This window comes from Cavia porcellus, unplaced genomic scaffold, assembly GCF_034190915.1.
Source record: "Cavia porcellus strain 051 isolate PalLab524CR breed Dunkin Hartley unplaced genomic scaffold, mCavPor4.1 scaffold_23, whole genome shotgun sequence".
In the NCBI taxonomy this organism is placed as follows: Eukaryota; Metazoa; Chordata; class Mammalia; order Rodentia; family Caviidae; genus Cavia; species Cavia porcellus.
The window spans coordinates 54,082,736-54,135,820 of NW_026947506.1; the positions used below are offsets into that span (position 1 = coordinate 54,082,736).

General features: G+C 47.3%; 1 long non-coding RNA gene across 1 annotated transcript; it reads left to right on the forward strand.

Annotated features, from left to right (window-relative positions):
* Positions 1–24,923: 24,923 nt before the first annotated feature.
* Positions 24,924–28,351, forward strand: LOC134472544 (uncharacterized). Its single transcript, XR_010042422.1, has 2 exons — positions 24,924–25,065; positions 25,598–28,351. It is a non-coding gene; the product is annotated as an uncharacterized LOC134472544 (long non-coding RNA).
* The last annotated feature ends 24,734 nt before the right edge of the window (positions 28,352–53,085 follow it).

The window sequence follows — 53,085 nt, forward strand, 5'->3', positions numbered from 1 at the left end:
CGTATATATCTATCAACAAAAGAATGGATGAAGAAAATGTGGTACTTATACACAATGGAGTACTACTTCACTGAAAAGAAGGATAAACTTGAGGCATTTGTAGGAAAGTGGGTATTAAGTGAAACCAGATAGAGGGTTAAATAGGACATAACTTACTTTACATGGGAAACCCAAAATACAAATAACTTAAAAACAGAACATAGGACAGACAACAGGAAATAGGGCAATACTGTAGCTCTTTTGCAAATGGGAAGAGGCTCTAGAGATGGTGGATAAGGGAAGGGTAAGAAAAACAATCAAGAAAAACAATCACTTAACAAACAATTAAGTACATATGCCTATTCCCTAAGATGAATGTTGAAATTGTGTACTAAAAACTTATACTACTAATAAAATAATACTGCTAATATACTACTAATAAAATGAAATAATAAAAAGTGGCACACAAGTTGGGAATGGGTGGTACGTGACCATAAATAATTATAATCACAAGTTTGAGGCCTCTCTGGGCAACTTAGCAAGACCCAGGTAGAGAGACCCAAAGATCTTAGTTACTTTTTTTCTCATTGTTGAGACAAAATACAAATTTAGAGGAGGAAAGGTTTATTTAGCTCACAGTTTGTAGAGGTTTCTGTCCATAACTGACCAGCTCCAAGGCAAGTTGGCATGGTGGAGGGGCAACCCTTCATGGCAGTGGAAGACAGCAAAAGCAATAAGAGATCTTGACAGCATCTTTCTGCCCCTTTTATATTGTACCTAGACTGCTGAGATTAGGGCAGTGCCAAGCCAATCAGAGAACTGATTTAGTAATCACAGATCTTTAGTCCCAGAATCACAACTTGAATTCAGCTACCTCTGAAAAACTCTACCTAAGAGTGCATTGTTGGGAGCCGCGGCCGACACCAGTCGCCTTACTTGGCGGACGTAGGGCCTGTGGGTGGGAGCGGAGCCTGAGCTAGATTGCCCCTCCCATCGAGTGAGTCAAGTTGGCGCCTGCTTCCTGCCCCCTGATTGCGCTGGCGACTTAAACAACCCGCTCTGTAAGATAGTCTGCCTAGCAACAACTGATGTTAGCCAATCAGCCCGCATCGCGCGCTTTGAACTGATTGGCTACTGTCACCCTATAAAAGTGAACGCCTCTCCCGCCACGAGAGAGGAAGCACAGAGAGAGATAGAGAAAGTCCACCGGCGAGAAAGGGCTGGTGGCAGAGAGGAGGCCTCGCGGGGCCCACACGGAGACAAATAAAGGCAAGGTTGCACACCGCCAGACTTTGTCGTGTGTCTTTCCTGCCGGCCGGGAGTGACCCCGACATTTGGTGACCCGCACGGGGACTGATCAACCCCGAGACACGGCGGTGGTGTGCAACGCTCCAGCGTGGTGCTGCCGGACAGGTGAGTTGGGGATAAGCCTGGGCTCTGGGTGGCGCGCACCTACAGGGCTTTTAGACTCCCCTCAGGCTCACGCGTAGGTGACGGGTTCTTTAAGTCACACGCGGTGAGTTACAGCCCTTAGAGGTTGAGGATGGGTAATTTACCGAGCGCGGAGGCGCGGCCCTTGGTAAAGGCCCTTAAAAAGCTTTTAAAAGCTAGAGACCTCAGGGTAGGTCAAAAAACACTGGAACTATTCATAACAGAGGTAGATAGGGTGGCTCCCTGGTTTTTACCCACGGGGCATTTAAACCTGCCGTCATGGGAGAAGTTAGGTGGGGACCTCGCCTCGGCGGAATTGGGAGGCGATATTTCGCCGGCTATTCGCCCCCTGTGGGAAATGATACATGCGTGCCTTGACTCCTATGCCGAGTTGCGCCACGAATTGTGTGCGTGCGCCGCTCGAAAAAAGCAGAGAGAGGAGAAAGGGCCCCCGAGCGCTCTCTGGTGGGGAGGAGATAGAGAGCCATCCGCTCCGCCCTGGAGCTCTTCTCCAGAAGCGGCTCCCCGCCGAGAGGCCGCTACAGGGAACCCTCCCTTCTCTCAGCCGGCACAGGAAGTGACGCCCCGTTCCACTCTGTCGCGACCGCTGTCCTATGACGTTGCGCAGCGGGGCGGACGGTATTTTCATGGGCAGCTACTCTGCCGAGCAGGCTGAGAAAAACGCTGGTCGAGGAAACGGAGGCTGGGGATTTAGCTTAGCGGCATAAGCGCCTGCCTTGTAAGCAGGCAATTGCGAGTTCAATCCCTGGTACCGATAAAAAAAAAAAAAAACGAAAAAGACCAAAAATAAATAAAAAATTAAAAAATAAAAAAAAAAATAAAAAACAAAAAGGGGGAGTAAGCCAAGGCCTGCCTCCAAAGGCGCGGTTATCTATGGCATGACAATGGATGGGCCCGGATCCGGTGGTTAGCTGGAACCGAGGCGCGGTTTGTGTTTTTCCGCAGGAACCGGGACGAAAACCACTGTGGGTCCCAGAGAGGTTGACGCGACAAGTCCCTCGACTAAAGATCAGGCCTGTTCCACCAGAGGCCAACCGCAGACCCAACAACAAGATGAGCCCTAAAAGAACTGCAGGACAATCCCTTTTTGGGGAGCCTGGAATGGCTTGCTCCCCTATGTTTTACCATTGTTAGGTCCCCTGTGCTCCTTGCTTCTGTTCTTACTTGTAGGACCATTCTTGCTCCGATGGGTTACATCATTTATTAATGGGCGCCTTGCGGCGGCCCGGCGTCAAGTACGCCTGGTTGCCCATGCGGCCCTGGCAGCAGCCCGTGATGGGCACAATGACCCCCAGGCCTACGCATGGCTCACTCGACTGGCCTACGACCGGGTCTAGGTGTGGCGGGTCTTCCGCATTCCTTCCCTATTGACACCACACAGCAGGGTGGGTGAGTCAATGACGGGTAAGAGCGTGCCTCCCCAGCACGACTCGACCTAAGCCAGGCCCCACCCCATACTGCACGAAAGCCGCTGGATTACTAGAATCTGCCCAGATCTAGATGCCTCTCCGAGGGGATCACACGGAGGGGCATGAGTGCATGCCTATGTGCATCCAGGTTCCGTCCAGTTCACTCCTGGCCCTGGAAAAAGGACGAGGGTCTCAAGGCTTTGGCGGACCCAGGGGCGGCCGACCAGGGTCCAAGCCAAGGGCCTACGGTGGGCCTCAACACAGGGCATAAGCCTCTGCACTCGATCCAGGGCGGGCTGCGATGCATACATTCATTCAAAGTAAATAAAATAGGGGGAGATGTTGGGAGCCGCGGCCGACACCGGTCGCCTTACTTGGCGGACGTAGGGCCTGTGGGTGGGAGCGGAGCCTGAGCTAGATTTCCCCTCCCATCGAGTGAGTCAAGTTGGCGCCTGCTTCCTGCCCCCTGATTGCGCTGGCGACTTAAACAACCCGCTCTGTAAGATAGTCTGCCTAGCAACAACTGATGTTAGCCAATCAGCCCGCATCGCGCGCTTTGAACTGATTGGCTACTGTCACCCTATAAAAGTGAACGCCTCTCCCGCCACGAGAGAGGAAGCACAGAGAGAGATAGAGAAAGTCCACCGGCGAGAAAGGGCTGGTGGCAGAGAGGAGGCCTCGCGGGGCCCACGCGGAGACAAATAAAGGCAAGGTTGCACACCGCCAGACTTTGTCGTGTGTCTTTCCTGCCGGCCGGGAGCGACCCCGACAGTGCATGAGGTTTTGGGGGACATCTAGACACAAATTATAACATTCTCCACCTGGCCCCCAAAGATTCATAAACATTCCTTTATGCAAAAGGCATTTAGTCTATCTCTAAGAGCTGCCAAAATCCTAACAATTAATGCCAAAAAGACTAAGTCTCAAATCCTCTCTGAGATTTAAGATAAATTGTTAGCTGTGAGTTTTTAGTACAAACAAAATGAAGTTAAAACTTCCAACATAAAATGGCACAAGATAAACATGTACCATTCCAAGAGGTACCAGTGAGAGATACAAAAGGGATGGGACCAAAGCAAGTTCAAAATCCTGTAGTTCCATTTGTAATCTGTGCCAAGATGTGACCTCCAAAGAGCTTGGGGACCTGGGCACTAAAGATGTTTGTAGCTTCCATAGCTTCTCTCTGCATCTGGCTCTGCTCCCTCCTTGCAGCTTTTTTTAGACAACCCATGTTTCTAGGGTCTCAAAACTTCTAGGGTCTCCACTGTACCTTCGGCTTCACACTCACAGCTTCACATGCTGCCCTCTTGGGGGCACACTGCCTGGTCTCCTAGACCTTCCAGGATCTGAGTGGAATGCTTCCTGATCCCACAATGCTTGTGTTCTGCATGCACCTAAAACCAGCACCCTGTGGATGCTGTGGAGGTCTGGAACCAGCTGGAGCAGTAGCCAGACTTCCTTCTCTCTTGGCTGTAGGGGTCAAGTACCTATGAACCAAATCCAGAGAACAACTTTCCTAGGCTGCCACCATTCTGGAATATGATGCAGTTCTGGGACTTTCTTCTCAAAGCAAAGTCTTTCACCTTTGCAACTCTGAGACTGCAAAGGGTAGAGTTCTGCTGCTTCTTATGATGCCCTCAGACCATCTTTTCTAGTTTCCTGTTCTTTTTCAGGAATCAAGATCTCCTCTGCTCTGTCTTTGCAGTCCACAGTTTTCCTGGAGCTTCTTTTCTGGCCAGATGCAAAATGTTTTAAATCATTCTCCTCAGCTATTTGCTCTTGATTCTCAACATAAATCTGGCTAAAAGTCCCCAACAGTAGCCATGGCACCACCTCAACATTTGACTGTCTTGAAATTTCTTCTGCCAGATTAATCTACCACCCTTAGTCTTAATTTCAGGCAAAGTCTCTGAAAATGAGCAAAATGCAGATAAGCTTCCTGTCAACCTATAACACATATCATGTGGACTCCAGGAGCAGGTGTAGCCCTTTTTCTCAGCAGAAACCTCCTGAGACTGGTATTTACTGGCAGAATTTCTTCAAAAAATTCTTTTGGGACCTGGAATTGAACTCAGGACCTTGTTCTTGTCGGGCAGGTGCTTATGCCACTGAGCTATATCCTTGGCCCCTACTGGCAGAATTTCTATCAGTCTTCTGAGCTCTGACCAGAATCTCCCATACTGTATAGCCTAAGTCATTCCCACTTGGTTTTTAAGGTGGCATCTCCAAACCTTTCCAAATTCTTCCTACAAACCATACAGTCAGGTACAGTCACTGCAGTGACCCCACTATTGGCACCAAATTCTGTCTTGGTTACTTTTCCTCATTGTTGAGACAAAATACCCTCTATCCAAAGTTAAAGGGGGAAGATGTATTTAGCTCACAGTTTGTGGAGGTTTCAGGCTGTCATGGACTGGCTCCAGGGCAGGGTGACTTGGCAGAGGGACGCTGAAGGGGAGAAACAGTTCATAGTGGCAGAAGACAGCAAAAGCAACAGAGAAGGAGCCAGTTCATGGTCAGAAATTAGCAAAGCAGCAAGAAACCTTAATCTTTCTGTCCCTCTTATGTTATCCAGATTACCAGGGTTAGGGTGGTGTTAAAACAATCAGTGGGCTGATTTAGTAGTCAGACACCTTTAATTCTAGCATCGTACCATGAATCCATCACATTCTCTAGATGCAGCCACCTCTGAAAAAGCCCCCATCTAAGACTGCATGAGGCTTTGGAGGGACATCTAGATACAAACCATAACACCAGATCTCAAATATTTTCACAAAGGGCTGAGAGTGTAGCTCAGAGATAGAGCACTTATCTAGCATGAGTGAAGCCCTGAATTCCATCCCCAAAACTGAAAAAAATTCAGGAAAAAATGATAAAGATGCCAGACAAATAGAGGCTCCTAAATGGCTGGGCTTATCCAAACCCAGGAGGACTCACAAGAGAACAGAGCAGTGCCCAGGGTTGGTAGTGCCCTTCTTGGGCCCTGAGGGTCCTCCCAGGCTTTGTCCTTGGCATTGACTTCAATTCTCCTTGGCTAAGTTGTTCCTACACATCATGGTGAGTTTCATTGGCTGCCACAACTTTGACCTTGGTGATTGGCATAGAATGAAATACAGACTTAGATAGCAAAAGGGAAACACTTGAGGGTCCTCTAATGCAGCTGCCCCACATGGGTGGACGGTGGCCATAAATACTGCTGTGAGAGTTGTGAGACTATCCCATGAGGAAACTGGACTCTTTTAGACACAGCCCTGGGGTGACCCAGAGGGGTGGCAGAGGTTGGGCTCCATTCCAGTGATTCAGGACATGGAGGCAGCCACAGCAGTGCAACCCGAGACACTCAGGAAAGAGGACTTCCAGAGCTGCTTCAGAAAGTGGCAAGAGTGATGGGAGAAGTAAGTTCAAAGTGAGGGGCAGGGTTTGGAGATCAAAGGCAACGTGTTTTATTGCAGTACATTTAAAAACTTTAAATATTCACAGTAGAGTTTTGATCACATCTTATATAACATGGAGTAAAATGTTAAACAGAGAAATGTACATAATTTGGTCCCCTTTTTATAAAGTTCAGAAGCAAACAAAACCAAACTCTATTGCTTGAGGCTGGACACAGAGTTGGCAAAATTATAAAAAGAAACAAGTATCATAAAAGCCAGGCTAGTGGTTTGCTCTCGAAAGATGTTGGTATTTTATTTTATTCTTTGATTAGTTACTATCTAATTCTGTTCATGAACTTAATTCTTTCCAAGAGTTTGACTGCAACTTGAGCTCAGTGAAGTGTCGTAGCTGCCTGTGTGGTATGGACAGCCCTGAGGTGACCACTGCGCTGGACATTGCTAGGGGCTGCCCCGGTCCAGGTGGTCAGGTTGGTGCGTGTGGGTCCCGGAACCTTGGCTGTGGTGTGGGTTGGGTGAGCAGGGCAGAATGGCTCTGGCACTGTCACTGTGAGCCCCGCACGGCCACCCCAGGGCCTCCTGGACCCCCCCCCCATTACAGGATGTCAGGGACACTCTCTATATGCTCCACACTCCTGGGGACAGTGATGACATCAAAAAAGCTCCCATGTCCTGGGGATATTTTTAAACAGTGAGTCTTGGGCAGCAGGACAAGCATGAGAATACGGTATACGGTGCAGGTCATCAGAAAAACCAGTGCTTCCTTGAAACTTAGAGGAGTCATGGATTTGTTACATCAAAATTAAAACGGGACACAGTGGGGAAGGCTTCCCAGACATTTCTGAGCTGCAGCCCAGAGCATCAAATGGATTTCTAAGCCGAGACGTCCAGACTTTGAAGCCTGTAGTGAAACTCTCCAGCAAGTACATTTCACGGAGGAAATCGAGGTGTTTGCTCAGAGGCTGCGCAGTGAGGGAAGCTGGGTGAATGCGGCCTGCACCCTCCTTGTGTATCTGTGAGGCTGTGTGGCCCGGCTGGGTGACTGCTTCTGCTCTTCATCCTTCTGCTTTGACCCGCTGAGCCCCAGGTCTCTCTGCAGATGATGGACACCCAGACCGTGAAGGATCGTATAGACTCTCACAGCTGCTACCACTCTGCCCCTGGCCGCTGTGGTTGCGCCTGGTGACTGAGCTGTGGGAGCAGCTGCTTCTGCCTTGGGGAGCTCTCTGCAAGTGCTTCCTCGCAAAATTGATCCATTTGCCAGCACTGGCCGTCAATGCTCCCTGATTCCAGGGCTCCTTATTAGCAGGAGGAAATAAATAGCTCTGTGGTCAGGAGACGGTTTTTGAGTGGCAGCTCGTAATCACGCTGAGGTCCCAGAGGCCTATTTAGCCTGAACACTTGTGTCCTGCCGATTGCCCAAGCCAGGTACCTCTGGGGCTGTATCTCCGGTACCTGCTTTTGCTCACTGGAACCCCCACTCCCTGCATCCTCCCTGTGCACTTCCAATGGCAGTCTTCTTCCTGGGGGTCAGGTTGGCGGGGCCACTGGGCCACTTCTAGGTGATACTGTGGTGTTTCGGGTGAGATTAATCTTTAAATCAAGACTTGAGTAAAGCCGACAGCCTCCCTGATGTGGTGGGCCCACCCGATCTGCTGAAATCACCTGCCCTTTGTTTATATCTTCTGGAGCAGAGAGCAAGCTGATCCTCGCCACCCCTCCCTCTGTTCACTAAATGGTTTGTTTCTGGGGCAGTGATTTCAGATGTGCTAAATGGACTCTGGTGGGGAAACCACTTTGGCAGCCGGAGCATGGTATTTGTGCATTCCCTATCAGCTGTTGGTCTCAGATGCCACCGATTTCCAAAGCTACTCGGGCCACTTGATTTTCCTCCCCACCTTCAAAGAGGGTGCACCATACATCTGTAACAGCTGGATTCTCTGGTCCTCTTGGCACTGCATGCTGGGATTTCCTGCCTTCTCTCGCAGGATCTTTTTGTATGCTGCTGGGATTAAACCCAGGGTCCTGCTCATGCGAGATGACATTCAAAACTCTGCATGCATTGGAGATTGCTCTTTGTGCTATAAATTCCACATGTTTGACAAATGTGCGTGGCATCACACGGTCTTCACACTGCCTTAAAAATCCTCTGCAATTTACCAACTCTCCCTCTTACCTGCCCTGAAGTCCTGGCAGCTGGAGATCGGTTCTACATTTCTACTTTTTTTTTTTTTTTTTTTGCCTTTTCCACATTATGATATAATCGGCTTCACACAGCTTTTGTACTTTGGTTTATTTCATTTAGCAACATCCACTTAAGATTCTTTAGGTCTTTTCCGTGGCTTCCTAGCTCATTTAAATAAAAACCCACCAAACAATAATCTGTCACAGGTGGACGGCAGCTTGTGCATCACTGCCAACGGCTGTCGGGTTTGGAGGATGGACGAAGCTGTTCGGCACAGTTGAATGTGGGTTTTTGTGTGGACGTCAAGTTTTCAGACTAACTGGGAAGATCATAAGGAGTTTGGTTTCGGGGTTACATGGCATGATTGTACATGTAATCTTGTAAAAACCTCTCTTACTGCTTCTAGGAGCTGGGTCACTCCACATCCTCTCTGCAGTAATTAAGCTTTCATTTTTCCCCACATCTTTGTCAGCATTTGGGATTGTCAGGTGTCTGGATTTTAGTCCTTTAGATACGTTTGTGCTATTATTTTGATTTTCATTTGCATCTGCCTAATGGCAAGTGAGGGTCTTTTCGTATGCTCATTTTCTGTACTTGGAGCGCTGTCTCTTTGTGTTTTTGGCCTAGTTTTTAATTCAGTGCTTGTGTTCTCACTGTTGAGCTTAGTTCTTTGCGTGTTATAGACACAAGTACTTTGGCAGATTCGTGATTTACAAATACTTTCTTTTAGGCTGTGGCTCCTTTTCTGTCGATGTCCGCTCCCGGCCGGCAGGAAGGACACACGACAAAGTCTGGCAGTGGACAACCTTTTCTTTTATTTTTCTTCTCCGTACAGCCTGCCCTGGGATCGCTCCCAGCCGAAGCCTCCTCTGGTCCGCTCCCCGCGGCTCCTTCCGGGCTTCGCTCCGAAGCCTCTACCGGTCCGCTCTCCGCGGCTCCTTCTGGGCTTCTACTTCCGGGCTTCTACCTGGCTTCTTCTTCCGCCCAGGGGTGGCACCGGTATATATACGGGTACAGTGTCCAATCATGTTAAAGTAAGCAAGGCAAGCTGATTGGCTAACATCATCAGTTGCCAGGCAGACTATATTGTTGAGCGGGTTGTTTATGCGGTAAGCAGGAAACTAACATATTCGATGGGAGGGGTAATCTACCTCAGGCTTTGCTCTTTACCACAGGCCGCACGTCCGCCGCGCAAGGCGAGCTATCACAGACGCGGCTCCCAACATCTCCCCCTATTTTATTTTTTATGAATGTGCGCATCGTAGCCCTTCCTGGACTGGGTGCAGAGGCTTATGCCCTATGTGTAGGTCCACCGTAGGTCCTTGGCTTAGACCCTGGTTGGCCATGCCATGGTCTGCCAAGGCCCTGAGGCCCTCGTCCTTTTTCTAGGGCCAGGCACAAACTGGACGGAACCTGGATGCACACAAGCTTGCACTCATTTCCTCTCCGTAAAGAAATCCCCTCGGAGAGAAATTTAGACCTGGGCAGCATCTAACAGTCCAGCGGCTTACGTGCAGGATGGGGTAGGGCCTGGCTTAGGTCGAGTCGTGCTGGGGAGGCACGCTCTTACCCGTCATTGACTCACCTACCCTGCTGTGTATTGTCACCTTATGGAGGAGAATGAGGGATGCCCGCCATATCTAGACTCGGTCGTGGGCCAATTGAGCAAGCCATGCATATGCCTGAGGATCTTCTTGTCCATTTCGGGCTACCGCTATTTCTATTCATCTTATTGGTTGGTCTGTGATGGATCTCCAGTAGGGCAGGTCTGATCTTCAGTCGAGGGCTTTGTTGCCCGTGTCAGTCTCTCCGGTATCCACAGTGGTTCTCGTCCCGATTCCTGTGGGAAAACACAAACCGCGCCTCGGTTCCAGCTGACCACTGGATCCGGGCCCATCCATTGTCCTGTCAGGACATCTTTCCACTTCACCCACCCTTTATGGTTGGGGGAAGGGTTGCAGTGCTCCACAGCTGGGGAGCGATTATCATTATTTAAATTTAAAAAATTGTGTGTGAATAGTGCCATGGATAATCGTGCCTTTGGGGCCAGGCCTTGGCCTACTCCCCCTTTTTGTTTTTTATTTTTTATTTTTTATTTTTATCTTTTTCGTTTTTTTTTTTTTTTTTTTTTTTTTTTTTAGTGGTACCAGGGATCGAACTGGCGATTGCCTGCTTACAAGGCAGGCGCTTATGCCGCTAAGCTAAATCCCCAGCTCCCATTTCCTCGACCGGCGTTTTTCTCAGCCTGCTCGGCAGAGAACTCTGTGTACCAGGCTCGCCAATCCAGGTAACTGCCCGAGGGCAGACACGCCTTTGCCAGCTGAATCCAGTCCGCGGGGGTGAGGGGCCCAGAAGACAGATTCTCCAGCATGGCAATGGTGTAAGGCGCAGTCGGCCCAAAGGTTGTAACTGCATTTTTAAGTTCTCTAATCTGCTTTATCTCAAAAGGCTCCCATACATTGCGTCCCTGGCCCATAGCTACTTGTACAGGAAATATCCCGTAGGGGCCACTATCTATCCCAGGTGGATGTACCTCATGAGACAAGCGTCCCCCCTGCCAAAGCCGCCTGTAAAAATACCGACCCGCCGGCGGCGGAGCATAAGACAGCGGCCGTGATTGGGCGGAAAATGGGGGCCCGTGCATCACTTCCTGTTCTGGCGAAAGGGGAGGGAGCTCCCAGGCGGCCGCCTCGTGGCGAGGGATCGCCTCCCTCTCGCGCCGGGGAGCGCTCAGGAGCTCTCTACTCCTCCGCAGACCAGGTTGAGCAGAGCGCAATTCGCGGGGCAACGCTGGAAAAGAACCCTGCGACTCCTTATTGAGCGATTTAGGCTCCTGACAGCTGGTCTCTTTGGCCTCCTTGCCATTCAACTTTCCCTCGTCCTCGGAGTCAGACGACTCCGAGGCTAGAGCCCCGTCCTCCTCCTTAGCATCCTTGTTCCCCTTGACGGACCCCTCTCGGGAGCTCCCTGACTGGGCCTGCTCAGATACCCTGCGTACTTTTGTAAGCTCTTGAGAGCTTTCTCCACAACCACCCTCGCTCTTAGTGTTGCTACCTAACATGTTTCCCATCTTTTAATATGTTACTCACCGCGTGAGGCCCAAGGAATCCGCCACTTACGCGTGAGCCTGAGGGGAGTCTAAAAGCCCTGTAGGTGCGCGCCACCCAGAGCCCAGGCTTATCCCCAACTCACCTGTCTCGCAGCTCTGTACTGGAGCGTTGTCCGCTGTCACGTCTCGGGGGTGATCAGTCCCCGTACGGGCCACCAAATGTCGATGTCCGCTCCCGGCCGGCAGGAAGGACACACGACAAAGTCTGGTAGTGGACAACCTTTTCTTTTTATTTTTCTTCTCCGTACAGCCTGCCCTGGGATCGCTCCCAGCCGAAGCCTCCTCTGGTCCGCTCCCCGCGGCTCCTTCCGGGCTTCGCTCCGAAGCCTCTACCGGTCCGCTCTCCGCGGCTCCTTCTGGGCTTCTACTTCCGGGCTTCTACCTGGCTTCTTCTTCCGCCCAGGGGTGGCACCGGTATATATACGGGTACAGTGTCCAATCATGTTAAAGTAAGCAAGGCAAGCTGATTGGCTAACATCATCAGTTGCCAGGCAGACTATATTGTTGAGCGGGTTGTTTACGCGGTAAGCAGGAAACTAACATATTCGATGGGAGGGGTAATCTACCTCAGGCTTTGCTCTTTACCACAGGCCGCACGTCCGCCGCGCAAGGCGAGCTATCACAGACGCGGCTCCCAACATGTCCTTACCTAAGAAGCCAGCAGCCTGTCTTCCATTTCACACTCTCATGACAGTGGAAGAGGGATCCAGTGTCTCCACATCCTCGCCCCAATTCAGCGCTGTCACACTACTTGGGGGTGGTCATTTTGATGCACAGGCAGTGACGTGGTCTGGATATGGTTTAAACGTCCCCCCAAAGCTTCATGTGAGGGATCAAGAGGGTGGGAATTTCATGACAACTGCGCTTAGAGGCAGGGGCTTTGGGAAGTGATTGAAATCAGGTAGAGTCACCAAGATGAAGGCCGTGACTGAATCCTGGTGGCTGTACAAGAAGACAGAGTGGCCAGACAGACACATACACACATGAACTCCCTGGCCCTTGCCACCTGGTGCCTTGGACCACCTCAGAACTCTGCCAGCAAGAAGGTTGTCACACCAATGCCATATACTTCCGGAACCATGAGCCAAACTAAGCCCCTTTTATACAGTTATCCTGTCTGTGACAGTGTGTTATTAACCACAGAAAACAGACCACCACACGGAGTCTTATAGCAAGCTTAGCTTTCATTTACCTGACGACTAACAGAGCTGAATAAGTCTCTTGTGCTTATTGGCCATTTGTAGATCCATCTCTGAAAAATCTTCCAAAACGGCAAAGACAGAGGGAGAGCATTTGTACTATTGTATATGCAGGTAAAGCAAGATTCTGGTTTAGACCGGAATGTCTCCAAACATTCATGTGTTCAGAGAGTTGGCGTTTTGGAAGATGATTGGTTGACAGGGGCACTATACTCACCAGGTGATAAATCCCCGGATGAGTTCATGGCTGAATGCACTGCTAGGAGCAGGAACATGTGTGGAGGTGGGTCACTGGGCAGTCTAGGGTCCTGGGTTCCTCCCTTCCTGTCATGATGCTTTTCTTCTACCATGCCCCAATTCTGCACTATTTCTGCCTTGAAAGCTGGCTGATGATGGATGAAAACCATGAGCTAACTAAACCTCTCCTCCTTTAAGTCAGAGGCGTTGGATATTTTGTCCTAGTGATGAAAAAGCGACCAAGACAGATTTTTGTACCAAAGAAGTGAGGGTGTTGTCATGACTATACTTGACCATGTGGTTTAGAGGTCTTCTGAACTAGTCCATGGGAGGAATTTGGAAAAGTTTTGTGATGCTGGCTAAAGAAGCCCTAGAATGCTGTAAGCCAAGATTTATTGAAGATTCTGGTCAAAACTCAGAAGACCAAGAGCTGGGGGTGGTCGAGCACTCCTGTAATCCCAGCACTCAGGAGGCTAAGGCAGAAGGATCATTGCAAATTCAAGACCAGCCTGGGCTACATAGTGAGCTCAAAGCCAGCCTGAACTACATACTGAGACCCTGTCTCAAAAAGAAAAAAAAAAAAACTCAGAAGACCAGGATGCTGAAAGAAATTCAGAAGATAAAAGACAAGCTTAGGAGATTTCAGTTAGACCACTGGCCATGTGCAGTATGCTCTGGCAGAAAATTTGTCAGTGTTTTACCCATGTCCTAAGACTTTGTGGGAGACTGAAATTGAGAGCAGAAGACTAATTAACTTTGTGGAAGAAACTTCAAGTCATCCCAATAGCTGGGCTGTGATCTGGGTAATACCAGTAGCTTTTAACCTGATCTACAGAGAGAATCAACAGCAGCAAAATCTGATGTAAAATGTTTTTAGTTTCCCCAGAAGAAAAAGTGCCTGTCATGTTGGGGTAAAGGGCAGCACTGTCAGTGGAATGATTAGCATGAAACATAAGATAAGTATTTTGCATTAAGACAATAAGAGAATGGTTTGAAGGCATGTTGGGTATCAGCAACATTCCAACTTCCACAGGCTCAAGGGTGCAAAACCATAAAGCTTTCATTTGCAAAGGGAGCTCCAAGGTGTCCTGCTTTTTCTGGGATGCAGAGGGAAATGCTTCCCAGATTTCACCCACCCAGGCACTTATAGGCTACTGCAATCATTGTCCAAAGGAGCTAGACTACAGCTTGAGCTGGCAACAGACCTTGGCATCATCCACATGGCACTGGGTTTGCAGGCATATGGAATGCAAGAGTTGTGAGGTCAAGGAAGCTTCCACTTAGATTTCAGAGGAAGGTCTGGGAGGTCAGGTAGTGTGCCCCCGGGGCCAGGAGTGCATTAAGCTGGCAGAATGAAGCCAAAATGTAGTGGAAACTCCAAAGCATTAGAGAAGCCAGGAATATGAACTCTGTCCTGAAGAAAGCCGCCAAAAATGAGTGGCGCTTCCAAGGAAGTGAGGCCATGAGGGCTAAAACCAGCAAAGCCTCTGGAGTGGGGCACGCAACCCCTTTAGAGTTCACATCTCACCACAACTTGTTCCAGGTGTCGTACATGGAGCCGTAAGGTTTCATGTTTGCCCTGATGGGTGCTGCTCTAGCTCTGATCCTTTTCCATTCCATCCCACCATTCCTCCCTTTTGGAATGAGAATGCTTACCTTATGTAAATCTATGTCAGCAGTGTTTAACTTCCTTTTTTATTTTTAGAGGGGCTGTAGCTAAGAGTTTGCCTAGAGCTCAGAGATTTTGGACTTGGGCTTTTCAGCAATGCCGGAACTGTTAAGACTTTAACAGCTCTTAGAGAACAACTAAATGCATTTTGCATAGTGAGCTGGACCTGAAGCTTTTGGAGACCACAGATAGAATCTGGAACCACTTCTGGGTTCTCTATTTGGTACTATTAATCTGTGAGTCACGGCTCTCCAATACTACATTGTAGCAATACATGCCTGGTCTTAGACTTTCAACATAGCTCCAGTCTACATGGATACAGACAGACCCTGGATCTCTCAGTCCTGGGCAGAGAAAGAGTCTTCCCAGGCCATACTCTAATGGAAGTTTTCTCTCTAGGAGGATCAGGACCCCAGGAAAGGACAGCACCCCCACTGCAGTGTATACCTGGGAAATCCCAATAGTCCCCTTGGCAGGGGCCTCTCACCCACTTTGGAGGAAGGAGCAGGGCTGGCTTGGGACCTGAACCCAGAGGAACAATGTGGTAAGAGAGGTCTTCATGTCCGCCAACCTCTGAGCAGTGGAGGCTGCTGTATTCCTCCCTTCCTCCAAAGTGGGTGAGAGGCCCCTGCCAAGGGGACTGTTGGGATCCCCTAGGTGTACCATAATATATCCTGTTGTCTTCAAAATAGCTGCCCATACCATCAGACATCATAAAATCAAACAAAACAAGAAAGAATAAAACCAACCTAACAAGACTATGAAGATGATACAGGAATTCAAAACAAGATAATAAGGAATTAACAACAGTTACCACCTTCCCTTTTTAGGTATTTCCTTCTCTATCCCTTTCACAATAGCTATTGTACATTTGGATTCCACTACCTCAGTTTTTTATGCTAGGAGATACGATGTTCGCCCATATGAGTCTGAATATTTCATTCATGAGCGTGATCTCAGGTTGTATCCATGTACCTACAAGAGCCTCAAGATTATCCTCTTTATAGCTGAGTAGCTTTCCATTGTATAAAAGTACCATATCTTTCTTATCCAGTCTGCTGCTGATGGGCAAGCTATCCCTGTTTTTTTCTGGTTTCCTGTTGCAGATACAATTCCTGTTCCAGAAACAACTGTCTTCTCTCCTTTGACTTTTAGTCTGTAAATTTCCTTTTGAGTTAAATGTGTTCCATGTGTACAGTATATTGAAGGGTATTGTTTCTAATCCACTCTCCCTGTGTTTCTTTTTATTGGTGAACTGAGGCCATCTACATTAAAGATTACAACTGACATACACTGATACATCTCTGCATGTAAGCTTCCTGCTGTCTTTTCCCCTCCATTCAATTGCCTACTCTGTTTGTCGATCTCCTCTACTGATGTTCCTGGAACCATGGCCATCTCTATCTCTAGGCTATCCTTCAGAACCCTTTGTAGGGTTGATTTGGTGGTCATAAATTCAGTTGTTCTTTATCATGAAAGTTTCTTATTTTTCCATCAGTTTTGAAAGACAGTTTTTGCAGGGTACATCCATCTGGGTTGGAAGTTGTTTTCTTTCAGGATTTGAAACACTGTATTCCAAAGTCAAGTTCTTGGCTTGATTGTTTGTGTGGACAAGTCTGCCGAGATTCTGATGGGTTTTCTTTATAGGTGATCTATTTATTTTCTCTAACAGCTTTTAGTAGTCTGTTCTTGTGCTGACTTTCTGGGATCTTGTTTATTAGATGTCTTGGTGTAGATTTATTTTGGTTATGTCTGGTTGGAGTTCTATATGCCTCACTTATCTGTATGCCAGATCGTTTACCTATGTTTAGGAATTTTTCTGCTATTGCTTCTGTAAATAGTGTTTTTAAGTCATTTGTGTTGACCCCTGCCTTTTTACTGACAGCTATCACTCTTAAATTATTTTTCTTTGCATCATGTTGTGGCCATTGAATTATTTCCTGGTTCTTTGTTATTTTTGAGATTGCTAGATGTGATCTTGTCTTCAGGGTCTGAAAATCTATCTTCAGTCTCTTTCAAGCAGTCTTGCCAGCTTTTAATGAACTTTTTAATTTCTTGGCTATTTCTTTAAGTGTTTAACGCATTGTAATTCCTTCCTATATTGCTCACTCAAGGTTTCCCTCATTTTCCTATACTCCTCTTTTTAATATATCTTCTTTAGATACACTCAGCAATTCTTTTGTTATGCTTGTGATTTCTTCTTTTATCTGAGACATTATTTCTGATTTGATTACTTTCACAGTCTCATGAGGTTGTTTCCTTCCTTCAGTTACTATCCTCTCAGAGATTTCAGGTGTGTGACTTCCATTTTCTTCCATGACTGTATCTCCCAGACTTGCTCTGTGTGGGCTGGAGGTCTGAGATTGCCTTTTGCTCCTGCATCTTGACATTCTCCTGGGTTCCTCCCAACAAGCTGGTTGTGGGGTCCCAGGCACTTCCCACATTGGCTGTCCCTCCATAGTGTCAGGGAATGGGACAGGCACCTGGGTTACTCCAAACCCAGGTTCCTGGGGAGGTAGTGGGGCACGGGGTGGGTTTCTCTAGTCAGTGTAGCTACACTGACGCTTCCCTGATGGCCATGGGTGTGCGGTGGTGGGACTGCTTCTTCCCTCTGCCTGTGTGGCTCCCTTGATGGTGGCAGGTGCACAGGGGTGGGTATGGCTGTTTCTCTCTGCCTGCGCTGGCTGCCTCTTTACTAGAATGAATTTTAAAGATAGACAAATTTAGAATGTTAAGGAATCTCAACATCATTGGCCTGGTGTTTTTCCAAAGCTTTGAACAAGGTCACAGACATGAGCTCCAGCTTGCAATGTACTCACCATCTGTGGAAGCCACCAGTGTTGTCAGGAAATTCAAAGCACTCTGGAATGCCGTTTTCTCTCAAGAAAAGGTGGAAGCCATAAAGGTAAAAGATGCAGCTTTCGAAAGCCTTGACAAAGGTCCATTATGCCATTGAGGCTCACACCAGGTGTAGAAATAAAGAAAGTGCTCAAACCAAGTTTGCTCTGCAGAGCCAGTTTCTCCATCACTCTCCCCTTTTACTTTTTCAAATAAACTTTGCCACTTCTGAGAAAGAGACAGAGAGAGAGAGAGAGAGAGAGAGAGAGAGAGAGAGAGAGAGAGAGGGAGCACATACCACCACAGGAAAGCTATGATGAGGACCCCACATCCCACAGCTCTGGGACCTCATGCAGAGAATTTTAATTAATGATTCTATCTCCTTTCCACCACCTCTCCCAAGCAAGTTTTCCTGAGCACAGTCCTGATCCCTCTGAGGTCCCTCAAGGGACACAGTCCATAACTTGGTGTCCTGGAAGCCTCCAGCTCTGGTAAATTTTCCAGCTCTCCCTCCATGCTCAGGTTCCCCACTTCAGTAGGATTGGAAGCCATAACAAGATGCTGAGGTGAGAACAGGAAGGGCAGGAAGCAGTGGGAGACAGCCACTCACCTGTCACTCAGCATCCTCCAACAGTGGCTCTGGGCCACAGCGCTAGGTCTCTCCTGGGCTCTGAACCCCATTGGGAAGACCCACAACCCCCAAAGACCTAAAAATAATTCAGTGTGGAAGACGTCAGGAAGGAGAAGGCCCAGTGCCACAAAGAAAGGATGGTAAACTGTGTAGTGGAGTCAGAGGAGGCCCCTGGAGAGGGTAGACCCAGCACAGGAGCATAATGCAAGAGGCTGTGACTGACCCTTCCAGGTGTCCTGCAGGTCCTCCCTGCCCGCTGTACATGGACCCCAGCCTTCCTACGTCCATCCCCCAGGGTGAGCCAACATGCCCACAAGGCCACCTTCATAACTTCCTCTTTCCCACAATGCACCAGGCCACCTTCCCTAAAGCTCACCATTACCAAAGCATGAGCCCACAGACTAAGGAGGCTGAGGATGAGACTGTATCACCCCATGTCAAAGCACACAGTCCAAAGCCACTGATACAGGGAAAATCTTAATAACAGCTAGAGAAGGAAGATGCTTTACAGAGAGAGGAACAAAGACAAGTGAGAGCCAATTTCTCAGGCAGGGCAGCAAACTCTGCTGTGAGCTAGAATTCTTTACCAAGGGAGAGCATAGGTCATTTTTGAAGGTAAAGTCAAGTTTTTTTCCAGTCACTCAATTGTCAAAATTATTTCTTTCTAGCAGGTCTGTGCTAGGCAAAATGCAAGAAAAGCAGATGCAGGTGGAAATGTGGTACCCAGCGAAGGAATAGAAAGAGGCAGAAATGATAGTGTGATGACTTTTAAAAATTAATTACACCTAGGGCTGGGGATTTAGCTCAGAGGCGTAAGCACCAGCCTTGCAAGCAGTCCTGAGTTCGATCCCTGGTACCAAAAAAAAAAAAATTAATTACACCTTTGTAACTATCTAGAGCAATAATAACAATATATTATAGAATCTATAACATATGCAGCAGTAAGATGAATTCTAATAATAGCAAAGAAGAAATTATGCTGTCCTGAGCCCATTTTACACCTCTGAAGTGGCATAATATCAAACATAGCCTGTGATAAATAAAGATATATACTGTCAATTTCTTATTGTCTTGTCTTGAACTCTTGTATTGTTTTCACAATTTGGTTAGGTTTGGCTTTGTTCCATCTTGTTTTGTTAGATTTTACTCTGTCTGATGGTAGAGGCAGCTATTTTGAATATAATGGGATATATTATGGTAACCATGGTTTCCTTTTTTTTTTTTTTTTTGGTACTGGGGATCGAACTCATGACCTCATGCTTACAAGGCAGGCGCTTACGCCACTGAGCTAAATCCCCAGCCCATGGTTTCCTATTCTATTGTTTTGAAGTCTTATTATGCTTTCACTCATTTGTTTGATTGACTTTATTCTGTTTTGTTTGATTTTCGTATGTGTAGTGATATGAACAGCTATTTTGAAGAAAATGAGACATTATGGTAACCATTGCTGATTTCCTATCATCTTGTTTTGAAGTCCAATCATGCTTTTGTTTTTCTGTTCTGATTGGTTCTATCCTGTTGTGCTTTATTTGATTTTATTATGTGTGACACTATGGACAACTTTTTAGAGGAAAATGAGATATTATAGTAGCCATTGTTCTTTTTCTGTTATTTGGTTTTGAGGTCCTGTAATGCTTTCATTCTTTCGAATGGTTTTATACTATTTTGTTATGTTTGATATTATTGTGTATGAAGGTATGGTCAACTATTTGAAGAAGAAAAAAGACATTATGGCAGCTACTGTTGATTTCCTGTTGCTGTGTTGTGAAGTGCTATGTTGCTTGCATTGTTCTGTTCTGATTTGCTTTGTTCTGTTTTGCTTTCTTTTTTTTATTCTCTTTAAAATAAAAAAATTTTACAACTAAAATAAAGATACATAGCATAATCTATAAATAAACCATTAAAGTGTCACAACAAAAATACATCTAATGATCATACAAATAAATGATCCAAAACTGGGTTTAAATATTCAGTGAATCCAAAAGACAGAAAAACAAAGAAAGAGGACAAAGAGCAGATGGAGCAAATAGAAAACAAATGGCAAGATGACAGGCCAGGTGCCCAGCTGGGAGAATCCCAGGGCCAGGCAGGTGGGGTTGGCATTCGCTGCCCATGAAGCAAATCTGAAGGCACTGCAGCAGAACAGGGTGGAGACGGCCTCAAAAGTGGGGAGACCTGAAGTCCCGGAGCAAAGGACTGCTTGGAGACACAAGAGGCAGCAGCAGATAGCTCTGGAAGAAAAGCATGGTCGCAGAGAAATGGGTAAATGACTGGACGTAGTGTCCAGCCCAAGATTTTAAACACTCAGCACTAGAACTGAAGTGTCTCTTAGCAACAGAGATGGAGGACGCAGAGTTACAGAGCACCTTCCCTCAATCAGGTCACGCTTCTCTCCACAGGATTCTCTTACTTGGCCTTCGGTGGTGTCAGGGCGTGATGCAGTTACACGGAGGTGCTGTAACTCCCTTCTCCGCCTCCAGCCTGAGAACTGATCATTCTCAGATAACTTTCATCAAGCTCTTAGAGTTCCCTGGGAGAAGAACAGACTACTCCTACAGAGCAAGTGACCAAACCAGCTATGAAAGACAAGTAAGCAGAACTATACACAGAACCAGCATTTAAACACCAAAGCTTTTTTCTATACAGCAGAAATGAGCTAGCTGAGAAGGAAATCAAGAAAACAGTTCCATTCACAATAGTATCAAAACGTGCAGCACCTAAGAAAATCCTAACCATGGAGATGAAAGACCTCTACAATGGGAACACAGAACACTGAAGAAATAAATAGAAGAAAATACCAGAAGATGGAAAGACCACTCATGTACACTTAGAACCGTGTAGATGCGAGGACAAAGTTACAGACCAAAGGAAGAGCTTAGGAGAGTTTCTACTGGAAATAAGAACAGCTCCTGTATTTCCAAGGGGGTCCCAAATGAGATGGCTTACATGACCCCCTGATCTAGAGGAACTCTGGATAAATAGAGCCCAGGAATTGCTCAGTTGTTCAGGGTCCCTCTCAAGGATGGCTCGGTGGATTTAAAGTGACCAACTGGAACTCGGGTTTTTAGCCCAGTTCCTCGACACGTAGAGTTTACAGGAAACTGAGATCTCAGAAGTGCACCAGGGTACAACTCTGCAGGCAAACACCTGCCTGACAAACATGAAGTCCTGAGTTCAATTTCCAGGACAAAAAAAATTTTTTTCAGAAGAAACTGGTTCCTCCGAATTAGAACTTAGCAGGGAGTGGCCACAGCTCCATTTAGTAGGGGCAGCCTGCATTCTGTTGTTATTTTTATCAACACGGCTGGTGACCCTGCTCTATCCCAGGTGCTTCCCCCAGCTGCCTTACAAACACACCCAATAAACTACACATGGATTGGCAAAATTATTATTGTCAAATGGTGACATTTCCAAAGGCAATCTGCAGATTCAACACAATCTCCATCAAAATTCCAACATCTTTCACAAAAAAAAAAAAAATCCTAAAATTCATACAGAGACCAAAAAGACCCAGAATAGCCAAAGCATCCCTAAACAGGAAGAGAAAGGTTGTGGATATCAGAACACCCAAATTCAAACTGCAAGACCACAGAAACAAAAACAGCATGACCCTGGTACCAATAGACGAAGTAGACAGTGGAATAAATAAGGAACGCTGAAATAAACCCACATGGCTACAGCCATCTGGTTCCAGAGAAGGAGCCAAAAACACACGGGAAAAAAGGCAGCCTCTTTAAGCTTTGGTGCTGGGGAAACCAGAGATCCACTTGCAGAAGACTGAAACTAGATCCTTATCTAGATCCCTGTATGAAAATCAGTCAGTAACCTACACATAAACCTGGAACCTTGAAACAGCTAGAATAAGCATAGGAAAAGCATATGAAGCCACAGCCACAGGCAAAGGTGTCCAGCATAGGACTCTGCTAGCACAGGAAATAGCAGCAAGAATCAACAACTGGGACAATGGCAGATTAAAAAGTTTCGGCATAGCAAAGGAAGCCATTAACGGAGTAAAGACAGAACCCACTGAAGGGAAGAAAACCCTCACCAACTACTCTTCCCACAAAGGACTGTTATCTAGAATACATGAAGAATTCAAAACACACACACACAAAAATAGTCCAATAAATAAATGAGTAACCAGATACTTCTCAAAAGAAGCACAAAAAAGCCGGGCATGGTGACACACGCCTGTATTTCTAGCACTCAAGAGGCTGAGCAGGAGGATCACCATGAGTTCAAGTCCCAGCCTGGGATACATAAGCAAGTTCAAGGCAGGATAAACTGTATGGCAAGACCCTGCCTAAAAAATAAATAAACAGGCTAGAGATTTAGCCAGCAACACAGCACTTGCCTGAGTTCGATTCCTGATATCAAAAGGAAGAGAGAGAGAGAGAAAGAGAGAGAGAGAGAGAACAGGAACAAGACCAACATCGTTAGCGATTCGAGAAATGCAAATTAATACACCAAGACCCACCTCACCCCCCTCAGAACAGCTGTCATCAGGGCTACAAAATTTTATAAAAGTACATTAAAAGTACATCAAAGTACGTTATTCACAAGAACCAATCAGGGAGAATGATTTGCCAGTGCTGTTTAAATAGCCATGCAAAGCATTCTGGGTAATTCCATACCTAGACATTTTGCCTAAGTCAATAGCTGTTCCCAAAGGGGAAAGGCCATTTTTATAAAGATGTCTATGATTGTCTTATGTATCACAGTACTATGAGTTAAATTTTCCATCAGGCCATGGCTACTGTCTGATATGTCACCAAGAAAAAACCCAGGTTCAGCCCTCAGGAGGGACCATTATGAAGACCAATAAACATCTTCTCAAACTTATGAATAATAGGTGAGAGCCTGAGTATAAATTACAGCCATGATATGTTTTTCCACTGGCAAGAGTTCCTGATTTGGAAGGACAGTGGGATTCTGGGTCTTTTTAACAGATTCAGCCTGCTCTTGTCATTTCTTCTGCTCATTATACAAAATGTTCAGGAAATAGTGTGTTAAGTATTAAATGTCTACTAAAATAGATTAAATCTATCCTAGAAATGAGGAGTGTCCTCCACAGGCAAGGAGGGAACCAGACTGTTCCCTGCTGCCCACAGCTCTGAGGGTTTCCAGGGCCATCTCAGCTGTCTGGGCTCCTCCTCAAACCCTGCCCTTTGACATCTGTGGCTCCACCCCTGATCTTGATCCCAAGGGACAGAGGCAAGCGACTCACCTAAAACGCAAGACCAAGTCCTCCTGCTCCTTCGTGCTTGGATTTCTGCCTGGGTGAAGCTGAGAATGAGTAACAAAGACATAGACAGACAGACAGACAGACAGACAGTTGGAACCAAAGCCAGGAGCCTGCTGGCCGGGTGCAGAGAACCAGCGTGGCATCCCAGCTCTGCCCAGGGGTTATCGGGGCCCCAGGGCTCAGTTGTGGTGGCCTCACCTATGGTGATGGAGGTGACATTTCCTCCCAGGTCCAGCCCTTCTCTTGCAGGAAGATGATTTCTTCACAAGACTCCTCTGAGTTCGGGAAGCTCACGGGTCTCCTGGTCTCCCAGTTCTGACTCCAGCTCCATATGCTCACTCTCTATGGCTTCACTTTGGAAAGAAGTGATTATCCCAGGTCCCTAGCCAGGAACGGTGCTCACCTCCAATTCCTCCTCCCCACCTCCCTCCGCTCAAACCACAGCTGGCCACTTGTCCCAACAGTGTCCTGGGACACCGAGCCGTCCTGCTGCCAGGCTCTCCCCTGACAACGCCTGTGTGAGCCTCTTTGGCCCCCCTTCCCTTCTCCTCTCCCCCCAACGCTTCCGGTCCACCTGAAATGTCTGTCAGCTCCCTGGGAAAACAATGCTTCATCAGTTATCTGTCTCCAGTTCTTTCTCATTTGAGAGACACATCTTTTTTTTTTTTTTTTTTCCTTTTTATCGGTACCAGGGATCGAACCCACGACTGCCTGCTTGCAACGCAGGCGCTTATGCCACTGAGCTAAATCCCCAGCCGAGAGACACATCTTTTTAAAGAAATGCATTTAGACAAGATGCAGTGTCAAATATCTATAATCCCCCCACTCAGGAGGCTGAAGCAGGAGAATCACCTGGAGTTCCAGCCCAGCCTGTGCTACATAGGGTGCTGAAGGGCAGCTTCAGTTACATAGAGATACCGAGACCCTGCCTCAAAAATAAGCCACATGGAAATAAACGAGTGCATTTAAAAGTTTCGAGGGGCAACCTCCTCTATGAAGCAGGCCAAGAGGTAAAACACTAATCGAACCATAACACGAACACTGAATCTGACCCTAACTCTAAACTGACCCTAAGCTCACCTCAACCCTAACTCTGGCCTCTACCAAGGGCAAGGAATAGGAGCGCCGCAGGTGCCCAGAGAGGCGACCGTCCCTGAGTTTGAAGAGCAAAGCGAGGCTGAATCCTGGGCCTCTGCAGACAATCTGGGGCGCGCGCCCGGCAGGGGGCGGCAGAGACCCGCGGGGACAAGGCTGGGGCGCGGGGCGCTGCGCCTGGCTCCCGGGCTCCGAGAAGGGCGCTGCGCTGGGGAGGCTCCGGGGTGCTCAGGCCGGAGTCCCTCTGGGACTAGGCGCCAGGGGCGCGGCCTGAGGATGCTCTCGGGGACTCCGCCCTGCACCCCACCCACGGGCCCTGCTCCCGCCTGCTTCCCACACCGCCTTCGGCCCATCCCACCCCGCGGGTGCAATGCACCCGGGCTCAGGCCAGAGTCGCGCGGGAGGTCAGGGGCCCCGCGGCCCCGCCGCGCTCTCCGCCCTGCTCCGCTAGCCGGGTCTTTCCAGGAGCCGAGGGCGTGCGGCCTCCAGCCCGGCTGTGCTCTCGGCGACTTGCAGTCTCCAGAGCAGCGCGGGCTCGGTGACCCAGGCCGGGCCGCCAGCAGAACTGGGATCCGATCCTGCGGCCGGGAGAGGCGGGGCTGGGCCTCCATGGAGGTTCCCGGAGGTAGGAGGTGGAAGTGAGATCACAGGGCGCCTACTGAGACGCAGGACGCCTTCCACAGGGAGGTCGCCTCCCAGCTCACCCGCTCACCAGAGGTTGCGAGCTCTGGGGTCCGGAGGCAAGGACAGGGCTTCCCCGCCCCCCAGAAATGCTGCTCCTGCTGGCGGAAGCCGGCTGTCCTCCACCCGGCCGCGTCCTGTGCTTCTGGCTGAGCAGGGCACAGACCTGGCACCTGGGGGCCACACTCAGGGGTGGGGGGGGGTGTCAGGGCGCACACGCAGCTGTGTGTCCCCAGAGCACCCAGAGCAGCTCTCCTACCCAGCCTGGGCCTTCCTCCTCTCCCGGCCTCCTGGAGCCCTCGCATGTACTGTCCCTGAGCCGTCTCTGACAGCTGTCTCTGGGCATCTCCACGACAGTAACCAGCCTGCCCAGGATGCCTGGGTGGCCCAGCTCCTTTCCAGGCAGCTGGGACACCAACCTCTTCTCGTGTCAAGACTCACAGGCCCTTTACCTCTGCTCTCTGGCTTTCTCCTAGCTGGACCTTCCTGGCACCTTTTGAGAGAGTGAGACGTCTGCTTCCCAGGCATGGCGTTAAAATCCTTCTGCTTGGATTTTTAAGCTTCATCCTGGCCAACCTGTAAAGACAAGCCCACTTTTCACAGCGCCAAGTCCCCAGAGTTTCAGAGCTGCTGCTTTAACTCTGACAGCCCAGAGTGGCCCTGCAGCCCTCTCCTTCTGGCTCAGAGGTGACTCTCCAGCTGCGGCCCCTGCAGCCTCTTCCTGCCTGTTGAACACATCCTGCAGGATTCCCTGCGTTTTGCTGACTGTGGCTGTCACTTGCACCTGTCCAGGCCCAGCAGGAGACAACTCTGAGTGTCGATGTGGTCTCGGGGTGCTGGGCTGTGTGAATGCTTGGTTAATCATGCATTAGAGAAACCCAGATCCAACGGCAGGGCCAGCAGCGTCGTCATTTCCAATACTGATGACATTAAACCAGACTTCAGAGTGTGCGCCACAGCCCCAGGAGGATAAGGAACTGGGTGACAAGGTCCAAAGTCATGAGGGCTACACGGCAGCCACCCAAGGGTGGGATGTTCACGTCACAGCTCACCTGCCAGGCTGAGACCAGCTGCCAAGGCTGTAGGCAGCTGGATAGGCTGTGCTCATGTGTGCATGCATGTGTGTGACTGTCCCACACCACGGGAGGGTGTGTTGAAGACCCTTTAGCACAGCCTGAGCATACCCTCCTCTGGCACCTGCCCATGCCACTCCATCCCCACTGTCACCTGTCAACCTGGCAGGGAGGCCGAACTCTGTCCCAATTCCCTAACTAGAAAGAGCCCTTTCTGCCCCCTAGCCTGATCGTACAGGCCTGGGGCACCTCTCTGTCCCCCAGCTTCCTCTGGGACTCTGTGGGGACCAGTGGGTCTCTGTCCTCAGAGGCCTTGAGATGCATGCAGAGGGGCTATGCTGGAACCGGGGCCTCCTGTCCCCTAGATGGACTCTGCTGTGTCCACTTTCGGCCTCAAATCAGGCCAGGGACGATCATTGCATTCCACACCCCGACCTGTGGGTGCCACTGCTCTAGATGTTACCCTGAAACATGGTTAGAGAAGTCGGTGGTTGAATCAATAGATTTTGGCATTTGCAGGAAAATGGGTGGAACTGACTGAGATGATCCCTGCAAGCAAAACAAGCTGGTGAGGAATCTTTTTTAAAAATGAGAGGTTAGAGAAAATAGAAAGCAGATGATTAGAGATGAGGAAGGGGCTGGGGTAGAGGAGACAGAAGGGTTAAGAGGAGTTGAAAATGATCAGAGTGTGTGGTGCGTAGGTGCCAGCACCCCTAAATGAACTCCAGCCTTGTGCATTCTTATACTCACTGATCAAATTAAAGAAGCGAACAGAGCAGCAGACTTAAACAGAGTGATGGGCTCCACAGAGCTGAGCGGGACTGGGCTGCTAGGCGGGGTCAGCCCTAAACACCGGGGATCACTGCACAGGCCGGAGTGGAGCAGGTGGCTACGGGCTCCAACGCTGCACCGCTGGCTGCTTAGGGGATCAATGGGGGCGGGACAGGAGGGAAGCCCAGAAGAAAGAGCCTCAAACGCCAGTCCTCCCCGGGGCTGCTGTCCAATGCAAGTGCTCTCGGTCCCCAAGAACAGCTTATCCACCAAATGGAACTGTCACATTGGAACCTCTGGAGGCCTAGGAATGTATGGGTCATCAAAATAATGCAAATAAATTTGGTTTTGGAAATGGAGAGGAGGGAAGAATCCAACGTGAGCTGGTGAGTGTCCATAATGAGTGAAACATGACCTAGCTTCCTGCGACCCTCCTATCTTATTCCCTAGGAAGTCTGAGGGCAACATTTGGCCTAAAAGAAAATGGAGTGCTAAAGTAAATCTTCAACTGGGAGGACTTCCAGTTTTTCTGTTATATTACCCAACTAGCTTTAAAATAGTGTTCCAGTGCCTGAAACTTGGAAATTCTTATATTTTTCTCTTTATGATGATCAAGGACTTAAAAAGGACCTGATCCAACTTTAACTTTCCTTTTAGAGTCTATGCCATAAATTAGTGATTAATAACAAATAACATTTTTAATATTTAATGTGTACCGGGAACCATGAGGTGCTTTGTGTATGTTATCTTATGTTAATAAGATCACTTCGTGTATCATTATGGCAATAATGGGTATCATTTCTTGACAGTTTACCTCTAACCACAATCTCCTGGGGACACGATGACTCCCCAGGCTCAGAAAACTGTGCCCCAAGCCAAAAAAAAAAAAATGTAGGAAATGGATTAGCCAAAGCGAAATGCAGGTCTCTAATTTCAAATTTTGCTCTTTCCACAATACATTAGGCTATCAATTAGCGTTCCTCCTGGACTAAAACTTTTAATTTCCCATTTCTTTTGAACATATTACTCAGAGACTATTTGCAAATCTCTTGCTTGTCTTTTCCTATCCTTCTTGACTTCTTATTGAGCATAAATGTTTTAAATGTTTGAGGAACCCGATTTAGTGTGTGTGTGTGTTTATGGACTGTAAATTTGGGTTCATGTCTAAGAAATCTTTGCCTAACTCAAAATCTCAAAGATTTTAAGTTTTCTTCTAAGACTTTTGTGCTATTAGCTTTACAGTTAAGTCTATGGTACATTTGGTGTTAATTTTGTCACTCACTGATGGAAGTATATACAAGTTCACCTACGGAGACAGTTCAGCAGTGTCGTGTAATTTTCAGTATATAATGCTTGTGCTTCTTCAGATAAATTTACTCCTAAGCATTTTGTTCTTTTAATATTATTGGTATATTTTGTTCTTAATTTCATTTTCAGATTCTTCTCTGCATAGAAATGCAACTGATTTTTGTAATTTGAGCACTTGATCGTATATCTTATATCCTATAATCTTATCATACTTTTGCATTAGCTCTAAAGTGTGTTTCCTTTAGGATTTTCTACAAGAAGCTCACATCTTCTGTAAATCCTGCTTGATTATAACCATTTTCAGTTGTTGCCAGATTTGGTTTGCTAGCACTGTGTTGTGAGTTTTTGTGTCTATGCCCAAAAGATAGGCAGAGTTTCTATCATATGGCAATGATTTAAATCTCTACCAAGATTTTCCTTTAAATTCTTATTTCTATTTTTACAGTTGGCTTCCTAGGAGTCAGGCTGGATCAGTACAGACCCAGTGGTCAGTCAGTTATCAATCAGGAATGTTTTTCAGCTTCTTGAGCTCCTCTACCAGCTAACTGCTGCAAAGTCACACCTAGAAGCTCAAACATGGTTACATCTGCTCCCATAGGGTCTCAGCAAGGTCGCCTCAATTCCCAGGTCCTTCCCAGGCATGGCCATGGCCTTCACTTGCTTAGGAATGTGCCAGCACTATGTAAAGTGCCTTGTGGTCACCTAGCTCTCCAGGTCCATATGCAGAGTTGGCTGGGCTTCTTTTGTTCCAACTGAAATTGCCATCTTCTATAATCGCAGCTGTGGCTGATAGATTGTCATTGTTTTCAGTAGTGCAAGGCCTGTTGATGCCTTGAGTCAACAGGTACAGGCTACGCCATGGTAATAGAGATTTTCCAGCTTGCCTCTAGTTTAAATGATTGACTCCAGTCTGAGAATGGAGCTTTATCAGAGACAGAGAGACAGAACGTGTGTGTGTGTGTGTGTGTGTGTGTGTGTGTGTGTGTGTGTGTGTGTGTGTGTGTTTTAGGCCTCTGAGCTGCAGTGAATGTAAAGGCGGGTGGAACAGTCTCATATTGAACCACCGCACACCCTGCTATTTTTACTGAGCTTTCTGTGGCTTTTGGTTTTTGTCCTGTCTGTGAACAAGTGCTTTTCAGTTTGTCCTGTGCCTTTTGTGCATTTTCAGAGTTCTGAGAACTGTAGGTTTCTGTTGTTCTGCCATTATTTTGGTCCTTTTGTGAGAGAGCAGGTTCTCGAGATCCACTTTTCCAAAAGTCAGTTCTGCATAGCGGCCTTTTTCAAAGCTGCCTTGAGACCTTTTGAAAATAAAGTGAGCCACAAAGCATAAAAGGATTACAGTCATCAGATGTAAAAATAGATAGCCGACAATGGAAGGCATGCACACTTCCAAAGCATTCAGGGCAAGCTCTGCAAGCCCAGCTCTTGCCCACAGGCTTCTCCGTGGTCCTCATCTTCTTTCTAGCATTCAAGCCTAAAAGATGCTTCCAGATACATGGGAGACTTTTACCTGTAATCCTGACTCAGGAACCCCTGGCAGTGTCACCAAGAACTTCTGCCTTAAGATTTCCTCAGGAGCAAAGAAGAAATCTGCCAAACAGTGTACCCACAAGTGCAAACCACTGGGCTGTCACGTCTGATTAAAGCCACAGGTTGGGGAGTCCCTGCTCACCTGCACCCAGGATGTTTGGGGAACCCCATGGTGAACAAACTCTGCGTATTTCCTTTGTATTTCCTCTATGTGTTTCCTGTTAAGAATAGAAATAGATGCTGGAGCAGGCTGATAACCAAGGTTCCTGCTGCATCTGTCATTGGACTGGCAGCAGTCCACCACTACCACTCCCACAGTGGCGCCCACAGAGCTTGCTCCTTGCCTTCAGAAAAGCAGAGAACATGAGGTTCCACAGCCCGGGATTCGCACACTTCTAAGACCAATGCCTGTCTGTCAGGCAGGGATCCTCTGCTGCATCAGGAGCAGTGAAGTGAAGTGAAGGGTTACCAGAGTCTTGATACTAATCACAGAGAGAAAATGGTGTGTCATCAAAAAGAAGAGAAAACCGGAACCTAAAATATATGTAGTTGACTGGAAGCAAGAGTCTGAGCCAGTGACGTGTTTGGAGCATGCTGTCATCTCTGTGGCTTCATTAATACCGCCAAGGGGTGGACAGAGCCACTGCTGGCCAGGACACGGTCCTCAGCCCCGCTGGCCCATTGCCCCTGAGCTGCTGTGACCAGGCATTTCAACAATGTGCTTTTCTGGACATCACCCAGGTACAGCCCTCTCCTCACCAGGACCCAGGCTTCCAGGGCTCTTCTGGCTCCTGTTCTGTTAGACCTCGGCTCTGATCTCCATTCCTAAGCTCTGTTCATTTACCTGTGTGTATGTGTGTGTACGCACCACACACAGAGGATACGAAATTAACAATGTGACAAGTGCAGCTCAGAGGTGGTACAGAAAATGCAAAGAGAGGCTTTATTCAGAAGCCTTACCTACTTCATCCCTTGACTAAATTTCTGAGGAATGAATCTCCATCAAGGCAGCACTCCTTCACACCCAACCTTCATCCCTGACCTAGTCTAGCCAGAGAGGGAGGTAGACACCGGCACAGCCCACAGGAATAGGAAGAGAGTCAGCCCAAGCCAGGATGCCAGGGGAGCTTGATTACGCAGAGTGAGCTGGTTCAGACCAAACTACATGTGGCAGGAAGCCCATGAGGTCATGGAGTCACTCAGTCCCAGACCTCCACATCCAACTCCCTAAACACACACACACCCACGTGCATGCACACACACACACACACACACACAGGCTTACACACGTGTACAATGCACACACCAATAAAGAGACAACAGAACACAGATGTACATGCACAAAGACACAGCAAACACATAGCTACCCAGATATACATGACTACACACACCCATAAAACATTGCGTTAGTCAGTTTCCTGATGCTGGGCCAAAATACCCGAGAACAAAGATGGGCATGGTGGAGTACACTTGTAATCCCAGTACTTGGGAGGCTGAGGCAAGAGAGTCACTGTGAGTTCAAAGCCTACCTGGGCTACATAGTGAGTTCAATCATATAATGAGTGAATCATGGTGAGTGAACCACATAATGAACCCTGCCTCAAAAAAAAAAAAAACAAAAGAAAACAAAAACAAAAACAAAATATCTGAATCAAACGACTTAAAGCAGGAAAGATTTGCTCTGGCTCACAGTTCCTCTATGCTCCATTAGCACCATACTCCCCTGCTGCCATGTTCAGAACAACATGGCGGCAGAAGAGTATGAAGAAGCTGCTTACCTCATCCATCCAGGAAGAGAGAGAGGGAAAGAGACAGAGAGAGACGGTGGGGGAGGGTGGAAAGAGAAGGGGGAGGCTGGGACCTGACATACTTTCAGGGCATACCCTACCCTCAGTGGCCCACCTCAACCAGGCCCCACCTCAATTTCCCAACATCCCCTGGTAACATGAGGCTCAGGAAGACGAGCACCATACAATTAAAATGTGGACCTCATGAAAGCAGAGCATGGAGCTGTGGTGAGTAGGGCTGGTGTGTGAATGGTCAGGAAACAGGAAATTTCAGTCCTACAGAAGGGATGAGTTCCAGAGATCAATTGCACAACGAGAAAATCACAGTTCAAAACAATAACTGCATCTTGAAAATTACTGAAAGAGTGGATTTTTAAGTAGTCTACTGACCAACATGTCAGGCAACACCTGTCAGGGCATCAGACACTCCACCAGGTAGATATACGCATCACATGTAGTATGCAATAAATAGACCCAATCTTTATTTGCCAATTAAAATACATATTTTGAGTTGTTCTAAAAAGTCAATCTGTATCCCAAGAGACAATCTCAGGCCATCAGAGTAAAATCCTTTGTACATCACTGGGGCACAAGCAGAAAGGAAAAGATGTCCCCTTGGGAAGTTGCCAGAGGCCAGCAGCAGGGTGGGAGCTCTGGGAGAAGGAACAGAACCAGGGCTGGGCTATCAACAGGTGGCCACAAGAAGCACCGAGCAGGAGGTTGGCACTGGAGCAGAGAGACCAAGGGGACAGGACGGAAGAAAAAGCCAAATGCACAGCAGTTGGGGGTCTCCTCCCAAAAAGGCTGAATGGAGGTGCTCAGCTAAAACCCTGTGAATACGACCCGGTGATAGAAAGATGGAAATGACCAACAGTGACACAGACAGCATCCTCTGATACTGAATCTTCAATCCATTTTTATAAATTATATGAATTTATACAATTCTAATTCTTCACTAAATATGCTCCATGCATAGTGTAAGTTTTATCGTCTTTATACACCATCTCTATTTTTTTTTTTTTTGACACAGGGTCTCGCTATGCAGTTCAGACTGTCCTTGAACTCACCTTGAAGCCAAGGCTTATTTTGAATTTGCAGTAATTCTCCTGCCTCAGTCTCCTGCGTGCTGGAATTACAGGCATGGCCCACCCACACCTACACCACTTCAAACTGTGCTGTGATTCATTTTTTTAGGATTTAGTTCAAGAGACTTGCTCAGAACAATAAATACACCACTGTGGGGAAAGACTTTGCTAATAGAGGAGGCTTTATGTGTGTAATCAGGGGATAATGTTAGCTACATCTACCAAACCTTGCAGTGATTTTGATGGGGCCTATGTTCATTCCATACATCAGTTTAGGGAGAACCGATACCTTTGCAGTGTGCATCCTCCCAACCCACGGATGTGGTCTATCTTTCCATTTGTTTTGGTCTTCTCTGATTTCTTTCATCAGAGGTTTGCAGTGTTCAAAATGAAAGTCCTGTACAGGTTCTATTAGAGTCTCCCTTTTTTGAGATTTTAAGTGGGATTACATTTTTAATTTGATCTCCATATATTCCCAGAGATGGAAGATTATGGTTGGCTTTTGCATTTCGATCGCTTGTCCTGTGGCTTTGCTGGACTCATTCTAAGAGATATCTTTGTAGATTTTGGGGGCTTCTCATAGAGATAATCATACCATCAGCAACTAGGGACAGCGTCATGTCCGCCTTTCTCATTCCTATACGTTAGTTTCCTTTTCTTCCCTTACTGAAGAAGCTAAAAGATCCATGTCATTTAGATTACAGGAGAAAATACTGCTTTAGTATGACAGTAACTGAATATGTATTTTTGCTATGTTTTTGTTGTGTTTTGTTTTGGGTTTTTTTGTTTTGTTTTTCACAGATGCTATTTATCAAGTTGAGGGAGATCTCTGTTCCTACTTCCTGTGGGATTTTATCATTAGAAGGTATTAAATCTGGTCAAACACATTTCATGCACCAATTAATATTATCATCTGGGTTTTTCTTCTTTAGCTTGCTAATATGGTGGATTATATGGATTAATTTTCAAATACCGAATCAGCCTTGAATCCCCAGAATAATCCTCACTCAGTCATGGTGTCTAATTCCTTTTGTACACTGCAGGATTCTATTTGTTAAAATTTCATTAAAGATATGTGAACTTAAAATAACAAAAGATTCTGACCCTTAGTTGTCACTTTTCATCCTCTGCATGTCAGGCTTGTATATGAGGATGTCACGCCTCTAATTTCTGGAAGAGACTGTGTGAAACCAGTATTAATTCCTTAAATATTTGACAGGATTCTCCAGTGAAACCCTCTGGGTCTGGAGATTTCCATTTGGGGAGTTTTATTTTTAATTACAAGTTCAATTTCCTGATAGTGATGGTTACTCCAATTACCTGCTTCATACTTGACGGCCTGGAGTAGCTGGTACATTGGAGGAAATTAGTTCCGTGTTAAGTTCATGTGTAGTTACTGTAGTTTGCCCTCATTGCCCTTACGATGTCCACAGAATCTGCAGCTATCCCACTATCCCCTCCACCCTGATACTGGTAATTTGTCTCTGCTTTCCTCAGGCCTTGTCAGGTCAGTGTCATCTATCCCAAAAAATTCCCCAAAGGGCCCCCTCAAAAGTTCCATCTAGGAAGCACCAGAAGAGATGTTCGACCTTGTTAATCACTAGGAAAACACAAATCAGAAACACAAAGAGATACCACATTGCACTCATGAAGAAGAAGAAGAAGAAGAAGAAGAAGAAGAAGAAGAAGAAGAAGAAGAAGAAGAAGAAGAAGAGAAGAAGGGAAGAAGGGAAGAAGGGAAGGGAAAAGAAGGGAAGGGAAGGGAAGGGAAGGGAAGGGAAGGGAAGGGAAGGGAAGGGAAGGGAGAAAAGAAATACAGAAACACATTCTGCAGCAATGTAGAGAAATTTTATTTCTTGCTGACGGCTGGTGGTAATGTCAAATGATGTTACCACAAGGAAAACAGTACAGCAGTTCCATAAAAAAAATTAAAAATAGAATAATGTGACCCAGCAACCCCACTTCTAGTATGTTTACATAACCAGGGAGTCAAATGGATGTCTACTATAGTTTAAGTATAAAATGTCCCCGAAAAGTCGCCTGAGTTTGGAAGGCCGTAGGAGACACAGTCTAACAGGATGTGTCTTTGTCCCTGGCTCCTCCCTTGTATCTGCTTCCTGGCTGCCATGATAAGAGCAGCTCTCCTCCCCTGGGCCCCTCCACCATGCGATTTCTGCCTTGGAGCCGACCATGGACTTGAACCCACTGAACTGTGAGTCAAAATCTCCTTTAAACTGTGGGTGTCAGGAATTTGGTCCCAGTGACAGAAAAGTGACTGATATAGTATCTGTACCCCACATTCACACATGTGACTCTCTTCCCCTTTCTGCTCAAGCGTCTTTTGCCCACACGTCTGCCCTTGATGCCCTAGGCCATTTATGATCATTGGTCTGGCCAATAAGCATCCTCTGTGACACCCCACCTCTCCCGCCTCCCCATCCTGACAGAGGCTTGGTCTCTACATGCCCCTCAGTCCTCCGTGGGACATTTTCTCTTCCTGACCCCCAAGTACCAGGCACGCCTCCCAACATGCCTGTCAGCAAAGCATCTCTAAGACACCCCCATCTCTGTGACCCCCAACTAGTCTATCATTCCTGCTCCCCCACGTGTGCCCCAACATGGCTGGTCCCTCATCTTGGCCTGGCCTGCATGTCTACTCAGTGTTCTCTGCCTTGGTAATCCCTCCTCCCTCCACACACACCCTCACAGATGGTCCAGCCTCCCCCTGCTCTCAGCTCCAGCCGCCTCTAAGACCCCGCATCCCCACTCCCCTCCCCCCAGCAGTCCACACAGTCTGCTCCCTCTGCTCATGGCTCACTATGAGAACCCACAGTTAAGCATCCCCTTCTCTCAAAGCCCCCATGATCCTGTGTGCTTAGCCTGTTCCTCTTGTTCCATCAACCTTTGGGGAGCTCTTTTTCCTGCACCCCTCAGTCCTCCTGTCCACTCTGCTGAGCCATCCTGGCCCCTACTTGTGTCCTGGTCTCTCTCAGGTCTGCCTAAGCCTCCCCCGGAGCCCCTCCTCCACTGGCCGCCTGCCCTGCCTCCCTAGGGTTGATCTCTGCTTGCCTTTCTGCGTGAGTGTCCCTCCCAGAAGATGGCTCTCCAACACCACCAGCAAGGCCACTCCTTACACGCATCCTTCTTGCAGGTGCCCTCTCCTCCTGGCACACTCCAGACCTGTCCACCTGGTGTTTCCTACCATTCTCCCGGTTCAGGCACCTCAGGACCCCCCTCTTTCCTGCTCTCCCAGCACCACTGCCTGAGCCGCTGCACCATCTGCACCATCTGCACCATGAACCTTGATCAGTAGCGTGGGAGTCATTCTGCCCGCTGGATGTGTAACGCTGCTGTGGCGCCATGGGTGGTTTCCTTGTCTGCTTTGTTTAAGCGGAAAACAAGAAAGATAAGTTAAAAGTGGAAGCCAATAAGCTTAGAGTCAAGGATATGAATTTTTCATGGAGACAAGACATTAGCAGAGCCGTCCAAGGCCTGCCCATGCTCCTGTGGGAAACCCCGCAGTGTCACCAGAGGCCTGCGGCTCCCTCTGCCCATGTGGGGCTCCCTTCGTGGCTTAGGAGACCCATCTCACTTGATAATTCGTACTCTGGGAGGTCTGCATATTTCTAGAAAACAACCAGTCCTGAATTAAGGTGATAACTGGAAATGAATTTCAATGAGGGAAGGCTGGAAAATTTCAGTTTCTTGGAGTGAAGGAGAAAGGGGAAGGTTCCTTTCCAAACACAAAAAAATACTCATGTAGACTTTTTTCAGAAAAAATAATCTACAGCTAGTAGGAAACTGAGGAAGCTTTGCTTTTGATAAAATAGATGTGACAATAAAGCAAATAGCATTAGCCTACCAAGCTGCTGCTGAGGGCAAAGTGACTCAGGAGAAAGGACAAGGAGCGACAGATTTGGCCTGGGAGGCACTCACTTCCCACCTGTGCTGAGATGGGGTCATCACACCTTGCACGGTGGAAGAGTTTTAAGAAATAACTTTGCAGGGTGAGGATTTGGCTCAGTGGCATTGTTTTGTTTTGTTTTTTGGTACCAGGGATCAAACTCATGACCTCATGCTTGCCAGGCAGGCACTTGTTCTGCTGAGCTAAATCTCCAGCTCTAAACTATACATTCTTCAACAAAGAAAATAGAGGAGCAGGGAAGAAGCAGATATGGGACCTGTGTATCTGTCCAGTTTTGTTCTCTGCTAGAAACAGAAGAGACAGGATGACATCTTTGCCCCTGGCATCACAACACCACCTATGAGTAGAGGGTGGACTTCTGCTCCCTCTCACAGCAAGCACACCCACAGTGACCTCCCTCTGGGAACACGCATGTACCCATGGTAATGGGGTCTGTCCAAGACCGCTAGTGACAGGAGCCTCCCGCGGCAGATGCCCCAAGGAGAGAAATGTCCCTCTGGAGATCCTGAAGGCCAGCTGTCACAGCACAAAGGAGGCCAGTCCAGGACACCAAGCAGGCAGGACGGGTCCTCCCTCACTTCCAGCAGACAGACACCAGGCCCCAAAGTTTCCTGCCTGTGACTAATCCCATGAACATTGGAAAACTCCCAGGGGCAACTTTTCAAAGAAGCTTGAAAATAGGGAGAAAAGAGAGGGTGGACAGAGAGAAGGGAGAAAGAGCAAAGTCAAATCACAAGGAAAGAAGGCGTACTTTTTGTCTTTCTGCAGGGTTGGGGGAAGTCAAGGCCTTGTACATGGCAGGCAAGTGTGCTACCACTGAGCCACACCTTGGCCCCAAATCCCACTTTTTTAACTCTTTGTGACCAGTGGGCACGTGCTTGCCATCTGGATTTCCTTGGATGGAGTAAGAATGTAACACACACCAGCGAGGAAGGGTGCTGAGGAGGGGCCCAAGTCAACTCCACCCCACCCAACGAAGGGCCCTTTTCACAAACTGTGGTGTCTGTGGAACACCTGCCTTCAACCCACACACAAATGCCTGTGCTGTGCTTTGACCCACTCAGGTGTGGGAGCCTCACAGGACAGCCTGGGGTCCACATGGCCTCGCTGAGCGCGGGACAGTGGCCAGGTTCGCATCTGTACTGTGGTAATGGGTGACTGCTGTGTGTATGGCAGAGACCTTGCCCTCCAGAAAGAGAAAGACTGGTTCTGGAGGAGGGAACCCCAGAGTGAGCTGCAGGAGGCCCAGGGAGTGGACATAGCCATGGCCAGCTCTGAGGTACCCTGCAGGGTGCAGAGAGCAGCTCGGATGTGAGGCTCCCCTTCTTCCTCAGCAGGCTGTGTATCAGGGCCTTGCTAGGAGAGCCCAAGTCCAAGAGAGGATGTGTCCAAGATGGACTGGTGGCTCTCAAGGCCATGGTGGCCACTAGCAAGCCAGGAACTGTGTCCCCCAGCCCAGGGAACTCAGCCATCTTTTCATCACATAGAAACAAAAGACACTGAGGCAAGTGGATGTAGACTTGGACCTGGATCCTCACTGGCTATGACATCAGAGTTTCTCCAGCCTCAGTTTCCCTGCCAACCTTGTGCTCATCCCAAGAATCCTATGAATAAATGGAATTCGCATGTGAGTCATTTCGAAAAATGGGTAGAGAGACACTGGGCTATATCACTGCTTCTAGAAAAGCCTGTGACACCAGTTATAGCTTTCAGAAGAATGGCTTTTATTTGTATAACATTTTGCAAGAATACCTACAAGATTTATTATAAAACATTTAAATCAGAAAAGCACAGATAAATAATTTTACCACCCAGTGTGTTGTAGAGTATTTGTATCCCCCTAAAATTCTCATGTTGAATCTCCAGGCCCTAAGGTGACTACAGATGGAATGAGGCCTTGAAAGAGGTCATAAGGTTAGATGTGGTCAGAAGAGTGGGGCCCTGGTCCAATAGGATTAGTGTCGTACCTTGGATCTACAGTGTGACCTGGAGGCTCATGTATTGAAGGCTTGCTCCTCTGTGCAGCAATGCTCGGAAGTGTTTGGAAGGTGACCGGGTCACAAGGGCTCTAACTTAGCAGCAGTGTGATCCATTAATAGATTCATAATATTTATGCTATTGAGAGGAGATGAAAATTTAGGAGATGGGGCCTAAATGAATGGAGTGGGTCAACAGAAGCATCTCCGTGGGAACTATATGTTGTCCTTGGATGTCTCTCTGTCTCTGTCTCGCTCTCTCTTCTGACTGCCATGAGATGAGTAGCTTTCCTCCTCCTCCACATCCCTCCACCGTGATGGTTCTGCCTCAACATAGGCTAGAAGCAAGAGAGCTGGATGATCACAGACTGAAGCCTCTGGAACTGTGAGCCAAAATCAAATTTCTCACCTTTCATTTGATTTTCTCAAGTGTTCTGTCACAGCGACAGAAAGCTAACATAATTAGTAGTCCTATAAGAAGAATTGGCATGCCAGGCATGGTGGCACATACCTATAATCCCAGCGCTTGGGAGACTGAGGCAGGAGGATCACCGCAAGTTTGAGGCCAGCCCCAGCTACATCGTGAGTTCAATGCCAGCCTGAACTGGATAGAGACACCCTGTTTTAAAAGACAGAAGAAGAGGAGGAGAAGGAGGAAGAGGAATTGGCATCCGTGTGCTCTCTCCACCATGCAAAGGCAGTGACCAATGGCCATCTGTGAGCCAGGACACTGTGTTCATCAGGACACAGTCTACAGTGCCTGGACCTGGATTTCTAGCCTCCAGAACCGTGCATAATAAGTGTCTGTTGTTTAAACCACCAGGTCTGCAGCCTCTTGTTAAAGCAGACAAGCTGAGTAATATGCACTAATAGTTGCCACAGTTCTAAAACCTGTTCCTGTACACATGCGTGCACAGAGGGAAGACCAGAGAGATGCAGTGTAACAAAAGTGGAGATGTCACATAAGGAGGGCTGGAAGTTAGATAGTGGGCAAGGAGACAGGTGCTGGACAATGCTGCCTGAGGTAGGTAAATGAATGAGCCGTCTTAAACATACTAATTTTAATATTAAACTTTTTAAATGAGTTCACTTGGAATTCACGTTTTTAAAAAAAAGAAACTAAGGTAAAAATATAAAACATAAAGCTTCAGATGAATGTTTTAGGTTAGTCAATTTTTCATTGCTGTGACAAAATATCTTACACAGGTATAAAAAAGGAAACAGAGGAAGAGGGAACCAGAGGGAGAGGAAGAGGCCTCAGGCAGGACACGGCCTCCAGAGTGCTCCCTTCTGACGGTACCCCACCTCCGAACCCCGCATCCAGCCCTGAACTCATCACTGGGTTAATCCACTAATGGCATAGCTCCCTGTCACCTAGTTAAAATATTTGGAAAATTTAACCTCTGTCCTGGTTCATAGCATTTATATTACCAAAAATACCCATATGCAGAATGGTATTTCTTTTGATTAAACACTTTTGATTATCTTGCCTGTTGCTGCGTGTTCTGTTTTTCTTCCTCTTTTGTTGGCCAGAGTCCTCGGTCACATTTTTTTGCAAAAGGTTCATGGATAATTTCTCCTCTAAGACTTGCAACTTGAGAGTATTTTTCTGCACTATAGGATTTGAAGGAAAGAGTGTGTGGTCCCCGAACTCTCTCCCTCCCTCAGAATTCTCTGGACGCCTCTGAATCTGCCCGGACCCTGAGCACACTCCCCAGACCCCACCTCTGCAGCTCCACCCCTTTGAGCCCACTGAATTGCTCAATTGGACTTTTTTTTTTTTAAAGAAACTGTTTGCTGGTTCTATATTTGTTGAGTTTTTTTAGAGATTTTTAAGAATGTCTACTATTGCCTTTAGATTTCATAACAATTTTACTGAAATACAGTAAGCCATTTTTTCCAGGTAAAAATTTAATTATCTCAAATAGTTGCCCAGTTATTTTGGTTCACATTAGACATTGTTCAGAAGTGTCTGGTCAGCTGACTTTATTTTTTCTCTTTGGATAGAAATTGCATCTTTTTCCCTCAACACCTAAATCATTTTTCTTTTCCCTTAAAAAATGTCCCCTATATAATATGTCCACTTAATAAGGATGCTTTTCTAGAGGGCTCCCAATCGTGTGACCCCTCATGCAGCTCCCATATGTGCACAGGATTATTTCACACATTTCTCTAGAATTTTGCGCATAGTCTGTTCCTGGCCTGTTTTTAGTTGTGCGAAGGGCTTTGGTGCCTACTTTACAATACACGCTCTGAAATGTCACTCTTCTCTTTCATCTTGTTCTTTGGCTCTGTCTTTTCTGAGTCTGCACTAATTGTCACCCTTCCTCAGGAACTGCTGGCCCCAAAGCACCTCCCTGGACCTTTCACTTAGCGCCACATAGAGTCCCAGGAAATGTGAAGCTCTGGTCCTCCTCTTGCTCTGCTGAGACCTTGAGGCCCAGGATGGTGGGCAAGAGCTCTCAGGCTCAGAGCTCCTCCACCCCAAACCCACTTCTCCCAGGAGAGCCGGGAGCATCCTTCTTGCTGTGTTGCTGCTTCTTTCCCCGTCGTGGCCTCAAGGAGGCGACTGAGCAAGGCAGTTCTACCGTGAGGCTCCCAACTACTGCAGCACCAGTTTATGGACCTCGTTCCTTCTCTGATGATGGCATTGTGCCGCTACTGTTGATTAAGATCATCAGGAACTGAAGGGGGGAGATTCTAAACTCTGAGTGTATCATGTGATCTTTGTCAGGAAATCCTGATTTAATCTTAGAGTAAATCATGGAAACACAGCACAGTTAACCCAATGGATCCTGGGATGCTTTCTCTTCCTTTGAAAGCAACAGGGAAACCAAGAAAATCAGAGAAGTCACTTAATGGCCACTGTTATAGCTCAGTGCCAGAGCACTTAGCATGTGTCAGGCTGTGGGTTCAATCCCCAGCACCAAAAAGAAAATAAGCTTTCTAAACAACCAATAGGTCACAGAGGAAATTAAAGGAGAAATCAAATAGCATCCATAATTAAACAATAACACTGATACCATATACTAGAATTTATGGTATGCAATGCAAGCCGCCCTAAGAGGGAAACTTGTACTGGTGAATTCTCACATCAGGAAAACAGAGTGAGTTCAAATAAAGAATTTAATGTCAAACTTTGAAAAAGAAGAACAAATCAAGCACAAAGTTCATGCAAAGGAGGCAATTTGAAAGAAAGAGCAGAAATTAATTCAATTGGAACTAAGAAAACAATTCAAAGAATCAATGAAACAAAGAGTTGGTTCTTTGAAAGATTAAATAAAATTGACAGACCCTCAGCCAACTTTATCAAAAAGAGGGTGAAAAAACTCTGAAATTTATGCAATTAGAAATGAAAAGGGTGGAATCACAAGGGATCCTGTGGAAATCCAGAAGATCATCAATGCCTACTTCAAGAACTTGTACACTAATAAGATGGAAAACACAGGGGAAAAAATGGACAGATTCCTAGATACATATGAATTCTCAAAGTTGGATGAAGAAGATATAAAAATTTTAAATAACCCGGTATCAGTTAATGAAAATGTAATTTAAAGCTTACCAACAAAGAAAAACCCAGGTCCCAATGGATTCACTGCTGAATTCTACAAGAAATTTAGAGAAGATTTGATGCCACCACTGCTGAAACTCTTTCATGAAATTGAAAAGGAAACAGTACTCCCAAAGTCACTCCAGGAAGCAAACATTACCCTGATACCAAAACCAGAGAAAGATCCAACCAAAAAAGAAAACTATAGGCCAATCTCCCTAATGAACATGGATGCAAAAATCCTCAATAAGACACTGGCAAACAGAATGCAGCAAATCATCAAGAAGATTATACACCATGACCATCTAGGATTCACCCAGAGATGCAAGGATGGCTCAACATATGCAAATCAATAAATGTAATACATTGTATCAACAGAGCCAAAGACAAAAATCACAGATCATCTCAATAGAAGCATAAAAGCACTTGAAAAAGTCGAATGCCAACTCATGATAAAAAAAAAAAGCCTACAGAAAATTGGAACACATGGTGTTTATCTCAATCTGATAAAGACCATCTATGAGAACACAACAGCCAACATCACACTAAATGGTCAAAAACTGAAAGCTTTCACTCTAACGTTGGGAACAAGACAAGGCTGTCCATTATCACCACTCCTATTCAATATAGTTCTGGAAATACTAGCCAAAGCAATCAGATAGAAGAGAGAAATAAAGATAGGCAAGGAAGAAGTTAAACTATCACTATTTGCAGATGACATGATACTCTACATAGAAGACTCCAAGAACTCCACCAAAATACTTCTAGATTTAAAACCAAACTCAATAGTACATCTGGATACAAAGTCAACACTCAAAATCAATAGCATTCCTATACACAAATAACAAACTCATTGAGAGAGAAATTAGGGAAACCACATCTTTCACAATAGCATCAAAAAAATGAAATACTTAGGAATCAATCTAATAAAGGGAGGAAAAGAACTATGCACGGAAAATTACTGCACTCTGAAAAAAGAGATTGAAGGGAATATAAGGAAATGGAAAGCCATTCCTTGCTCTTGGATAAGAAGAATCAACAGAGTGAAAATGACCAAACTGCCAAAGTTATTACACAGATTCAATGCAATCCTGATCAACATTAGCATACCTCACAGACACAGAGACAACGTTCCTAAAATTCATTTGGAATGAGAAGAGACCTATAATGGCAAAATCAATTTTCAGCAACAAAGACAAGGTATGGGGAATCACAATCTCTAACTTGAAATTAAACTACAAAGCTATCACGAAACCAAAAAAAGAAAGAAGGAAAAAGAAACAGACTTGAGGATCAATGGAACAGATTGGAAGATTCAGAAACAACTCCAAGCATACACAGTCACCTTATCTTTAACAAAGGTGCCAAACACATTCATGAAAGAAAAACTCTTTAATAGGGAAAACTGGCTTTTCCATACCAAAGCCAAAACTTGACGCATGTCTATCACCATGCACTAAAGTAAAATTGAAGTGGATCAAAGATCTAAATATTAAAACAGAAACACTAAATCTGCTGGAAGAGAGAAGAGGCGGACCTCTTAAAGACATAGATATAGGCAAATATTTCATGAACAAAACCCCATGGCATGGGAAATGCTACAAAGAATCAACAACTGAGACCTCATTCTATTAAAAAGCTTTTGTACAACAAAAAGAAATCACCAACAGAGTGAAAATACAACTCAAAAAGGGTAGAAACAATTTTAGCCAGTTGTCCCTCGGGCATGAGACTACTGTCTAGAACACAGAAAATATCAGACCCCCCAAATTTAAAGACCCAATCCAAAAACAGCTGAGATGGACACACATTTTTCAGATGAAGAAGTGCAAACAGCAGACTCATGATAAAAGATGCATGAAAAAATGTTCAACGTCATAGGTCATTCAAGAGAAGCAAATTAAAACACTGAGATTCTTTCTCACTCCAGAAACAATGGTTATCATCAAGAAATCAACCAATACGGGGCTGGGGATTTAGCTCAGCGGCATAAGCACCTGCCTTGCAAGCAGGCGGTCATGAGTTCGATCTCCGGTACTGATAAAAAGTTAAAAAAAAAAAAGAGAGAGTAAAAAAAGAAATCAACCAATAACAAATCCTGGAGGGGCAGGAAAAGGAACCGTTATCCACTTTTGGTGGGAGTGTAGACTGGTAAAATCACTGTGGAAATCAGTTCAGAAATTTCTCAAAAAACTTGGATTAGAGGTCCTATTTAATCCAGCTATTCCCCTTCTTGATATCTTCCTGGAAGAATTAAAAATATCATACTACAGTGACATATGCACACCCATGTTTATGGCAGCACAATCTGGAAAAACTAAGTCTCAGAAACAACTCAAGTGCCCATCAACTGAGGAACAGATAAAAAAAATGTGAGTTTTTTTATACAATGGAATACTACTCGCCCATAAAGAGGGACAAAGTTAAGACATTTCTAGGTAAATGAGTGCACCCTGAGACCACAGCTTTAAGTGAAATAAATCAGACACATCTGTGTAAATATCACATTGTCTCCCTGGTGTGAGAAAAGAAAAGACTAACCGATGACCAAAATGTTGTGAAATAAGAAGAAATTGTTCAAAGGGAAAGAGGGATTAGGGAGGGGAAAGAGGAAAAGGAAGGAAGGGGAAAGAAGAATAAAATGGAAACAAAGCTTTGTAACTAAGGAGGCAAAGAGAAGTTGAAAGGAGGAGAGAGAATTGAGAAACAAAGAAGAATCAAGATAGATCGTTCACAGGTACAAATCCCCATGACAAATTGATAATTATGTGGATCCAAATTGTATCAGTAAATTAAAAAAAAAAAAAAGGAACACATAGCAGGGTGAGGTTCCAGCACGAGGAGACAGGCAGAAGGGTCTCAGGTTCAAACCCAGCCTGGGCAACTCGCTGACTTTGCAAGACCCTGTGCAAACATAAAAAATAGACAAAGGGCTGGGGTTTCAGTGCAGGGAGAAAGCCTGGCTTCAACCTTCAGCCAAAGAAAGAAAAGAGAAGAAAATACGAAAGGAAAGAAGAGGTGAGAAGAAAGAAAACATCATGCACCGAAAGCAGAGCCAGCAAGCATCTGCTGTCTCCCAGTGTCCACACTGGGCTCGCACCTGACCAAGCAGGAGGCGGGGGTCCGTGGACTGCTCAGCTCGAGGGATCCCCTCTCCCCTGCAAGTAACGCAGCCCCTGGGGTCCCTGAGTTGATCTTGTTCTCCAGGGAGGCCACGCCGCAACAGTGCTGGTCACTTACCCGGAGATGCACGGGCTGGGGTGGGGTTGGAGGCCGGATCCCCACTCCTCGCAGCTCTGGCCTCCTTTACGAATTCCTCGAGTCAGTATTGCTAGGCCTGGGCTTTTCTCCAGGAACCAGTGCATTTAACTAAAAACAAGTTATTATTTTTAAAGAATGGTTCTTTCTCACTCAGCAAAATTTTGCCCATGGTAGCCTTCAGAGGTAAGACTCCTGGCCACACGAGAAGGACCCCTGTCACACTGTGCTGTGCCCACAGCTCCCCACCTGCCCCCCGCTCTGCAGGGCACCCACACTGGAGGCTCTGCCCTGCCTTGTCCTTCGGCCAGAAGCTCATCCCACCCCAGGTCTCCCAAGGACTGGAACCCCCTTCCCGGCCTGCTCCCCAAGACCCAGTCACATGCCCATGCAGGGCCGCTAAATGCACCTGAACTTCTGCTGTTTCCACCAGACCCCACCAGCCACACTCCAGGACCCGCCCGGCACCTACCCTGGCCAGCAGGACACGGCCAGGACACAGAGCTGCAGGGCCCCACTCCACTTATCTTCCCCAGACCTGGGATGCACGGCAGCCTCTGCAGGCAACAGCCTGGATAGTCAAACAGATAACCAAAGCCTCCAGCTCACACTTGCAACCCCTGCCCTCCTTGGAGGAAGACACCAGCCCTCCCCTAGATCCACCAGCCCAGGAACCCAGCCCGCCACCGCCATAAGGCCAGACTTGCAGGAAGCAGGTGTTATCTCCACCAGAAAACTGAACAACTCCTGCAACTCCCCAACGGCCAGGACTTGACTAAAACCAGCAGCGTCACTAAATGGGTCCCTGCTTTCCTCTTAGAAACCACTAGAGAAAGTCAAAAATGCACCTCCGACCCACCACAGGGAGGCCCCGTCCCCTGCCTCCCAGGCCACAGCCAACAGCAGGGCTTCCAAAGCCTCCCTTTCCCTGTGACGCTGTCGTCCTCTGTCCCCTGGATGTCTCAGCTACATGCAGGATGGGTGACGAGCTCGCTTGGTGCAGTCGCTCTGCACAAACAACCTTGCCTTTCCATGTGGGTGGCCTTAGTTTAGACCCACAAGAGACATCAACCATGCAAGGGTCACTACCTTGCCATCCTCTGTACCTCCCTGGAGACCACACTGCTGGGGAGAGGAGGTGGCAGCTGTCTGCCTAAGGTCACTATGACCAAACATGAACCTGAGTCTCACTGTCTTGGGTAATAATTCTCCATTTAAGCAAACAATTCTGCAAGGTCGGGTTGAGGTAAAGGAGAATCCAAACCCTAGCTCAGCAGAAGCAGGACTCAGCCACTCCTGCCTGTCCCCTCTGCAGGGATCTGTCACCCTCACAAAGGGTGCACTGCTGCCTCCAGCAAACACATTAGCACCCTTTTCTTCCCTTTTTTTGTCCCTGAAGAATAAGGGAAGCTCAAGGGCCTCAGAATGCACAGCCATGAAAAGAAAACCACTCCCACATATAAAGTTTTCATTAAGGTCACTAAAAATGGAACCACTTAGCAACATTAGCGATCCTCAAGGTAAAGAAGACAAAGCTTCCGGTGCCATCAGCACCATGGGGAAAGCAGGTGCTGGCAAACCTTCAAGGCATGGTGGGGATTCTAGATGCCATCAGCCCGGCCCACCCGGGGATGGGGCTCTTTCACTCCATCTAAGCAGCATAAAGATGCACAAGTCCCTGGAAAGTTTCAAGTGTCACCAGCAGACTATGAAGACCACAGTTTTGTCTATGGCTTAAGGCATCCACGAGAGGTGGGTAGAGGAATCTTCAACAGCAAACTCCCAAGCCAAACTCGCTCTGAAAAGTCCCCCAGTGGCCCACGTGCTCAGGCAGGGTCCCAGCCCCTGGTGTGATCCAGAGGTGGCAGAACCTTGGAGAGGTGGAACCAGAGTAATTAGGTCTTAGGTCACTGGGGACTCACCCTTGAATGGAACATGGGACCGGGCCCCGTCCTCTTCCTCTTTCTCCTTCACTTCCTAGCCATGAAGTAACGAGCTTCCTCTGTTGCACATTCCCACCATGATGCTTGGCGCCACCCTGGCCTGGAGCTACGGCACCAACCAGCCCCAGATTCAAAGCTCCAGAGCGATGAGCAGAAACACTCAGCTGATTGTCTCTGTGTGTGCTGTAAGTCATCAGAGCTCACCACACAACACTGAGCATTAAAGCAAGAAATAAAACACCCCTGAGCAGCACGTGGATCCCCTGGCTCAAAGTGTCACCTGCACAGAGATCGTCTACAGGGACTTGTAAGAGACACCACACTTGAGCTTGGAAAGGGCCTGGATCCAGATGAACGCACTGTGTTGCTTTCAGATCCCCTCACAAATCACAGTCTCTGAGTGAGCAGGGTCAGGTCCAGAAGTGCTTCTCAGGGATGGAAGGAGATGTTCTTACTCCTGACCTGGAGGACTTTTTTTTTATTCTTCCTTTTTTTCTTCAGATAGGGGCTTGCCTGGTAGCAAGGGCTGGCCTCAAACTCATGGTGATCCTCCTGCCTCAGCCTCCCGAGTGCTGGGATTACAGACATGCACCATCACCATGGCCACAGTGACTCCAGTGTTCACACCAGCCCTCCAAGCACATGCTGAGCCAGGAGACCCAGAGAGCTGAGCCCTGAGGACAGGGCTGGACCTGAGCACCCAGAGTAGGAACAAGGTGGCAGGATAAATGCCTGAGCTGAGCGCCTGGCTGCAGGCCTAGTGCAGTGTCAGGAGCAGAAAGGATCCTGGCAGTGAGCGCACAGCCGCTCCAGCTCCAGCCATGCCTCCCTCGTTAACAGCTCGGATGCTCCAGGGAGTCTGTGCAGCCTGAGGAAGAGGGCCTGGCGGCTACAGCAGCCCACAGGGACATTTCCAGCAGGGGCTGAGGCTCAGTCAAAAACCCCTGGAACCGGAACACAGACCCAACTTGCTGTGGGTTTGCTTCCCTGCCATGTTCAGGGCATATGATCAGTTTTTTGTGCATGAGTTAAATGACACTGTGACGGCTTCTCCCACGACTTTCAAGGACAATGTCAGCTGTGTCTGGGCACTTCCAGACCCAGAGGGAGGGACAGGACTCTTAGTCTGGGGGCTGTCAGTCACTGGGTGCGTGCACTGGGGAATGGACTCGCTCTCTCTTGAAACAATGACCCAAGCAGCCACTTACAGATTAACTCTGCACCTGTGGGTGCCCAGGGCATCCCTTTACCTGTGGAGGGGCCTTCTCCAGGGTTTCTCCCCCAGGGACCTTGCACATCAGAAGCAAGGAAACACATCTTCTTTCCAGAGACAACAATGGCAGAAAACATCACCCTTCAAATGTGGTTCCCTGGCTGTCAGCCAGTCATGGGGACATGCAAAAAAGATTCACATCTGAAAGACAGGTCCACAGCCCTAGGGGATCAGTAAGCTGCACCACTGGCAAAGGCTTAGCTATTCCGATTGATTGATAGATCCTAGCAGGCATTTATGGAAGAAGCTAAGATGGGGAAAGGTACTTCCAAAAGCATGCAATTTGCATACACCTGTTATTCGTTAAGAACAATTCTTAGTGCCATCTGCGGGAGGGGCTCCATTCAAACAGGCGGAAATGGAAGTGGTCCCATCGCCAGCCAACCGTGAGTATAGTGGTGGTTGCTAAGATACCAGATGGGAAGACAGGAGATGCAATTTCATGCAAACAGGAGTTAAAAGGAAAAGGTTCCACGAAGCCCAAAATATTAAGCAAGCAAGATTTTAAAGAATATTAGTGGTGCTCTAAAATCACAGAAGAATTACACAAGAATTATAGAATCCGATGACAAATTTAACAGATAGGATGATTTTAATACAAGAAAACCATTCATCTTCTGCTTCGGTGCATCACAATGTGCAATATACAACACATGCAAAGCAAGTTTGTGTTTATTGTCTCTCTAAAAAATCAAATTAATTCAAAAGTCTTCAATTTCCTATTCTGGTTCATGAGTCACTATCCTCTCTACTAAATGTTTAAGGTTGTGGGAATGTAATTATGCGTGAACCAGACTGAACAGTAATGGCTAATGTCCTTGTTTTGTTTTAAACTGGTTCTCAGAGATGTCACCCTGTGCTAAGGGCCACAGCCACTTCTCTGGCAGAGTCAAGATGTCAACAGCAAGCACATAGCTTTCAAGGTGACCTGGAACATAATTTCCAGGACCCATCATTAAACTGGAGTCCTTGATTAGTCCTCGGCAGATCTCTGATCATCTGCAAAATTTTCAAAGCAAATAAAAAGCTACAGAAAGAAGAAAGAAAAATTGTCAGATACCCAGCTTTCCTTAGACCTGCTTGCCTATATGAAAACAGATTTGCTGTTTTCTAATTCCTGTTGGGAGGTAACTTGTTTATTTGGTTTTTGTTGTTCTGTTTTTTGTTTGGTTTTTTCTTTTGATTGTTGTTATTGTTTTTGAGACAGGGTCTCACTCTATAATTCAGGCTGGCCTTGCACTCACTATGTAACCCAGGCTGGCCTCCAACCCATGGTACTCCTCCTGCCTCAGCCTCCTTACTGGTGTGCACCTCCACACTGAGCAAAATCAAAAATATTTTAAAGCTGAAGCTAGATACTATATTAGTTTTCTGGGGATAGTGTTACAAATTACCACAGGCTCGCTGGCTAGAGTGGTATCTGGGAGACCTGAGCTCAAGGTGCCACAGGGCTGGGTTCCCCTGAGGCTCCCCCTTGCTCTGGAGATGCCCTGTGTCTTCACAGGGTCACCCTGGGTGTGTCAGTGTCCTGTCTCTTCTTACACCAGTCAGAGGGGTTAGGAGCCACCCAGTGACCTCACTTTAACTTAATCACCTCTTTCGAGGACCCATTTTCAAATACGGTCCTATCGGAGGATCTGGGTGTTATGGCTTCAAGGTATGCGTGCGGGGAGCCATCACACCTGTCACTAGGAGAGGAGCAAAGTGTTTGAGCCCTCAGACACAGCCAGCTCCCGAAGCCTCTATCCATTTGCTCAGAGGGAGCCCAGCCAACATCAAAGATCCCCAAGAAGGAAGACAGAAGGGGTGAAGAGGACCCCAACAAGCCAGGATATGCCAGTGTCCTCTGAACCCATGATTTCCATGCGAGAGGCAGTGTGGGATGTGGACACCCCAGGCCAGTTATAGCTGTGCCTCACAGGAAATCAGTCATGGTTATTGTAGGTGGCCCCCAGGACTCATGCATTCGCTTGTGCATTTGTGATTGATTCATTGTATAATGTTTGGATTGATGGTGTCAGTGCTCCACCCACAAAAGAATGGAGCCAGGATGTGATGTAATGGCAGGAAGAAGGTGGGCCTCGCCCTTTTGTTTACAGCCACCATGAACTGCGGCCCAGCCATGCCTACCTTGGAGCCAAATCAGTATGGACTGAAATCTCCAAAAACTGTAAGAAATAAACCTCTCCTTCCCCAGCTTTGGACTTCAGATATTTTGTCTCAGCAACAAGTAAAAAGTAACTAAGACAAAACCCAAGTCAGTTTTGAAACTCAAAGCCAAGCAATGGCTTCCTCACCCTTCCCATGACCCGGGTGATACTAAATCAGAAGAGCCATGGCACTGTGTGATGCAGGGAGACATAGAAATACATTACTGGATATTCTGAGCAGCACCACCACCCCAGATGCCACTGTGATCACATCACGGGGGCTGTGGGCCTCTCAGGACTTCTGCGGTGACAGGACACTTGACCTGAAGGACAGGGAGATGGTAAATTGTTCAGAGAGGGAAGGATAAAGAAACTAGATGTGCAAGTGGCTCAGGAAAGTTTGCTCTGAAGGCCACACCAGGGACTAGTTGTCTGCTCTAGTATGTCAGGCTTCAGGGCTTCTACCGCACTGTGTTCCCCGGGGACAAAGTACCTGACACCCACAGCTTACGGGGCAAATGGTTTATGAGTTTAGAGGTTTAGTTGGAAGCCTGGTAAGCCGGCTCCAAGGCAGGGACATCACGGAGAAGGGCACGGCGGAGCTAAGATGCTCAGTTCATGGTGGCCAGGAAGCAGAGCAGAGGCACAGTGCCAGAGAGGAGAGGGTCAGGGACCAGACACAGACCCCAAGGTCGCGGCTCCATGACCCTCTGGACACACCCGGAAGTGCTTTACTAACCCCCTAGGCAACTTCCAAGCTAATCAAGTTGACACACTTAACAATCGCACTGTCTCAGAAAGCAGCAACAGGCACAAAAGTGCCACCTTTCCGTCTGAATCTCACGCTCAAAATGGTTGTAGCTCAACTTGCAGAGCACAGGCCCGGAGGGCAGATTTCCTCCCTGGGTCAGGCTAAGTGGCGGCAGAGTTACCTAGACTGTCATCTGACTCCTCCCAGCCACCTGGCGCCCCTGCGCTGACCTTGGCGGGGACCCCGCCGCACGCACTGCATCATGCATGGACACGCAGCTCAGAAGCAAGCTCCCAGGGACGTCCCTGAGCACAATGGAGGGAAGCACGTTCCCACAGTGTCCTTCCTCTCTGTCAGGTCCGACTTGCTGCCTGGCATGGGCGGGGCTCGTCCTCCAGCCCTGCGGTCCCGCGGGCAGGCAGAGGAAATCCTACAGGATGGGTCTCAGTGTTTTTATAGCTCCTGCAGCAGGCTGGAATCCAATGACTAACAGATGGCCTGGGGCAGCTACTCTCTGTCCCAGCCCTGCTGTTTCAGACTAAAATCCTGCCGTTTCTGAGAGGGGCCGGTGAGCTCGGGCACTCAAGCATACAACTACAAAACGTACCCATCGTTCCCGAGATCTAGTCTCCTGCCCACATCTCTCTCCTGAGCTCAGGACTGAAATGCAACCCCAGGCAACCCAAAGCTAACAGGTCTAGAGCGCCCCCTGGCTGCAGGGTCAGGAAGACCTCACGGATAAGGGCTCACAGAATAGGACACAGAAACAGGAAAGAGGGTACCGGGTAGATGGAGACACGTCCCAAGACAACCTAGACGGGATATCAATAGGGCTCAAAGATGGCTTCATGTGACAGTGAGGGAGGCGTACTACAGGGGAAATCAAAAGTAAGCAGATGTACTTTTTCAAGCATTAACTATTTGGACTAGGCAATACATTTACACGATTTGATATTCAAATGTCACCCAAAAAAACCCATACGAAAAGTCAGTATCCTTTCCATGCCTGTCCCCCAGGCTCCTGACTCCCTCCCCAAATGTTTTCAGCATAGGACACACCAGAAAGGGCACCTCCATCCAAGCTGTGTGGGGAAGTGGGCACACCTGTCCGTTACAAAAATCCCTGGACACACGCACAGAACATTTCCCAAACCCCTGCATGTAGACTTCTTGCAAGAACTCGAGAAGATTTTTGAAAGGATAGCCCAGACCTGAAGTCAGCCTCGGGCGCAGGAAATACAAAAAGGACAGTCAGCCTTGACCCTGGGCACCCTGGGTCCCTCCCAGGGGCCACTCTCATGCTGTCGAGTATATTATTTTCCAAACTCACTCTGCAGAGCCTGTTTCTTTTCCTATCTTTAATAAATGTAAAACCTTCCCAGGCTGGGGATTTAGCTCAGCAGCATAAGCACCTATCTTGCAAGCAGGTGGTCATGAGTTCAATCCCTGGTACTGATAAAAAATAAATAAACGTAAAACCTTATACCACATGTGTTTGTCTTGGCCAGTTCTTTGCTCAGGACAGGAAGAAGCTAGAAACCACCTCTGTGAGGAAACCCCAGCACCCCAAAACCCAGTACCAAA